Below are 60,948 nucleotides of genomic sequence, written 5' to 3' on the forward strand. Positions count from 1 at the left end.
GTGCTACACCCAACCCCTCTATTAAACCTCAAGTTATCCGTTTTATGCTGCTGTTTTTGTACAAATTAAACAAACTTAATAAAAAGGGTTAATTAGCACAGGTGGGATCAAGTTATTGTTTTGTGAGTCACAATAATTTGAGTTTAGAGTTCTTAATAAATCATAATGCACTCTTAATGCCATTTTTAACAACTTAAAAAGTACATATTTATATTACATTTACAAAATAAAAAAAAAACAAACCCAACTGAACCTAATCCTAAAAAAGCTGTGCCGACATTGCACTTTCAAGTCCAAGTGAAGTCATAAGTCACTGGTGTTAAAATGCAATCCTTTTTTATTTTATATTAAATCAACTTAAAATAGAAGATGAATAGAAACGTTAATATGGGTTCATATCAAAAGAACATTCTGCAACCTGTTTTTTTGTTTAAATCTATGTACCTGGATTCTTATGGCAAATTTTTTCAGCATCTTTGTTGCATAATTCCATTCCAGATGTGTCGTGTAATATTTCGTTTAGTTAGTCATACAAATTACACTTCCTTTAATTACTATGCGATAACAATGAGCTGCAAAGTTGATATCATATTTTACTGGGTTATACCTGCAGATCAGCAGCTCTGCTCCCAGCCATTTGGCTCTAATTACAGTGTGCTGGAAGCCTCTGCAGAGAATGCAAACCAGTGTGGAAATAAGTGCTTAAGAAATGACTGTGTGAGATGAGATGGCCTCAAGGCATCCAGCTCTCTGCAGGGACGCCGCGGTTGGCCACTTAACCTGGATACCTGCTCACACGGATCCGACCAATCAGGGATGAATACAGAACACTTATGGCATATTGGGGTAAAAGCAGTTTGACTTACATCTGTATTACTCTTATTGCTAACATGATAGGTCTCAACACCAACAAATCAATACCTCTTTTACCATCAGAGACAGGGAGAAAAGGAGGGAGAGGTCTTAAAAAGGACTCTTGCTGGGCCCAACTGGCCATGTAAAGCGTCCTGCCTGTCAGATGGTGGCTGGCTGGAGGAACTCGGGAGTGAGAGCTGCTGTCTTCTCGTTAGATAATCCCTCCAGCACACAGCAGCAGCAGGGGGCCAGTGAGAGCCTGTTACAGAGAGCCAGTGCTAATGGATATCTGTATGTATTTATCTGTTCCTAATGAGCGCTGCTTAGCTGCCCACCGAGCTGGAACGTAGTCATGAAGAAAGTAAATACTAGAGGAACAGACTTTAAAGGAGTGATGTGTAAGATATGGACACATGCTAAAAAAAAACCTCACTAATTGCAGTCATGACACCGTTTAGATCGTCAGAGAAGAGACAGAGCTGAGGCCGGGTGTGGGGCCTGCAGTAAGGTATGTTTTTGTGCAGCCATGCCTCCGTTTCACCATATTGCAGCTACTTCCAGACTTTTCTCTGTCCTGGCACCTAAATGGTGGAACAAGCTCCCCACCGACATCAGAACCTCAGACAGCCTGGACATCTTACATATTACATAAGTCATGGTCACCTAATAAAAAATAAAACAAAAAAACTCTTCTTCTTTAGCGTATAGCACTCCTTTAGCGGCTACAGTTGGCTCTTAAAAGTTATGTACTTACTTGATTCCTGTGGTCTGAGGCTAGTACCATCAGGTTGAATGCACTTATTGTAAGTCACTTTGGACAAAAGCCAAATGACATGTAATGTAATGTAATGTAATAGTTTGTAATTTGCAGTCTCATGTCATCTAGTTAGTTTTTTTTATGATTAAACTTTTATTGAGTTTTTACAATACCACACTAACAACCAATTAAGAAAAGGGGGGAAAAAAGGAAAAAAGGGGCAAGATTAAGATACACAATCTTATGATAATAAAACATAAATAAAAATAAATAAATAAAACAATAAAATAAAAATAAGTACATAAGAAGTCCAAGACAGGTACAATTAATCCATGCTCAATATGTTAATTCACTGTCTACAAATAGTCTTCCAGTAAACATTTCCCTTTCATGAACTCAGTCTGCCTCCACCTTCATTTCCATGCCAGTCCGTTTTTTGATTAGAGAGCAATTATTGGTGAGGAAGTCACTGGGAACAGCAGGTTTATGAATGGCCACCTATGCTGAGCCTGACATGCTTCTGCTTATTATTGCAACGACTACGCTCTGGGGACCATTGCAACAATCTCTTCAACACAGAATTGCAGTTTGGCTTTAGGGCCCTTTCACAACCCCAAAGTTTAGTCAGTTTCAATCCAACTCTGGTGCAGTTAAATCCTTGTTAAGGTTTGTTTCTAATGAAGTCCAATGTTTGCTTGACATCAGAGCCATTGTTTGGTAGGAACACCAGAGCAGGATTACAGTCAGTATAATTAAAGGCACTCAGGGTGCTTTCAGCTCCATGTTGGGTTGTTTATTTTGGGCCCTCTGCCTCCATACATGCCCCTCCGCTAATCTTTTATTTTATTTGGTCCACTTACATGAATGCACTGTGAAAGCAAACTAAAACAAAATGAACGTATCTTAAAAAGTATCTAACTGTTATAAGGTGTATAGCTACATCTACATTCTCTGGACTGGAGGTTACAGTGACTCACTGCTGCACCTTGTGCTCGGGCTAAATGCTTAATGTGTTGATTTCAGTAGATATCTCTGTAACACATTACAAAGGCATCTTTGACATACCGTAAACACTGTCACTTCCTCACAATTTGATGATAATATTGCTTCATTTGTATAATGCTTTTAACTAAAACCCTGGCCAAATTGTACCTATATTGTGAGCCTGATTCTGCAGGCTACACTGTAAAAAAAAAATCTGTTAAATTTACGGTAAATTACCGGCAGCTGTGGTTGCCAGAACTTCCCCGTAAAAAATACAGTGAGGGGGTTTTCTACTGTAAATTTAAATATCAGCAAAAACTAATTTAGACTGAATATTCTCGTTATTTTTAAGGTAACTGTGTCATTCATTCACACATCATGGCAAATCTCCATTAACTTTACATGAAAATGTTATATTTTTACAGCAAAACTGTGCGTTTCCTACAGTTCATGACAGTAAAAGTAAAAATTGTGCTATTCCTTGATTTACGGTAATTAAAAGTGTTTACTACGGTGATACACTATTTTTTATTTTACGCCCCATTCCTGATGCAATTTGACAGTGTTTTACTGTAATTTCTACAAACATTTTTTACAGTGTATGACATGGTTAATTTATTTTGTGTTCCACTCTTCATGCAAATGTGTTATTTTTAAATACAGTTCCTCAAAATCACACACATTCGTCACATTTTCCTGCTAAAAAGATGAGTACAGTATGCTTCACGCTGAGATTGACTGTGATGCTTTATGTGTGTGTGTTTTGAGTGTGTTTTGGTTGCCTCGGGGTCCTGCTGCACACCCCCCACCCTGCAGAGGAGCCCTTTGGCAGAGATCTGACTCCACATGAATATGAATGAGGAGGTCACACACAGGGGAGAGCCGGGGAATCTGATGACAGTGCAGGAAAAGACCAGAGCATCTACGGGGATGTATGACTTCTCAGCCCTGCCACTGATATGATAAAGTGGCTGAATTAGAATATGTGTGCGTGTGTGTGTGTGTCCCGTCAGATGGATATGAATAATGTATTGATAGCCAGCCCCCTGTGGTAGTCTATACAATATCGTCTGTGTGTGTTGTGTTTAGCCTGCCCAGCTGGCAGGGTCACAGGGGATGCACACACATTATGTCACAGTCCCAGGAGAGGTGAGGGTGCATGTTCCCTTTTCACCATCAATCAACAGAGCAAACTGTTTAACAACAACAATGAGGCAGTTAAGAGGCCCCTCAGTTCATGCCAGAAGTGGTGATAATTACCTAAACATGAAGTTGTCACTCTTCTCCCTCCTCAGCCGCTCCCTGCATCTGCCCCTTTTGATTGTGTGCCGAGTCGAGCGTGACTCACTCACAAGTGAGACAGACAGTAATTGGTGAGATTGATTTTTAAAAGCTTATTCATTTGACCTGCACCTTGTCCATATGGAGGCTTTTCATTAAGCTTGATAAATGCCTCGATACGTTTCCTGATGGTCTCGTTTCCTTTCCTGAAAAACCTCTCCTTCCTCTTTGTAAAATGAATCGGAATTCCCTAGTTGGCTGAATTTTCCTTTTCTGCGCAGTCACCCCTTTCTGCTAAAAGGGATGGTCAAACACACCTCCTGTCAAATTGTCAGCAGGTCTGGTTAAAGAAGCCAAATGGCTTACACAGCCTCTACTGCCTACATGCATTCACTTCTCTGTCTACACCTTAAACACTTTTCAAAGCCTAAATGCTTTACATACAGCATGCAAGTTAATAGAAATTACATGAGTCCCAAAAAACCAACATGGTCTCACAGAAATCCGTGAAATAGCCACGGATTTCGCTTAACTCAAAATCTGTGGAATAGCCACGGAATCACTCAAATTTCCGTGAAACTGACACGGATTTCGCTACAATGCAAGTTAATGACAGTCATATTTTTCTGGCGAGATCTTCACCACAAAGTGATTATGTACATTCACTGAGTGAATATTTAGAAAATAAAACATATATTTCTCGCTAGAAATGTGATCAAAATCCATTTTTATGCAGAAACTAAGTCAAAATATAAATTTTTTCACTAAAAATGAGAGAACTGTCCGCCATGTTTTTTGTTCTGACCGCCGGAACCTTGAAAGTCACGTGACTTGGAACAAACCAATAGGAAAAAATATCAATGGGATGGCCACGGGATATGACTGTCTTTAACTTGCATTGTAGCGAAATCCGTGTCAGTTTCACGGAAATTTGAGCGATTCCGTGGCTATTCCACGGATTTTGAGTTAAGCGAAATCCGTGGCTATTTCATGGATTTCTGTGAGACCAGGTTCCAAAAAACAAATGAGACAGCTCCTTCTTGTGCACCAGTTGACAAATATCATGGTAGCATTGTGATTGTTTTCACAGCAGTCCTCCCATGTCTGAATAAAGCCAATATGAAACATTCAACAGACACTGTATGTCTGAACAACATCACTGACTTATTATCTTAGAGAAGCATGTTAGTAAATAAGTTGCCTACATACACACTGAGCACACACAGAACATTTGCATTTGTTTGGAGTTGTGTTATTGGCCACCTTGGAAATTTAAGTCCAATATTCAGTCTCCTTCTGAGTAAAATATCTGGCTGATTAGTTGCTAAATGCTTCACCATGTTAACAAGCTTAGGGTTAGGGTTAGGGTTAGGGTTATATGTGGGAGCAGTGAAGTCGGATTGTAGGGTTCTGGTCTTTTTTTTTTTGTGATCAATTATTTTTATTTTCAAAAGAGAAGGGCATGAAACAAGTCAAATACAGTAATACAACAAGTAGTATTCATTTCGCTTTACCCAACCACCCCTCCCAGGTTAGCGACATCCCCCCCTCCCTCAATATCCCAAAAGGATCTTCTATATTACATACAGCATACATCACATAGTACTTAAGTCATATCAATGTCCTATATGCCAAAGTAAGTGCATGAAAATAAACAAAAAATTACATATATTTCAAGTAAAGATGTCTTTCTCAACTCAGTAAATCTTTAACCAATGCCACTGCAGAGGTCCAGGTTTGGATTGTTTTCTGACTAGCTCCATGCATTTTTGCCACAGACAACTCCATATAGAGTATGCTCAAAAATGATTGTAACCACTGGGTGCGTGTGAGTGTGTGGGGGGGTTTCCAGCGCAAGGCCAGCATTTTCTTAGCTGCAGTCAGCCCCGCTAAAGGGTTCTGTTTTTTATTTTCTCTGCAACATTTCACCAAAACTCTTACTAAACTTCATATGGAAGTCACTATCTCCGCAGGAGCCAGCTGGTCTTGTCTTTATGAGCTCCATGACTTTCGCCCTCAGGAGCAGTTAGCCCTTTGATTTCTGCTTTTTCTATTAGCTTAAGTACCAGCTACAATAAACACATTTTATTTCTAGGTTTGATAGGTAAGTGATCCACTGGGAAGGCTGAGGAAGACATGGGAAACTAACAATCCTTCCTTAAAGCAGAGAATTAGCACATTTGGTGTTCACAGCTAAGTTGCTCCGACTGAAACTTCATTAATGAGCAGTGATCTGAATTAGGAAAGTAATACCAAAAGGGAAAACTTTTCTTTATATTTGCATTGCATAGGTGGTCAATTTGTGATATTAAACTAAAGCACAGCTCAGTGGAAAGGAGCTGCGAAGTTAAAAATGTGGAATGTGAGTTCTTTATTAGCGTTGAGTGGGCCTGCAAAAGCAGACTTGCTCCCACAGAGTCGCATAGCCTTGAAACACAGAAACTAATCCATGATATTGATCAGTGTGTTTCATATCGGCCCCTGTAATCCATCACGCTAACAGTGTGGGATAGGCCTAATTTATATCATCTGAAAGGTGTAATCAAAGATGAATGAACCCCAGCGTGATAGAAATGTGCACTGGGTCATAATTTCTACCACTGTGAGTAATGGTGGAGGGGATAAACACAACAGCCGCGGCAGAAAATAGGTAGAACTAAACACAAGGTTTGTTCAGCCCAGCAGAGCGTGCATTTGTGGAACCAACTTGGTCTGAATGTAAACCTTTTCACAAGATCTATGCATGATATTTAAAAATAAATGCATTTAGAGTGAAAAACAACGTAAATGCAAATATGCAAATGCTTGTTTTGCATCTCCCTTAATGTTTTCAGGACATATACAGTACCAAAATAGACAAGTTCACTTCATGTTAAACTCCAGTCACAACAATAGTAGCTTTACTCACCTGGAAATGCATGTAACGTCTGTATATCTAGTCATCCTTAGCTTTGATGAATATGAGTGTTGCTATAAGCTAAAACTTAACAGCAGCTTTATCCATTGTGCCATATGGAGGCTCATGTACATGTGACAACGCAGGCTGACCCAGAGGGTAAAATATGGTGGTGGGTAGCTGTGGAGAGGGAGAGAGAGTAGCTGTAAATATATGTGTAAATATATATAAATGTTTCCTTTTAAAAAGCCACTTAAGAACTCCAACCCTTTAAATAAGGCCAGGAATAATCTGTTTCCTTCGTTGCGGTAGATCCAGCAGGGATTTGCAGAAACATTCGGCAGTGACACAGATCTACATAATCATTTTAAGTTTCTACCCGCTCCTTCCAATGATTCTCCTGCTGTCACTTTAGATACCGCTAAAACTGATTTGGGCTCCCTAATCTCCCAGTATTTCTTAGACTTTAAAAATCTCTAATATTATAAGGAGATTATTTCATTTATAATTGATTGAGTGCATTTGCCGGAGTGCCACTTCAAAGTTGCTGAATTAAAGATGCATTTAAGAAGCCTGGTGCCGGGCGCTGTGAGTCGCAGGGTGGGGTGGGAGGTTGCGTTGGGGGAGATGATGGTGGATGGAGTGGGAGGGGGAGGGGGGGTTGGGAATGGTGGTGGGGGGAAGGCTTGTGTCTTCTCGGTGGAGCGAGCAGGGCTGATCCATGGAGATTTCTTTAAATGGGCTCTCATAAAGTACCTCGCTCACAGAGAAGGCATCAGAGGACACTAGCCAATGGCTGCCGACCAGCAATGGTGGGAATGTGAGTCTGAGTTGGAAAGAGGCGGCTACTCCCTCAGAGATACTGCGTCAAGTCCTGTCCATCCTCGGAGTTCCTCTAAGAACACATCAAGAGGATGATTCCCAGGTGAAGTCCGCTCTACCTGTAAGAGACTTTACCCCAATATCTTCCTTTCCGCTCACGCTGCACTGCCAAAAAGTGTACCTTTTTCAAAAGCCTTTTTTCTTAAGCTCTATCTTGGGATTCCCAGCACACAGGACCCTAAAATCTCCACAGGCCAGGGCTAAAATATGAAGCTCCCTGATTCCTCTTTTCTCAATTGAACCCCATTCAGGAGCTATAGGCTCTAACCTCCTCATTGGCTAACCAGTACCTGCAACTCCCATTGGACCACTTTGAGGGTCTTCATTAACGCAGAGAAAGAGAGAGAGAGAGAGAGAGAGAGAGAGAGAGTGAAAATAAAATCCCCCCCTCCCAGCCCAGAAGAACAGGAAGAAGATATGGCCTATTGGAGAGCTCAGGCCTATTGGAGTGCTTAGTTCTGACTAAATGAATCTTGACAGTGAGGAGGATGCTCTCCTCCTGCCCAGTATTGTACCAGTAGACTATATACCCCCCCACATCTCGCTGCCTTAGATGCTCCGACTCCCCCCCCCCCATCCACCACCACCACCACGGCCCAACCAGATCATAATCCTCTTAACGCTCTGCCTTATTAACCACTCATCTAAATGACATGAAAGCAACCGGCTGGAGAGAGGGGAGAAAAAAAAGTAAATTATTTCCCCTGGAATAAAGTCCTGGCCCTTTAACCATACAGTACTTTGTATTTCACATTTGATTATGTGACAAGTGTATCTAAGTCTGCTCGGGGCTCAAGAGAAATGTATTTCAGAGCCCATCAGGCACAGCAAATTTAAAAGAGGGTCCAATGTGATTGTACATGCACATACACACTGTGTCACACAAGCACACACACATACACACACACACACACACACACACACTGCTAAATTGAATTCCAATTAAGACGATTCCTCAGATGATGAATAAATGGATGATCCATTTGGCTCACTTTTTCAATTGAAGAAACTGTGATCCCTCTTACCCCCAGAGGAATCCACTCATTAGGGTCCATTTCTGAATTAAGGGCTCCGTTTCCATTTGCCCTCACACCCTTCGTCACCACCCTGCCTGTACAACCTGGTGAACCTTTGTAATACTCCAAACCATCACCTGTAAATTAATTCTTGTTTCAACCATTTGACCCAGTTTTTGCTCCAGAGGTAATAGAGGTTTGTCCCTCTGTGCTTTCTTTGGGGCCGAGACTTACACAGGACTAACAGAGGGAAAATGACTTGTGTTCAGGGAGTTGGACACAGACACACACACACACAAAGTTCGACTCCTTCTGTGCGTTTTAATCTGAGCTTCTCTGTTCTTTGTTGACAAAAACAACAAATTGTTGTCGTAGCCAGTCCGGCCACGTGTGCATGTTACTTCTTCCCAATCAACAGCCTTGTTGTGGAACCAATATGGCCGCCCAGCAGCTTCCCCTCAGGTTGTACTGTTCAATCTCTAGAAGTCCAACATTGAAATTGTGCATGTTATATTGCTGTAACTATTTATTGTAAAATGCCACCTGGAAAATGGCACTTTTCAAGCCCCTGTAGGGTTTTAAAGGCAATTATCTTCCTGCATTGTTTCAAATTATTTTAATCATGTAAGTAAACCAAACAGCAGTAGCACGTCTCTTTGAAGCCAGCAGACGCACAGAAATAATGTTCACAGCATTGTGTACACTGTCTGACTCATGATCAAATCATGATGAAATCGGATGAGCTTGAAGCTCCCAAGTGAGTGTATATGAGAGGGACTCAGCAGCAAGCACGCACTGATACATCGAACCCAGAGGGGGAACATGCGTCATTCACTCACCACCTGCACTGCAGAAAGCCAGCAGAAGTTTGTCATGCAAACCCCTTTTCGACCAACGCATACATAGATATTTTGCTGGGCTGTAACACCAGAGTTTGTGCCGCTCTGGAACCAGTTTTCCTGGCCGAGAGCCGGTTCTTTGGCAGTCAAAAAGGAAAGAACTGGTTCTAGATCAGCTCCGAAACCGGCCCTAGAACTGCCTTGGTCGAAAAAGGGGTTACAGTGCTGCAAAAGAGCCAGATATTTCCCTCAAGTGGTGGAGACCAAAAAAATAAGATAAAAGGAGAGTGAATATTGAAAATTCAACAGGTCCCACAACATGTTCGGCATTTATACTCAGTGGTAATGGTTTGGAGTTTAGAATATCGGGACTCTGGGGTGGCTGTGGCTCAGTTGGTAGAGACGGTCGCCCCCCAACCAGAGGGTTGGTGGTTCGATCCCTGAGCGTCGCAGCCTACATGTCGAAGTATCCTACTGATCCCCAAATTGCGTGTGTTCATCGGTGTGTGAATGATTTCCCAATGGTGGCAGGTGGGACTGTTTAGGGTAGCCTCTGCCACCAGTATGAATGTGTGTGTGAATGAGCGCAGTCTGTAGTGTAAAGTGTTTTGAGTGGTCGCAAAGTGACTAGAAAAGCGATATATAAGTGATGGTTGACCAGTGGATCAGCTCAGTGTGAAATTATTTTCACCTAGCCTGTAGTCGGTTCGCTGGCAGCTGGTTGTCTGTTGTTCTATTGACAGAGAAGTTAAATGTGCTATATCAGATGACCTAAACAGGTAAGAGAAGGCAGTTGAAATTGCACTTAATAATAAAGAGAAATGCATCTTCAAAATCTTCATAAATTACTGCTTGTTTCAAAGGATAGAACATCCCCTTTATTGTCCAACAGGTTTTACATTCCTCATATACTTCCAGTCTCTCTTAAGCCAGTGTGGGGACTTTATTATCGTGGCTGTGACAGAATCTCACACCACAGCTATAGATGACTCCTCTGGGTCCAGGTCTGGAGTGCAGGGCTGCTCTCATGTCCGTGCTTAGCCAGAAAGAGCATCACGTCTCCAGCGATCCATAAAGCTTGAGCTGTGGCTGTTATAAAGAGCAGTAAACTTCATCTTTGACTTTAAAATATTGCAAAATACAGACTTTTCCCCCCTCACTCAAACCAGAGTGAGAATCAGAGAGAATAAACACATTTTGAAATAAGTATTGTAGATCAGACAGAAAACTGGTTTAACAGGCTGTTCTCCTCAAGGTTTCACTCTACTCTCTGTTGGTATCACTTGGACACTTTTCAGCATGAAATACAGCAGTGGTCTGTGTTTGGACCTGCTGAGATAAAACGGAGCTGAAATTTGCCTTTCCTTTTACTCCCCTAAGTGAACACCATACTCCTGTTAGGTTGACTAAAGACACCATGTCCAGGGCTTTGTAAGGTCTGTTTGGTTTCCCCACATCTTGTTTTCTTGTGGCTCCTCAGCACTCTAAGTCCTTTTCAGGGAGTTTATGAGGGCCCGCCTTGTGGAGAGAAAGCCCTGGCTGTGTTTGCTTTGGGAATAGTCTCCTGACAGGGTGCTAAAGGAGCATGTCAGAGCACGGGTCCCAAAGTGTTTGGGTAAAGAGAGCCGCTACCTCTTGCCACTGAGGAATCCGCCCTTCTTCGGTAATCTGTCACACCTCCTTCCAAATAAAATGGCTCAGAGATTTTCACACAAGTCTGTCAGGGTTAATATTTACCCCTGCCCTCTGGTCAAGAGAGAGAGAGAGAGAGAGAGAGAGGCAGACAGAGGGAGGGAGAAAGTGGGTGAGTCACAGTGACATCTCTGTGTCTTTACAGCTGGATCTGACAAGGTGATAAAATATTGACAGACAACAAAACATTTTTTCTCAGCTGATGCTATTACCACTTAAGAAAAGCAGGGGCAGAACGAGGGATGTGGGGTTTATATTACTGGGGAAGTTTTGCCACCAAACATTTTCAAAAGAGGTTGTTCTATGAAACATACTCTCATGTCGGAGCTCGTATGGTTTCGTATATATTCTATGTAATTACATGTTTTTAACATGTGCACAGCAAATATTGTTGACCCGTGACCTCTGCAATTATGACAATTACAATTTTAATTGTGAAGAGAAACAGGTCGTCTGACAAATGACTTGAATCTTGAAGCTTTAGTGATAAATATGTCAAATAAGCTGAATTAGTCTCCTATAAAGCCATAAAAACATTATTTTCTTCCCATTTTTTTTGTTTATTTCCTGTCATTGTCATATCTGATGAAGTTAGCATATGTAAGTTTTAACTTTTTATTTTAAACTGGCAATTATGGGACAATGCATCTCCAATGACATTGTAGAGTGACGCAAAAGTAATGTAACGGGTACTGTAACAAATTACTTTAACAGGGAGTATATCAGTAAAGTGATGCATTGCTGTTTTTTTAAAAAGTAAAGAGTAATATGTAATAGCCTACTGAACAACCCACTACTAATTAATTCTCATTTCTTTAAAACTTAAGCGTAAACATGATGAAGTTTTTGACTATTTTTTGGTTGAGATCTGTGACTTTATGGAGTCTTCACTGGCTGCATGTCAATTTGTGACTTTTGGAAGTGCAGGATTGCAGATATCACTTTTGTTCAGACTCAGGCTTGCTGTTTTGACTGATTTCGGTCTTTATGCCAAGGTAAGCTAAACCAACTGTCTCCTAGGTTCATATTTAACAGACAGATATATCAGCAGTATCAATTTTCTCCTCTAACTCTCAGAATGTCAAACTATTCCTTAAAAGGTTCCAACAGATACATCGGTAACCTATTATTCTTTTCAAGTGAATAGAGGAATCTTTTTAAATTCCTTTTTATCAGTTTCTGCGTCTGTCACAGCCCGTCAAACACGTGTGGCGGTGGTTGAGTTGGGGGAGTCGCTGCAGGAGAGTACAGGAGGAAGGAGCAAGTGGGACAGGAGGGGAGGAGGCGGGGGATTTAGCGTGGCCTGTCGGAGGGCTAATTCCTGTGCTGGCGTTGGAGCTCCTCAGCTCCGCCGTGGCTCAGATATTCAGATTTGGGCTGGGCTGCCATGTGGGCTTGAAGATACTCCACAGCCGGCTCCTCCCCCGCTCTATTCAGGGCCTGCAAGGAGCCTTGGGATGGCGTTAAAAAAGGAGATTAAGTTTCCTCCAGAGAGCAAAGCTCCTTAAGGGGGTATCTGTGTGCCTCTCAGCCGCCTGGTCAGTGAGGGATGCATGAGGGGGGCCTCGCCATGAACTCCGCTGAGACAGTGGGGGGCGGGGTGACACATAAGAGGTGGGGGCGAGGAACGCAGGGAAGCTGACCTGACTCCCGCCCCATGACTGGCTCCACCCTGACCCTGGGTGCCAGCTCAAATGTTGATATCAAATCAGATTCGCTGCTTTGGGTGCTATAGCAGAAAGAATCCCCCGATAAATGATGGAAACGGCCGGTATCACCTTAGAGGATTTCGCTTTTGTTTGTCTGCATTATACTATCATATAATGTCATTTTGGAGTATGCCTCAGGGGTTTTGTGAGCATGACCATGCATATGTGCTTTGGAGTGTGTGAAAGAGATACAGTGTGTCTGTATACAAGGACAAGTCTCATTCACAGAGCTTAAAGCTGGGCTCCAAATGTAGCAGATGGCTGTTTAACACATGCAAGTGAAACCTTGTCTCCTAAAAAAAAAAAAAAAAGCATTCCCATACAACAAAACTGCTTTCTCCATCTTTTTACATGTGGTTAACATTGTGAAACGGTTGCAGTTTGTTTAGGTTTAGACACCAAAACTTCTTTGTTAGGTTTAGATAAAGATCATGTTCTCGGTTAAAATGAGTTTGCTTGTTACATAAACAAGTTAACACTGACTTTTTGTGTTATATAGGATGCTAACAGCAGGCTCACAGGTGAAAGTCCTGTGTGTGTTTGACCTATCCATTCAACCAGACTTACTCTATGCACAGACATCTGCAGAAACGTTTCTGTGATACGTCGGGAACAAACGTAATCCAGGAGAAAAATGCATTTTCCCTAGAAATGTAATTGACGGTGCAGTTTAGCTGCATGGGACGTCATTTGTTGGAGATCAGGCTGGCAAGTGGGAAGAAGTGATGCGCAAACACACGTCTCTCACCCCTGTGGGAGTATAAACACAGACCAAACTGAATGCACACAGACAGACATAGAAACTGTCTTTTGTGGTGGATCTGACTTCTGAAAAATGGTCTGAATGGCGTCAATCTGTGGTTTGAACTAAGTCAGAAGCACCCAGGCGTCTATTACACTTCTGATATTAGATCATTAAGTGGCTTTTCAAAAGGCAGATTTATAAGTATTGTACATTCGGACCTGTGAAGTTAAAATCTACCCTTCAAAAGGCTTTGATTCATTCCTTTGAATCAAAAAGGGCTGGAGTGTCAAAGCACACAGGCAAAAAAAAACCCTTACACATTCCTTTATTTGATTAGCAATACTGATGACGGAGTTGAATGAGAGGGTGAAAAAAAAAATCTAATGACTTCTTCAGCTTTGTAGCAGGGCTGAAAAAGCCTTATCTGCTCTATTCAGCAGTGGTCTCTCCTGGGAAGCGAGGATCACTGTGCTGAGGGACTGTCAGGTCCTGCCAATAGCCGTAATGGGCCCTAATTCCACATTAATGCAGTCTAAATGAAGTGTCACAGGAAGATTGATCTGTTAAGGGCGTTGCCTTGATGAAGGTTGTTCTACTGAGTGGGCGCCTCAGTGGACACCTGGTTACCCTCTGCAGCGCCCCGAGGGCCTCGTCTGAAGCCCACAGAGCAACCTGTCACACTCTACATGCACATGTCTGAGAGCGCATTCAAAAAGTCTTAAATATATTTTTAAGAAACTGGGAGTCAAAATGAGAGTGTAATTTTCTCTGATTCCTGTGAATAAATGCGAGCAGGTGGAGGGATGGAGCAGCCTCATCTCTTATGTTTTGAAGATTGTCTAATATTTGCTAGGCTGCTTTTGATGAAGGTACATTTCTCGTCATGTTCTGTTGTCTGACAGGTGCATAGGCCGGATAATGCTGCCAGTGGGAGACTTTGCAGGGAGCTTAAATACAACCAGTCCTCCTACTGTACATATCTAAAACCCCATTTTACTCCTTTCCATTAGTAATTCTTGTCCACAGAAATGGATTTTTACTCACTGTCAAGTTTAAACTGCTACTTTTCCTGTATGCAGAGTATTAGGCTAATCGTGCAGTAATTCTAGTTACTGTATGCTTGTCAAAATTATATATAGCCAGGCAGCCACTTTTGACAAGATCGTTCAAGTCAAGATCCAAGTCGGGTCAAATGATGAGGCGTCTTTTAGTCTTATCAAATGTGCAGAATTTGTCATTTGGGCTTGGGGAAATTTGGAATGTTAATTTCTGATATACTTTTTATTGAATATTTTACAATTATGCATTAATAAACTGTGTATTCATATTCTGAAAATGTGTTACATCAAACTACTTTATTTGCTTTATTTTTAGTTAGTGAAACAGTGTAATTGTAACTTTTTACAATCACTTTATAGTTAACAATAGTTTATTAAACTTTTTCAAACTTATTCTATTTCTTTATTTAACACATTCTTTTATGTATTTAATTAAGTATAGTTATATACAATTATATCGGTTTTGGGGTGTATTCCCCCCCCCCCCCCTTTTTTTTTTCTTCTTTTTTTATGAGGTAGGTAGGTTTGGAAACGTATCCTAATCAAAAAGTGTCTGAATTAAAATTGTGATTTTGGGTTGCACAAATAAAATCAACTTAAAACAAGGGAAGAGTTAATTTGCAACAAACAATCCCTGTTTCTTTAATGAATAAATGTCACAGATTTTCCCTTAAGTGCACAAAAAAAACACATTATTTAGGCACATTAAAAAAAATTGAGATACTGATATTTCCTGGACTACAATTTAAAAAATAAAGAAATCAAGAAATCAAAACGTAGATATGTTTTTTGGAAAATAAATCCTAATATTTACTTTTTGTTTAAAAAGTAAATGAAGATAAATAAATAACTGATGAAATTACATAATTAAATCTGACACAGTGCAAATTATATTCTACCAAAATGTATTTGACTATTTATTTGTGTGTGTGTGTGTGTGTGTGTGTGTCAGATTCAAATTTTCTCTTGACTCTAATGATTTAAAGTGTGACCCTAAATAAGTCCTAAAGGCCCTTCAAGGTTCCATTTGATGTTTAAATCACATTCATGCAATCGTTACATTTAGTTCATGTGGCTTACAGAACTGGACACACTTCCTTCACATCAAACGGTCTTCCACACTTAATTGCAACTCCGTAAATGATATTTTTCATTTAGTTATGGTTGCAGAGGAGCGTTGCACAATGAGTGTGTCAGCTGCAGAGCGTGTGACCGCACATGAGCACACATATGCATACTTTGTGTGTGCACCTCCGACATCAGCAGCAGCAGCAGCAGCAGCAGCAGCAGCAGCAGGGCTGTGGATGAGCTTCCCAGGTGACCCAGAAGACTGCAGCAAGTGTGTCAATGTCAGTTTGATTAACTCTAATACCGGGGCTTTTGGCACATGTGGTCAGGTTAATGAAACTCAGTGAGAAGGCACTTTTTCCTGGTTCCCTCCCCGCCTGGAAGCTGCGGGTGATGGGATGAGGTTCAGCAACTCGCTCCCTCTCTCCCTCAGCGCCCCCCCACCCTCCCTCGCCACCAACGGGACAGTCTGATACCCTCTTTAGGCTCTGAAGCTCTTGAGACTCGTCCACCTCCACATCCCTCCTTCACCATCACATCCCAGTCCATATTCTAGGGATGAGATCCTCAATTTGTTTTTGTTTACTAATTGTTAGTGTGGCTCCGTCTAGTTTTACTTGAAATGCACACTTCAATTATGGAGCGTGAGGATGTAGTTGACGCGTGTCTTAAGCCGAAAAAATCCCACAGTTTCTTTCTTATGGTTTATTGAAAACCTTTCATTTGAGCATTACAAACAATAAACTGCAGCAATCCAAAAAATGATAATTATGAGCACGGTCAAAAACTAGTGTGCTCTCCTCGTCTCCATAATCCTGATTAAAACAAAGTAAGCAATTATGACGTTACACACATCTCAGCCAATAAGAAGAGTGCAATTCCTACAAACCAATAGGCATTCTTACAACCTCAATAAAGAACTATGAACTATGAACTACAAATCTGAATTATTTATCAGCTTCTCCACAATGTACAAAATGGCTCTAACACTAATAAAAAGGTTGCTTCCTGATGATCTTTCAAGATTTAATGACATCTCCAGAACTACAAAAAAAAGAAAAAAATGAACAAAACATGGCTGTATTTCTGAATGGGTTGAATCCTGGAAACTTCCAGCACTACCAGCCCGACCAATGAAAACCTTCCTTTAAACACACTGAATTTAGTTCAGGTTTTACCAAGGTTATCACGACACCAGCTCTTCAAAACCCCAAAGTCTTCCTCCTTGCTCTCTCTTTCTTCGCTGACACAGAAGTAGGGCACACCGGAGAATGAGCAACACAATTGGGAGGCATCCTGTCGCTTTAAGAGGGGGACCCATCTAATCTCTCCCTATCCACTCAGGCCCTGGATTTATAAATTTCCTGCAATCTCGATTCTCAAAGCCGTCTTGATTTTGAGAGTGTGTGTGTGTGTCTGCTTGTGGGAGAGGAAGTGTAGGACTGGCAAGAGGTACTATTGGGGGGGTTGTGGTTTGTTTGTGCTGTCCTTTAGAAAAAGAGCTTACGAGTTCAGCAGAAGAAACGCGGGGAGCTAATGTGAAGATTTAGGACTTTCTCCGAGGCTTGGCCTCGTCTAAGCTCTGTTTGCTTGAGCCGTTTGTGGGGTCCTGCTCACACTAAACCCAGATTAATATTCCCCCCATATCCAACCAGCCCAGACACCGACTCCCGGCCTCGCTGTCCTCCACCACCCCCCTCTCTTCCCTGCCTTTTCTGGCCGTGATCGTCTCCCTTCCCTAATCCAAGTCCGCTGCCTCTCATCTCGCTCTTTATCTCGTCTAAGTAAGCACCTTTCTCATGGCTTCTTTCCATGAGGGGGAAGCAGCGGGAGGAGCGTAAATATGTTTTCCACAAGCCCTCCTCATTGCTCGCTGACCTCTGTGAGGTGTTATTATCAGAGTGACTGCTAAGCCCTGAGATTGCTTTTAGCCAGGTTCACCAGGGGAGAGTAAGGCTGGCTTTAATGGCTCTGTATTGGTTTACATGCCACCCAATGAACACATAAAGGCTGGGTACTTATTGTATTAGGCAAATATTTCAACCATTAACACACTAATATACCAAAATAGACTTTTTGTTTATCTCCGGAAGAGACGGATGTATATGCTAAAGAAATATATCTGACTCGTCATTCATTTTTCTTTTGTTTGGTGGCCGTGCCAGTTAATAAATATTTTCTTCAACATCTAGCTTAATATGCAACTAACAGAAATACGTGTGACATTTTTTCAGAAGAAGTGAACAAGCTGTGAGCCAAGCAACTTTCTGCCACATCTCTTTTGTAAATCAACTCAAAAGGGATTTCTAAAAAAATTGTATTTATTCTTATGAAACTGGCACAGTAGGTTTATTCTTATACAATACAACAGGAGCATGTGACAATATTATGTGATAAGATCAAATCGAAGATTAAATGCATCAACACCTCTCCACACACAGAACATGCATAATACATAGCATTTATTGCAGATTTTTTTTGGTATTTATACTGGATTGTAACTTAATGTTTGTGGTTCTTGTTAGACACTTTAAATGTGTTGAGATTCATACTTACAAGACACTGCACTTAAAGCTATAATATGCAGTTTTCTGGAAAGGGAAAAAAAGCCTCTATCTCTCCTCTGTCTGTCCTAAGCCCCTCCCACCAGACGAACACAGGCATATTCTCTTCATCATACAGTACAATACTTAAATCAACCTGATTCTGACTGGTCAAGATTATATGTCAAGAAAGTGAGAATTACTGTCCTATGTTCTTTGCAAACTTTTGGCCTGTAAAGCACTTTGAGATGACAGATTGTGATGTGAGTCTAGCTTGCTACATGAACTTGAATTTGCCACAGTTGTTAGCATTTGGTTACGGTCATCAAAAGGCTATTATAAGTAACATTTTCTCTCCATCTCTGAAAAACATTGAGATGTGCTTTATTGCATTTATTGGGGTTGCTTCGCAGTTTGAGCAGTTGTTGCCAGTCTTAAAGTATAGCAACTTTTTCTGCAGGATTGTCTACTATTGAATCAGTCTTGCAACAGCCAACAGGAACACACTCTCTTCTCTAAAATGACCAGTGATTGGTCAAAGTTTCCAGTCACAGGTTACACTTTCTGTCTCATAACTGAGCCTCAAGAAGGTGCAGAAATCTAGTTTTCTCTCAGACCACTTGAATTACAATATGCTAAAATGGTATTAGAGACTACTTTTGACTACTAAAGAAAAAACAAAACCTACCACAGCTTTAAAAGCAATCAAACAGTAAATTATTTCATATTGATTAACTGTGAGAACACCAGAATTAAAGCTACAACACAGAAATGCATCACAAGCAGCGGACCAACAGCAAAAGTAAAACCTTTCCTGCTTCCTGCTGCACTTCCCTGCTGCTGGTTTTCCCAGACTCTCTCACAAGATTGTCACCAAAAGCCTCTTCTTCACTCTTTTTTGTTGTTTTTCCTCCCTTTCTTGGACCTTTTCTCCCATTTGGATCAAGGCTGAGAGAAGAATAACAAATGCATTTTGAGCCGAGAGAAAAGGGGGATGAATTTGGCGTGCTAAACAGGCAGGCTAAACCCATTACCTAAGTGTTCTTTATCTTCCCATATGCTTTTGTTGTTTAATCAGCTTTGTATCTCTCCAAATCCTGGATTGAGATAACAAACAAATGGATGAGCTCAACGTGCAGAGTAAGAAAGCCTTTTTGCTGGCACCTTAAATGCAAGAGACTGTCCTGGTGCTGCGCCGTGGTCAGAGCATGAAACACAACTGGGTCAGATTCTTTGATATTTGGACCAGGCCATCATCCAGTTCTCTCTAAAATTGCCTCCTCTGCATCTCTCTGTTGTAAAGGAATGGACCCAGAGAGAGAGGAGGGGGAAAGGGGGAGTAAAGCTGGAGCTCACAGATTTGCAATCTTCAGCCACGATTTCTCTCTGCTTCTTCTACATAAGAAAAGGAGGATTCTAGATTATCTCTGGCACTCAAAGCCAGGGAGAGTTGAAGACTCGCTGAATACAGAAAGGACTTTACTGCCAATGTGGTTGTACAATAGCCACAACCGTTATCAGATTTGCTTTCGGGCTTCGAAAAAAACAAAATGTTTTCTGTCTGTTGCTGCTATATATTGACCACAAAGACCAAAAGGTGACAGCAAACTTAAGAGAACGGTTCCTGAATGCTCAAGGGGAAAATAAACGGCTAAAATGTCTAAATTCGGCACATTTCAGTGTACGACTTCCTGCAATTTATCTAAAGAGACTTATTGTGTTGCTTTGTGGTGAGTTTTTTGTTCAGTTAAAGGAATACTTCACTATCAAAATGATCATTTGTATATCAATTACTCACCACGTGATACTTTGAATTCTTTCGCATACCTCCAAGATGAAGGTGACTCCTTAATGAAATTAAATAAATGAAGGCCAAGGTGAACAAAAACTACATCTTTCCCACAACTCATTTAGTTGCTTTGGATAAAAGCGCTATATAAGTGAAGTCCATTTAGTTGTGTAGTTGGTTTAGATGTATTTTCACCAAAAAAGACTTACCTCTACTGTCACAGGCTTGCATAGGCACGCTTCTTATCCAGAATTACAAAGACTCGAGGATGACACAGATGTTTTTATATAGTTTCGCTGTTGTTAAATGCAGCCTCCGTTTGCCTAATTAATTATGGATTTGCTATGTTTTCAGGCCATTTTCTGCTCATGTAAAAACATTTCTTCACAAATTCAGTAATTGATATACAAATGGTTAATAACACTACAGGTAAGAGGAAAAATAGGTATTTGTGAGTTTGGAGTCTTAATCACTGTTAATTCTGTTTTGACATCTGCCTTTTCAATCCTTTTGCACTATATGAAGTGTGTTTGAGCCATTTTGCACAAGCTGATAAATAATTCAGATTTGTATTTAATAGTTCATAGTTCTTTATTGAGGTTGTAAGAATGCCTATTGGTTCGTCGGAATTGCACTCTTCTTATTGGCTGAGATGTGTGTAACGTCATAATTGCTTACTTTGTTTTAATTTGGATTATGGAGACGAGGAGAGCACACTAGTTTTTGACTGTGCTCATAATTATTATTATTTTTGGATTGCTGCAGTTTATTGTTTGTAATGCTCAAACAAAAGGTTTTCAATAAACCATAAGAAAGAAACTGCGGGATTTTTTCGGCTTTTTCGGCTTAAGACACGCGTCAACTACATCCTCACGCTCCATAATTGAAGTGTGCGTTTCAAGTAAAACTAGACGGAGCCACACTAACAAAGTGCAACAAACAAACAAACAAAACAATCGTACACACAAATGTGTTTGTTTTTTTGAAGTGTTGACTTCATCATGCAGTCATGTTCAGGATCCAACAATTCAACAACTATCAAAACCAGTCCTAAAAATATTGCATGACTTGTCAACATGTTGAAAGCTCAGAAGTTCCTCTGAGTGACACCTAAACTCATCTTTGACAGGAAAACAAAAAAAACAGCAAACACGCACAGAAACATTTGTGCTCAGAGCAGAGAAAGTGATGATAAGAGTGGGTGCAGGCGACCTCAATGTGCATCTCACAGTTGAATTCCCCCAGGGTAGAGGGGCTCATCGCCCCTTCTTGTTCCCCCCATCAGCTACACACACACACACGCTGACGCACACATACGCACAGTCTGGGAATGCTGGGGGAAAATAGCCCTCATTTATTATTGCCACACTCCCTCGTCTCGTCCCCTCGGTTCAGCGGGTGCGCCGCCAAAGCACGTCTTCCACCGCCAATGTCACACAATTACCTCTTAACTGCTCAAACAAATAGAGCGACCCAGAGAGTGACATCAAATCAAAACTGTCACAGGTGATTGAGTCTAGTCATCAAGGCAGCCCGCCCGCTACCTGTCAGGAGAGTGAGGGAATGAAAGGAAGAGGGGAAGAAGAGGGAGAATGTGATAGCAGCTTTATAATAGACCCCTAATAATGTATAAACACCCCCTCTCTCTTTTTTTCTCTCCACTCATATTAAAGTTGGGCACAGAGTGCACGATGCCCTCCTTTTCAGCCGCTCCGCTCCCTCTCGGGACTCAGGATGGAGAGAAATGGCTGTGAATGGAGTAATGATAGAGAAAATGATAGAGGGGAGATTGAAATTTCCATCCTCTCTGAACCATGCCGGCTCTGCTCCTGGAAAGACATTGGCTGCTAATGGGGTTAGATCACACGCATGAGAGTTTGAGGTCTGAGTGATGCTAGCTGTTGATACACAGGAAAACAACACTTTGAAGAGGAAAACTCCCTTAAGGTTTGGGCATAGAGTGATAGTCCCCAGAGCCCAGATTCCAGCAAACAGTTTGGGCTTCACTCTGCACAGGAAATCACATATAGATCCAGACGGCGGCTGATGGTTCTCGTGTAGCTGCGATACAGAGGACGCAGATAGGCGAATGGTGCGTCAAAAAAAACAAAGAAATTAAGAGCGTGAGCAAAAGGTTGAGCAAGAGCAAGCCAAGGGGACATTAGGGACATGATGATGTTGTCAGTGTCTGATGTAAATTGGAGAATGACACAGTCAACAGACACGGCTGGCTGCTCGCCGCGGCAACACGCCGGGGCCGTGACACTGACAAATGGAATATTTCAAAGGACTTAATCAGAGGAAATGGGGTTTGGTCTGCAGGTGACACGAGTCCCGCTCCAGCGCTCACAAAAAGAAAACTGATTGCCTGCTTTGAAACCCCCACCATCTCTCCGTTTCTCTGTGTCTGTCCGTCTCCCTGCTGCCGATCTGACTCTCACCGTCTCCCCGAACTCACTCGCCTCAGTCGCTCCGATACAAGTGGGGGGTTTACCGTGAGCATGATGTTCAATTAGATTCAATCAGAGATAGCCGGTGAAAGCAGGGCCAATAAAGCTGATAGCAGAACTACAATATACAGTAGACTGTGTTCTGCAGACCTATAGTCCTGTAAAGTTTGTGCACGAGTTGCTGCATTTAAGTGAAAGTAAAAGAAGAAGAAAAAAGTGGCTCTGTGAGGCTATATATGGCACCCCAGCTTTGCTTTGAGCCTAATGCCAATGTCAACAGGCTGACAATGGCAATGCAGAAGGCATGGTTACCATGTTTACCATCTTACTTTAGCGTATCAGCATGCTAACATTTGCTGATCGTACTAAACACAATGTACACTAAGTTTTAGAACATCCCAATTTTTCCATTTTTTATTGAAATTCAAGCAGTTCAAGTCAAATCAACAGCTTGAAAGGGTACAAAGGTAAGTGGTGAACTGCCAGAGGTAAATAAAAAAAGGCAAGCTTAACCAAAACTGAAAAATAATGTACATTTCAGAATAATGCAAGTAGGCCTTTTTTCAGGGAACAAGAAATGGGTTAACAACTTAACTTTATGGAGTCTCGGGCTATTTTGTCCATTTTTGAATTCTTTTCCTGTCTTTTTTTGTCATTTTGTGTCTTTTTTTTGGGTCATTTTGTGTCCTTTTTTAGTTCTTTAGTCCAACATAAAATGTGATTTTGAATCTTTTTTTTATTTTCAAAACACTATCATGCTCAATAAAGAATTTTAAATGTTGCAAATGTGCATTCATTCCAGAGTACACTGAGACATTAAACTGCATAATTTTCAATTAAATTCTGGAAAAGTTGGTGTGTTCTAAAACTTTTGACCAGTAGTGTACATCTGAGGCTGATGGGAATGTTCTACAGATATTTCATCATAGAAAAAAGTTTTTGACATGATGACGGTGCTGGTTGAAAAGTGAAAAGTTATAAAATTAATAAAAAGGACATAAATATCATGGATATGAATTTCATGGCAATCCAGTTGTACAGATATTTTACTACTTTCACACAACTACTTCATGGTGGCGCTTACAGGAAAAGTCAGGAGATGGTACAAGTCGTGTTTTAAACAGCAAATTTCTATGAATATTTTGAAGATTTGCATGAGAAAAGCTCGATGGAAACAAAAAAAACCAAACACCTACAGCGAGCGTAAAAACTTTTAAGCGCATTTTGGAAAGTTTTATGGAATGTTTCTCGAAAACTTGTGAAAGCGTTAAATAGAAAACACTTTTTCCGAATAAATTCTGATGTAGTGAACATTTAACTCACGACTGACCGGTTCTTTCCTCTTCTTTCCAAAAAAGAGGAAGAAGGTGTTTTTACGCAGACTGCGTCTTCTCTCTTATTTTCTCTCGTGGGTTGTCAAAGTTTTCAGATTAACAACCTCTATTTTTTTGTTGTTTTCTCTCTCACTTCTTCTGCTGTTTACTGACAGATCAGCCTTAAACAGTACATTACACTGCCATCTTCTGGCGAAAGTAAGTCTATGGAGCTTTGTTTATTCGCTCTAAACCAGTTGATGGAAACTCAACTCTCAACTCAACTTTATTTGTAAAACACTTTAAAACAACCACAGCCACAACAAAGTGCTGTACATAAACAAACAGAACAAGAGACAATAAAATAAATAAAACAGGTATAAACACTAAAATAAATAGATTCATTGCTTTTAAAAAAACAATTTAAAAAACAATAAATAAAAGCAAACCATAAAACACTAAAAACAAGAGCAGAGTCTCATGCGTGGTTAAAGGCCAAGGAATAAAAATAGGTTTTAAGATGAGTTTTAGAAACGTCCCTAATTTGCACTTCTTTAGTGCAACATTTCAAAATTTCCCTTTAAATTTGCTTCGACTTTAATGGAAGCTACTATGGATTAATGGAAACGGCTACTGTAGTAGACATCATGAACGTGACATTAAACGTGACCCATCAACATTGGGAAGTGGCTTTACAGGTCTTGACCTAAAATCCTCATTTCCTTTCGTCCGGCCATAATAAACGACTATAGACACCAGAGCTTGCACCCTAACAACAAACAGCAATATGGTACATAATAAACAAATTAGAGTGTACTACTTTTATGAACACTGAATTAGAATTGACTGAGTAAATATGCATTTTACTGAATAAGTGAATTATTTGACCAGCTGGTACACTCAAAAAAATAACTCATTGGATGAACTCAATTCAATTGTGGGCAGAATTTCCATCCAAGAAATATATATAGCCCAAACTCAAAACAAGTGCATCGATGCAATAATTTGTATTTGAGTTAATGTAGCTCACTTTTTTACATTTGGTCGACCTCAAATTAAAAACATGTATGTATTGTATTTAAATTGAGTTACCTCAACTCATTTATGTCGAGGAGAGCTAAAATAAAGAAATTGTGTTAGTTCAACCTAAGAACATAGAATTGGAAAACTGAAAGTCATTCTTTTTGGGTTGAAGGGAAGGATAGGGGAGTAAATTAATACATTTTAGGTTACTCTTCTTAAACTACTTTTGATTTGATTTTAATTGATATATTTTCATTAGACAAACAATACATTAATGTGTCACATCTAAGAAGGGCTTGAATCATTTTTTCGAGTGTAGAGATAGGGATTAATCCTCTGGGGAAGATTAATATTTGCACTAAATTTAATGCTACTCTATGCAAATAGTTGTCCATACATTTTACTAAATGCCAAAGTTGGAGCAAAGACATCCACCCCTAAAGCAAAGCCTCTAGCATGACTGAAACTGATGTGCAGAAGTGTTAAAGAGTCAACACAAAGCCACATATACTGTTGTATGCTGACATGTACTTTATAGTAAAATGCTAACACAGTTATAAAGCATGCACAATAACATTGTGTTCCCACACACTGGGCTCGTCTCACTGTGCCGCAGGTTACAGCACAGAGGTAGATCAACAGTGATAGATCTTCCTGCTTATGACCCGGGGAGAGGTGGGGGCATCCTGGCCGACGGGGGGGAAGGACAGCACCACGAGGAGAAACAACATTAGCGACAACGGATGAGGAGATGGAGAGAACACCTTCAGGAAGAAAGTTTAAATTACTTTCTGCAGGCTACTTTATTTTCTTACTACAGAGTTAGACCCAATGGTTTTGTGCTTCGTCTTGATTTGGATACTGAACCCACGGTGACACGGGTGTCACAAACATTTAAAATGTTTTAGTAATGTTCATGTATGTTTTCTCAAGTACATACAGTACAGGCCAAAAGTTTGGACACACCTTCTCATTCAATGCGTTTCCTTTATTTTCATGACTATTGACATTCTAAATTCATCAAAACTATTAATGAACACATGTGGAATTATGTACTCAACAAAAAAGTGTGAAATAACTGAAAACATGTCTTATATTCTAGTAAGCAAAGGGTGGTTACTTTGAGGAATCTAAAATACAAGACATGTTTTCAGTTATTTCACACTTTTTTTGTGAAGTACATAATTCCATATGTGTTCATTCATAGTTTTGATGCATTCAGTGAGAATCTACAATGTAAATAGTCATGAAAATAAAGAAAAACGCATTGAATGAGAAGGTGTGTGTCCAAACTTTTGGCCTGTACTGTACGTGTGTTTTTTAGTGTCCTACAGCTACAGTAGCTTGTTGAAAAGCCGTCAAATAAGGCAGTGTCATTTATATTTATTTATTATCGATTTATTATTATTTTGTTACTTAAAAACAAATCTGAAATGGAATTTGATGCCTAACAGCACTATTAAAGTCACAATTGTGATATATGTTGTGGAGATGAAAACAAAAAAGGCAGATGGTTATTTGTTTTTAATTTATCATTGATTTAATATTATTTTGTTAGTTAAAAACAAATCAAAAAAATGTTTTTATTGTTAAACATCACTATTAAAGTCACAATTTTGATATATGTTGTGGAGATGCAAAGAAAAAGGCAAATTTGTGTTTCTGTAAGTAGAATAGGTGTCTAGTTTATTTATTTAAAAATAAGAAATATCATAAGGTCCACTTGGTCTGTGGTATATCCGCCATAACTTTTTTCCTTTTTAAGGATTACGGGGTCTGGGTTCTTATGGGTTAAACTGTGTATGTGGTGCAGGAATATCAACAGGGTCGTGTGTTTTAAATAGCACTCAGCCTTTATGTACTTTGAAGGAGCTCGGTTGGTCGGCCAGTGATAGTCATCAAATAGTATCAGCAGACTGATAAGTTAACCCATTAATGGCCTCTATCTGACTATTGATAGGCAGTAATAAAAAACACATGTATAACTTAAATTTAAAAACTTTGGTGTTTCAATCATTGCAGTTTTCTCAACGGCCGTGTTCACAACTGTGAAACAGGTTAATAGTTGGGTGAGGATGAGAAGTGTCCAATGCTCCACACACTTTTTGGAACATTTTGAGTTCATTATTTTGTCATACAACTCTAAATTGTTTGTAGGTGTGTATGAGAGCATGAAAGGTCTCTCAGCCCTGCGATAGTCTGGCGGCCCCCCCAACCCCCGGTGACCTGATTTCGGTTAACCCATTGAAGCCTGGAAAGCGAACGTTGTTTTGTAGTATTTGTATAAGTTCTCAAATACTTTTTGAATTTCTTTTCTATCTGCTGGCTGAAAAATCTATTATTTAGTAGAAGCGTTGACACTTCTGTTGAATTTCCAGAAAAACTTCAGGTTTTAGGGGCTCATTTTAAAATCGCCCAGAGGTTTTACAGGCGTTTCAGGCGTCAATGGGTTAAGGAGTAGAATAGAATTCCAGTGCAGAATAAATATGAATATACAGTATAAAAATGTTGGTGCTATGAAACAAATAAGGTGCAATGAACAGTGTGCATAAAAAACACATAAAGTTCATAGCGACAGTATGTAATGAACCAGACTATTATTTGTTATTGTACAGTGTGATGGCATGTGGCAGGAAAGATTTTTTTTTATCTGTCTGTGTAGTGGCCATAACTCACTGTGTCAGCGAAGTGCAGAACGATGAAGGCGCTGTTGGACATGCGAGGTTTCTGGAAGTGAGGGTGAGGCCTGCTGGTCAGGTGCTGCTCATATCCAGAAAAACTTCAGGATTTAGGGGCTCATTTTAAAATCGCCCAGAGGTTTTACAGGAAGTTTTAGGCGTCAATGGGTTAAGGATAATGATAGAATAAATTCTGTCATATTTTACCGTGTGCATGCAAATGCAGTCAACATAGCAAGTGTACGTACAGAAGTGCACATATTGAGACGCGGTTCTGGGACAACATGGCAAGCAAGACGCTCCTGCTGCTAATTAGCCTTGTTCAAAATTGCCACCCGGAAAGTCACAGCCAAACCCTCCAAAAAAACTGAAATCCATCTCCTCGCTCCTTTGTTTCCAGGCCCGGGCATGGCAGTGCCACCAGAAGCTAGCTGCGAATGTGAGATTGGTGATTCGGTGCCTCAAGTCCAGTAGCCCCGCGCCGGGTATGAATCACGGCAAGGGGCCGCCGCCCTGTCACAGCGGCTACAGATCAATGATAATTACCACCTTGACATGAGTACGCTTATTACTGAACAGGATCAGGGACAGGGGCCCGAGCTGTGGTGGCCGTAGGGCCCGATCGATACTCCAGGAATAATGGCTCTCTGGGGCCCTAGATTGGACTTTGCCACTAAACAAGCCATTACAGCCGCACGCATGACAGCTTAGGTCTAGATATGCGTCCTAACTCTCCTTCTCCTGGAGGCCTCTCTCTTAGAGCCCGCCTCACTATGGCTCCCACATGCCTCAGTACTCAATCTTGTCATGGACTGTTATGGGCAGGCGAGACACATGCCTCTGGCTTTGAGACGTGTTAACCAGAAGTGAGTGATTGGGGGAAGCATGCTGCTACAACACAATGTGCTCCTGTGCAACACGCCGGTGTAAGGGGCCTTGCAATGTGACCTGATGATTGCCACTGAGTATAGAGATCAAACACAGCCGCAGCGGTGTGTGTGTGTGTGTACACATGAACATACACACACACAAACAAAATACACACAAAAGCGAGCACATCAATGCGTCTAAGCGATGCTGATCCGTCTATGGCAGCCCTCATCTTCTTTTCTCTTTGATTTTTACCATTTCCCTCCTCCAGATCCCTTGTTTTTTTTCCTCTCCTTTTTTAATCCGGTCATACCTGTAATCGGGCTCTGCGACAGGAAACTTCAGAGAATCAATTAGTCCTCGCCTCATCCGGGAGCCAAGACGATTCCTCTCGACTTGAGCCGCAAACTCCTTCTATCAGGAGTCATTCTGCCTGCCTAACACCCAGACTCCTCTCTCCTGAGCCCGGATAGGTTTGACTCTAAGCCTCTAAAACGTTGACAACCCAAAGCGCCTTTCTCTCGGCAAGCCCTAACCGCCTGCCTCACCCCGGCCCCTTCTCCTCTTTCTAACCGTCGTTGCTGCTAAATAAAGAAGGATTTGTTTTTCCTCCCCGGCGGAACTGTGATAATGATGCCGCGTTACGGCGTTTCATCCACAATTTAATAAACAGTCTCTTTTAAAAGAATTCAAACTCCATCTCAACACTAAAGCGCGATGAGAGTGGATATGAGAGGGGAAAGCTGGTGACTCCGGGCCTTTTCTTTGTCCCGGGGGGAAAGTTGGCCACTGAAGAGGCAGCATTGTGGACGGTGTTGTTTTTAAATGCCGCCACATGGCACAAAAGGAAATGCAAACCTGGGACTCTTCTGCTGGCTACAGCAGGCCCTCGAGTGGAGTCTGGAACAAACAGAACATTGAGGGGTCAGATTTAATCCCCCCGCCCCTGCCTTTTGTATTCAGATTAAAGACTAAGGAGGATTTGCAGGAGCCTGGAGTCTCTTGTTAAAAGACTGTGTTCTCCACTTAACCTGCAATTTACCTGTCACTTAAGCCCGCTGCAGCTATCATCCACACCTCTGGTAGTGAAAGGGGCTGTGTATTTTTCTCTGTTTTTTTCACAACTACAAAAAAAAAGGCCTTATGTTCAGCTGAGCATAATGAATTCCCTGACAGATGCTGATTAAAGCAGCAGTTTGTTAAAGATACTTAACACTTTGGAAATAAACAGAAGTGAATTTGCGTCTTGTGCGCGCGCACACACACACACACACACACACACAGTCTACTTCTAATAAACCAGAAATCACTGCTTGACCAGTCGGACTGTTCTGATGAGGTTGAACTCGGTGTGTATTCTCTAGAGTGCCGTGAAAGAGATGCCTGCAGGACACAGAGCCGAAACACATTGTGGAGCTTCTTGACTTGATTTGTATTGCCAACCCTCCTCATCTGCTCTACTGAAAAAATCCTGCCATGAAAACCTGACCTTCTTTCTCCCTCTCTCGCAGAGGCCGAGCATGATTCATCTCCTCCAAACCAAGTCGGGGGAATGAATGAAACTGCCGCCATCATTCTACCCCGCCTCATCCATTTCATCCTCTCCTGTGAGTTGTCTTGCCCTCCGCTGGACGGCCATAACGCCCCTCTAAATCTTCCTCCTGAACAGAACTTGCTGGGTCCACGGTGGCAGTAAAGTGGACCATTCGTTTTCACAGCACAGCCAAAAGGAGTAATGGGAGTGATGTTGAGACATTATCAGTCACTCAGTGGCTGCCAAAGCTCTGTGAGCTGCCCCCTTTTTTCATTTAAAAAAAAAAAATCATGTGCAGATGCCCACCAAACAACCGCACAGCTCTTGATGGAGCTTTACACAAGTCTTTGATACGTCCCTTAATCTCCACTAAACTATCCCACTGGTTTTAACACCCTTACGCATTAGCCTATGTCTTATAACTTAAGAGTTTATCGTTAGGAGCTAAATTTAGACGGCCTTTCTTAAGACTCAAGGCAGCTTGGAAGCTGTGTGCATACAGCGTGCAAAATTATAAACCTTCTGAAAAGCGTTCATTGTTTTTAGGAATGGGTACCTTCTTCGAGAACAGATTAAAACAGTTTGGAGGAACAATCATCTGGATGGAGGAGATAATTTTTCACTTGTGGACTTTCAAATCAAAAGAAAGCAAAAAAGTCTTTCAGTAAGAAAACAGAAGTCACTCATCTGCTTTGTGTTAAAGAAGATCGCTCTCTGCTGTGTTTTATTTTTAGAACGTTTCCCGTCCTCCTTCTTATTTCCTTGTCCCTTTTTTCCCCCCAATCTCAGCCAAACCTGTTCTCTCTGGTGCCCGAGAGAGTTGCCGTCTTTATTCTGGAGGACCCCACCTGTCCGCCTGCACGTCAAACCCATCCCCGGTGGGCTTCTGTGTTAAATTCCAAACTTAAAACCCATTACTGAGCTATCAGCCCACTCATAATGCTGTCTAACGACCTCATTTCCCTAAGTGTTAGCCCTGTCAGTCACCAGAGGCCCTGTCAGCTACGCCGCCCATGTCCGAGGGTCCCGGCTGCTCTGAGGCATCACCGCCACCGCCGCCGCCGCGCACACCTCGCCTCGGCCCGTCCTCATCAAAAACAGGATAGAACGCTCAATCTCTGAAAACATGTCAAGGCAAAGTGACTGGGGACACAGGGGGTAAGAGACTTTGGAATGAAAGTGCCGGGTATTTCATTTACCATATCCACTCTATTAGTCAGAGCGGCACAGTCAATCAGGGCCCCATTTTGATTCGAGGGGAGTCAGGGGAGAGAGAATTGGGACACGGCAAAATGGCTGACGGTCACGGCGTGGCTATTCCAGCTCAGCCCAAATCAGTTTGAGGAGTTGGTGTGTGTATAAAATGGATTATTACCATACGGATCCAAAACGTCACCGCCTGTCCTTGTTAACCGGAGAGGTGGCAACTGAGCATGTGCGGAGAGGAAAGAGGGGACGAGAGGGTCGACGCTGTGTGTTCGTGCATGTGCGTGTCCGCTCACTGTCTCCTCCCCAGGTCTCTCAGCGTACCTTTCTGTGAAATCATTTGGTAAATATGGAAAGGGGCCCCTAGGCCACACAGGCCTGGCCCCTCTTTAGGAGTGGATAATTGACTCCTTTTCCTCCTTGATAATTCATTGCTTGCATATGCCAGCTAATACATCAGCTGAAAACTGCCATGGCCCTCATCTCCCTTGACACACACACACACACACACACACACACACACACACACACACACACAAGCACCCAGAGGAATGAGCGACTGTGGAGAGCATAAAAAATGGGGATGACAAATGGGAGCACTTCTAGATCTATGAATGAATTATGTCTTCTAAATACCTTGAGCAGAGGCAACTGTCAGCCGCCGTCTATACTAATCTGGGACAAAATATGACCAGCTCCGCATTAAAAAGGAGGGAGCAGGGCTGCTAGAGAATGAGGCGAGAAATGAACGAGCAATCAGGCCATTAAAATGTGCTGTCTGATTCAGCTTTGTTGGACATTTGCACATTTATCATGAGATGGAAATATCCTCCCCCTTTTGTCATTTTAATGCGGCCCCTTCCATTGAAATAGATTAGGATTATTCCAACAGGACAGAGATATCATTTGTTTTACAATAGCCAGAGTCAGCACTCACAACAGTCATTAGGAATTAGATCAAGCCGGCTGCTGTTTGGAGGGACGCTTTGCAAACTGAAAAGAAGGATAAAATTAATGGCACTTCACTTCCAGAGGTGGGATGTTAAACGCCTGTTCTACCCGACAACAGAGGTGGGACGGAAAGACAAATGGCTTACACCAGACGCAGGGCCACACTGTATACGAGCCGGGGCCGTGTATAGGAAGTTCAGCGTGCATGAAACACACGAGGGTCATTCACCTGGTGATGATTATGCTCACAGAGGAGGTCAAAGACACTGTAACCTTGCTATTGTTCTATCTTCTGAATATCTGGGAGTGTAGTGTATTACCTGTGGGAAATGTATTTTTCAGGCGGCGGTTAGGAGACGACCTGGCTGCGGTTCAGGGGCCGCAGGAGGATCACTGCATCCCTCGGAAACGCGCAGAGCTGCAGGCGGGAGGAGGCGCCAAGGACGGTGCAGTGCAGCCGGGCACTTTGAATGAGCGCAGTTAGAGGCCGTGCTGCGTTCAAGGTCCAAACAATCTGGATGTGGAAAAGTAAAAAATTAAGACGACTAATCCAGTCAACCAGAAATAAGGACAGAAGAATAACTTACACTGCTTTAAATTCACTTAGAGGAACATGAACATTGAGGAAAATATTGATAAAGTAGCTAACTTCTTTGTCAGTTTGTTTGATTCCATAATACAACTTGTTTTTTGTTGGAATAATGCGATAACAATGCTAATATTAGGACTTGTTCCAGACTTGTTTTAAGGCAAATAAAAGCATTTTGGAATTAGCATATATGTTGTTCAATATGTGCTGATATGTATGATAAAAAGTTTTTAAAGCAGATATAATGCAGAAAACAGTTGGGTTGATTAAGAAATGGTGTAAGCGATTTATTTTAATTTTATTTATTTTTTACTTAAATGGTCATAAATAGACATATACTTATCATACAGTACTGATGTTTATTGAGCCACTTTATTAATTAATTAATTCTTTCAGTTATCATTTCTAGAATTGGTTGACGATGTAATAAACTGTATGTATAATATTTCATAATATAAATTATTTAATAAAGTTATTTGTCCAAGAAAGCAGCCTTCTGAGTATCCTACCTCTGCATTATAAGTGTGCAGAATCCACATATAGAAGCTGTATTATTATTATTATTCCAGCTCAGAAGCTCACTATATTGGCCACCATACCAGTAATCAAGGAAGTTTTCATTACATGTGATGCTTCTGAAATCTGTATCAAAAGCCTATTAGTCTCAAAAATCTCATATTGGTCAGGCTCTAACAAAAACTTTCATGTTTTTTCTAAGTTAATTCACCTCAAAATTCTAAACAAATTTTAAAATGCTGTTACGTCTGCCCCCAGATTGAAAAACTAAAAATCTGAAAATCTATTATTTCAAACTACTATTTCTGACAAGTCAATTCTCAGTGTCGCTCAGCTGCAGGTTTAAAGTTTCAGCATGATCACACCACAAACTACCCAACTTTGTGAGTTCATAAAATCATCTCATATGATACATACACGTCTTAAACTCAGATTTAAGGTTTCCTCTTTCTGCAGATGAGTGTGGAAACAGCTTCTACAGCACAGTGAGGCTCAAAAGTAACAAACAGCACATTTTTAATGGAGGTGGACTTTAAATGTGTACATGAGGGACATCTCTAGATACAAACAGAAGCAGCACAAACTAACCTACATGTGAACTGAACAAAGTTGATACCAACAAAACACAAGAATTTAATAAATAAAACTGAACAATATAAATTGAATTAATTAACTGTAAGGCCGCATTAGTTTTATCTGGGTTTACTTGGCTGACTGCAGCTGAGTGCAGGCCGAAATGTTTCATGACATGTTAAATGTGAAACCTTAAATTGAGAAGGCTAATGTAAGCGTGCTCGACTGGCTTTCGTATTAATTTTGGATTCAATGTGTTTCAATATAATATAAGAGCCAGAGGCTAAATCAAAACAAACGTAAATGTTCTTACCTCGATATCAACACGACCACTTCTACCTGGCGTGGAAACGCTGTGTGAATGGCGATACTGCCACCTAGTGGCAACAACTCGGTACTGCTGACAGTGAAATACAACAATTTCCTGTTGCTTCAGTTTGGTAAAAAAAAATATATATATATACATAATAATAATAATAATAATAATAATAATAATAATAATAATACCTAATTTATGTATCAATAATGTGCATAATTACGAGGACTATAATGCGACTTATTATAATTATCTTGAGTTTTCTTATAAATGCAGACTAAAAATCAGAGGAAACAAGTGGAGGGTCCCTCCTAAAGCCTGGATTAATTAAAAAACTAAACTTTTGATATTTTATTTATTATGTATTATTTATTTTTAATCTACATTATTTTAGTAATTTGGGTTCAAGCAACATCACCAATATTTTTTTATCTCAAAATTTGTATTTAATTACTTTTTAAAATAATATGTCTCCTGTAGTGTACTTTCATAAAAAAAAGTGCATTACAACGCATCAGTTTGGTAAATAATAAAAGATTTAGGATTAGGATAAATAATAAAGAATTAGGATTATTATATTATTAAAAATGTCTTCTTCCACTGAACATTCAGCATAGTGCTCTACTGCCTGAGAAGAACTTACTCAAATTGTTTTTCTTCCTTTTTCAGTTAAAACAAAAATGACTAAAACAAATATATGCATGATTCTTCTTCTTCTTTTTTGCTAAATAAAATAAAATACTAGTAAAAAACATTGACAATGGGGTGGGGGTGGGGGGATTCTAAACCTAATAAAAAATTGCCATATTGCCATATTTTAAATATGTTTTCAAAAAAAGTAATTAAATAATTCCTGACAATGTAACTATAATCTAAATGCACATTTCCTCAAATGTAATCTGGGTGGATGATTGTTAGGTTTTTTTTGTAATCTGATTACATAATCCCAATTTCATGTTATCTACGCAACTCTGCCTGTTGGTCATACTCACGTGTGGGTAAAATCACTAGAAAGTTAGAACCAGGATAGACAACATGCATAGTGTTTGAAATAAAGGCCTCAATGTCATGAATTCATATGAATTGTTGGGTCTCAGGAGGCTAAAATAGCATATTTCCCAGCTAACATCCTGCTGTCTTAATTATTTCAAATCACCAGGTTACAGGGTGAATGATATGTTTTATTGCTTTAAGAAGTCTTTAATCTAATTTATATACTTCATGAGCACTAAAAGTCTTCTGTCCACAAGGTGGAGCTATAATACCTGATGTAACGTCATCTCTGAGCTGAAGGCTTTTTTTAAATTCGTGTTTATGAAGCTCAGAGTAAAATAATTTATTAAGCTGTTGTATTCGAATCCAGTTCACTGTACGCTCACTGAACACGCTCTAATAGCAGCTATTTACATATAAATAATGACCTCAGCCGCAGCCTTTTGTGAATCACTCAGCTCTCAGCCTCTCACTGACACTTATGTGATTATGAGCCTTCAGCCTCACTATCATTATAATATTCACAAACCATTACTGTAATGAGTGGGGTGGAAATAAATAAAGCTTATCACTCAAATTACACCTTTTTTTTTTGCATTTGTCAATTATCAAAGACAGTTTTCTCTGACAGTAATGTTTGAATAAGTGTTTGATCACAATTAATAACAACAAGAGAGAGTGAGGCTGTTTTTCATTATGGATTCTTTATGGAAACCAGTGCCATAAACAGTCTGAAATACTGGGCCAACAAACCAGGCCTTCAGTTTGTTGGCCGTTCTGTTTTCTAGCACACTAAGCACAGTCATTTTTTACAGATAATATTTCATTTTTGCACAAAGGAAGTTTTCTTTTTGCCTGGAAAACCCTTTGAAACTTACTCAAATATTTCATATATCACTCATGGAATATTCAAGTAATTGTTAAAGTTGTTTTCTGTTGCAGAGGTAAACCATGCAGCACACATGTTTACTTATTTATGACAACTGTATGTACATTATGGGAAAAAATATAAACTGCATGTTGGCTACCAAACTTTGTGATGTCAACAAAATCAGCTAATATGATGCATACACGTCTTAAAGATGTTTTCTGTTCATGCAGAAGTAAAACATGCACGGTTGTGCTTACTTACCTGTATGTACATTTTATATTAATATATACTGAAATGTTGCATTTCCACGTTGCAAATCATTATAGCATTTTGTCATTTTTCATTGTATTCTTTGTATTTTATTCTTAATATGTATTTTTTTCTAATACTAAAAATATCCAATTATATAAAATGGAATAAAAAATAATGTGTAAATACTGTAAACTGCAAAAATGTCTGTATATCCATAACTGTACATCCATAACTGTACACCGTCCATTGTTATGACAATAAAATGTTGTTGAAAAAAAAAAAAAATAATAATGTGTAATTTATTTACTTTTTAATCTAATAAGTACAATTTTTTTACAACCTCAAAAATGTGCCACGGTGCAGATCATTGCACATTAAAATTGACCAGTGCATGGAAAAAATGTGTGTAAAAATGGCTGAGGTTCTGCACTAAATTAGTTTCAGTATGTCATCTGTCAGAGCAACACGACCTTATTAATAGTTCACTGAAATGAGTTCAGGTTGCCAAGACATGTCATCCCTTTTATAGAAACACTGGCGGTCATACATGTGTGTCTCAGTGGATCACTATAGGCCTGGAGCCCTTCACAAGGCTGTAACAGCAGGCGGGGCTGTCCTCTTATCTCTTCCAGTGGTCGGGTTGTGTGTGTGTGGGGATCACACTGTGTGTCTTGCTCTGTTTGTGGACACCAGATGTAAAATGATGAGTAAACAGGACTCTCGCCTTTGCCAGCAGCTGTTGGGTCAGATGCCAAGTGATGGGCAACATGTCAGGAAGGAGCTGTTTGCACTGCCGCAGCTGGCTTTTCTCAGATAACGAATAATTCAATCTTTGCAAGCTAATTTCTTGCTGGACATGTTTGTGCTATTGTGTTTTTACGGCTTCATTTCTGTGCAGTCTGTACAAAAAGGTTTGTTGTTACTTTTTAAATCCTCAGCAAGGTTGCAAAACATTGTTTTTTCATGCACCAGTCAATTTTTTTAGGTTTTGGGCTGTTTTTCTCCTATAACATGTCTTCTTTCAGAATAAAGGAAAGAAAACATCCAAAACAAACATTTAAGTGTATATTTTACTATTTTCTTGCAGACTCACTAAAAGTTAGCATTCTATTGCAGCATGTAGTACTATAAACGTAGTCTAAACCTCATTATTACAGGCATTGTTACAAAGCTCCCACTCTCCTGCACAATATTATGTATTTTACATGTTATTTGTTGTTGTTGCTGTGAATGAGATTCAATATATTGTCTTCAATAGTCCAAATTCCATTAAGAATGTATAAAATCTTTAAAGGCCATTTTCTCAACAAAAAAAAAATTCTCATGCTTTTTCTCATATCAACTTCAGCTACACTTACAAACACAAAATTTACCACATTTATTCCTAACTATATTCTGAAGGTTTGAGGGGTTTGTCTACATAGCATTCATACCCTGATTTATAGAACATTTGTTCCTAAATTGATGTTTTATAGCTTATGACAGTATTTTCTGATTCATTAAATGATAAAAGGAGATATCACCATTTCCAACTGTAAAAAACTTTGAATCTAATTTATCAACAAAATAAAATAACAACTTTGGAACTTGCTTTATCCAATGTTCAGGTTCTTGAAATATATGCAAATTAGTGCATATTCATTGCATATCTAAACATAGCATTTAAGAAAACGTATTATCATTATAATAATAATAATAATAATAATAATAATAATAATAATAATAATAATAATAATAATGACTAGGGAAGTTTCGTGGTTTAAAAAAATTACCATGTTCACCTGTAATGTCTCCCCTTAACCCACATAACTGACAATTAAATAACATTTCAGCTTTATTTATAAAACACATATCAAACATGACGTCAGCAGTAACATACATTAATTTGTTCTTGAATATTCATCTCGACAAGACACAGATTGCTCACTCATTGCACTTGATGCAGGAATGTAAAAACTGAAATTATAACAGTTCTGTCAAAGCGTGTGAAAAAAAAGCAGTGGCTGAGATTTACCAGGCTTACACAGGAACAGCTTTCATGACTCAGAGAAGCTTGGCTGGACATCTTCTTTCCCAACGCAGGTTGACAAGCGCTAACCGCAGCCGAGCCACATGAATGCAGGATTATCTGCCTTAACTGGATGATATATACAATGAGAAGTACACAAACAGGAACTTGGATTAAGGTATCATCTCTTGTTCCTGTTCCTGTTCTGGAAGAGTCCTGGCACTGAGCAACAAACAACATAACACACTGAAAAAGCAACAATCGGAGGTTTAGCACAACACGTTTCTGTCGGGGAGTCTGCTGGTCTTTTGTCCAACCTGGTCTCACAGAAATCTGTGAAATAGCCACGGATTTCGCTTAACTCAAAATCCGTGGAATAGCCACGGAATCGCTCAAATTTCCGTGAAACTGACACAGATTTCGCTACAATGCAAGTTAATGACAGTCATATTTTTCTGGCGAGATCTTCACCACAAAGTGATTACGTACATTCACTGAGTGAATATTTAGAAAATAAAACATATATTTCTCGCTAGAAATGTGATCAAAATCCATGTTTATGCAAAAACAAAGTCAAAATATTAATTTTTCACTAAAAATGAGAGAACTGTCCGCCATGTTTTTTGTTCTGACCGCCGGGACCTTGAAAGTCACGTGACTTGGAACAAACCAATAGCCACGGGATATGACTGTCATTAACTTGCATTGTAGCGAAATCTGTGTCAGTTTCACGGAAATTTGAGCGAATCCGTGGCTATTCCACGGATTTCTGTGAGACTAGGTTGCTTTTGTCAGAAGTCTTCTTGTCAGTCACACCAGACGTTTCCATCCTGCAAACAGCCAATAAATAAGTCCATGCTACGTGGAGGAAGAGTTCAGAGCGGGCAGCATCTGTGTAGGAGTGCTCGCCTTGCTGTCAGAGGTCAAGGCGGCGTTATCATCTCCAGTGACACCCGTGTCCGACATCTCTGGCACGTGCAGCCCATCGGCTCCGTCCCGACAGCCGGTTTGGCCCCCGTGGCTGGAGACGGACTTGTGAGAGAAGGTCGGGGAGTTGGTGGGGCTGAGCTGAACGGCGGTGGTGTCCTGCAGCGTGTGCTCGCTCGCTTCCATCTCAAACGCCGCCGTCCCCATCCGCATCAGTCCCCACTTCTCGCCTCCTTTAGCTTTGTGGGCCATGTGGGCCGGGGGCCTCCTGCTAGCCACGCAGCACGCGGTGAAGAAAGCCAGGGCTACCAATAAAAGAAGAGGGCCGATGACGATGGGGGGGTTGCCAGTAGGGATGAAGGTGCCAAAGGCGAAAGCTCCCACCAGGGTGATGTTGATGCCGGCCAGCATGATGCACAGGCCGCAGGCGCAGCACAGGGCCGGGGAGGGCAAGCTCTGGTGCCCCGGGCCACGCTGCTGCTGGGGGACCTTCTTGGGAGCAGATGGTCTGGAGGTTTTTTCAGGAAGCACCATGTCTCATGGAGAGCTCTGTGAGAGCCAGAGAAGCCGAAGATCAGATGACCGACTGATCACTAAACTCATCACTTCACAAAGAGAGAGATGATGATGATGATGATGAAGAGGCTGAAGAGGGAGAGCAAATGGGAGACGTTTTAAGGCAGTGACCCTTCAACTTGCAGCTCAATTTCTCATTCCCAATGAAAATAAATGAATTCATAATGTTAATTTTTTTGTACTTTGAATGTAAGATTCCAGACTGGCTGTCCTTTAATCAACCAGTTGACTAGTTGATTTAATTTTTGTAATTTAAGATCTGTAAAATTAGTTTCTCCACAAAGAATCATACAAAAAACACTTGTCATGCGCTCATAGATTGCTTGGACATATGTCGTTCATCATGAATAAAGCATAAAAAATTACTAATCAACTGAAGAAATCTTCATCAACTAAGAAAAAGACGAACGATTAGTCGACTATGCCACTAAGAGTGGGCAACCATCATTTAAAAAAGCATCACAATAGACTAATAGGATCCTGTTTATCCACCTTTAAATGTCTTGTTCTGTCAGTCCAACACCCAAAGATCTTTAGTTTAATAGGTTGAAAAAAACAATTTCTGCATGAAAAATCACGCTAACAAGGAATCCATCATTAAATAGCTGATTCTTTTTCTGTGGATTGCCCAACCAATTAATAATTAATAATTACGCTATTTTTTTTTATAATGAGTACATTTACTTTTGATATCAGACAAAATCATTTATTTTGATAGTTTATGTTTATGAATCATTACAACATTTGAGTGATTACATGCTGGAAGAGGTTCCAGTTGTGTTTATTGTTGTGTAACTTCTTTTTATCTGACAAATATCATTAATGCTTGTTTTTTAATAACAAGCAAGTTCAGTCTCCCTGGTTTGTGTTTCTGTGATCATTTTAAACATTTCATTCAAATGTCATTACTAAAACGCTGTTTAAAACAAAATGCTCCATGAACGTGACTAATTAGTTACACCCACTGATAAATGACTCAACAGGTTGCATGTAGACTAATAAAATACCACAGAGAGTGCAACTATTCCTACTGTAAAGACTCATTATAGAACAGAACGACATTTCCATCAGTGATCAGAAAATCTGCACTCATAAGTAAACCTGAAAAAATAATCGTAAAGCGACACTGTTGTGTACTTTTCTCTGTCACTTACCTCGCATCAGACCCATAAAGCTCCTGTTTCACGTTTTTCCGTCTTCCGTCCGTCCATGCTGCAGTTGGAGGAGTCGTGGAGTTGGAGGAGATCTCTCCGTCTGGCAGGTGGAGCGCACAGTGAGGAGGAGCTGCTCCTGCTGCTGATGCTGCTCCCACACTACAGGCTCATATGAAGATGGAGCGCTGGGGGCGCTGCAGGGCCTGAAACAAACCAATCACATATAGCAATGACACACTGATGAAGCTCTGAGAAAAATTAGTAGAAACCTGACTTGTTGGCTCAAAGCAAACCAGAGCTGTACCCATTCTTAACCCTATAAAGCCTGAACCATTAAATAATTGCCAGAATTTATTTTTTTTTTAAACTTGAGTGTTTATTGAACCTGCTGACAGATAATTTTAAAAAAAAATCCAAAAACAATAGAGATATATGATTCTAATTTGTATCATATTTGATACATCAGTTCTTTTTGTGCAATTTGTTGCTCACAGTTTGTTTTTTCTTGAACTAACAAAAACATATAAAACCCAACATTTTTAACCTTCTCAGGCTTTACTTTCTTTTAACATTTTCCTCAAACATGCAAAAATATTTTTCAACATCATACATCTGCTGATATGAAGTTTTCATGCAGCAATGACTGATCCACCAGTGGAACCTGCATATAATTTTTGCTATATCTTGTATTTTTGTGCAATTTGTTGCTCAGTTGTTGTTTTTTTCAACACGTCAGGTTTTTTAGGAAAAAAACATTATGTATAGGTCTCAAAAACTTGTGTTTCAAATATGATGCACTTGGCTTTATAGGGTTAAAGTCATAGTCTTAAGTAGTTTTTTTTTTCTCTTTTTTTTTTCTCTCTGTTATTTCTTTCTTTTCTCCTTATTGTTGTATAGATTTATGATGATTTTAAACTCTAAGCTATATTTATACAGGGTTTATTTTATTTTATATATTATTATTTTTTTCTCAGGGTAAATGTATATTGCAATTGTTTGTAATTTTATTCTATTTTGTAGATGGTGTAATTGTATATTGGATTTTTTTTAGTATTGTGATTTTGTATGTAGTTGTAAGAGCCCAACTAGGGACGGGAGTTGAAAATTAGCTGAAGCTATATCTCTGTATGCAGCACATCAGATGCATGCCCTGTATCTATGCTAACTGCATTGTCCCTATCAAATAAAATACATTCAAATTCAACTCGAGGCTTCCAACCATACACTGCAAAAAAAGCCAACTTGTATTTTTTGGCCTAAAACAGTGATTTAAGTTGGTAAAACTTGGAAATATAAATTATTGACATTTAGGGCAATAATGTAAGTTAGCACAACAAAGGAAGCCAGTTGTCTGCCCAAAAACAAGTTTGTGAGTTGTTGTTACTTATATCTTTAAGTTGGGGTTCACAACAAGGGACAATAGTTCTGATAACTCTTATTTCTTTGTTGTGAAATGCGGGAAAGTGGTGAAATTTGGTCATTAGCGAAAGCTAGTGGCTAACCGATGCTAGCGGCTAACTGACGCTAGTGGCTAACTGATGTTAGCGGCTAACTGATGCTATCGGCTAACTGATGTTAGCGGCGCCGCTTGTTATAGCTACAAGAGTAGCCATATTTATACAGTCTATGGTAGCCATTAGCGCAGGGGTGTCAAACTCAAATACACAATGGGCCAAAATTTAAAACTTGAATAAAATCGCGGGCCAACGTTGAACAAATAAACCTTTTAATATATACCAAACATGTTTTGCTTTAACATTAAATATGGAACCAGCAACGCTTATAAACATACAATATATAACAAAATAGTGCAGACATGCAAAATCAAATTTCAAATAAAAAACACATCAATGTCATTAATTTATTAAATCAAAAATAAATAAAAATCGTATGCCTCTTTTCTTTTTGCATACTTCTGATTTAAATATCAAAATAAAGTTTTTCAACAGGTTAATACATTTAAAAATAAAATAACAAAAATAAATCTAGTATTAGCGGTACATGCGCCGTATAATACCGGCGGGTCAGCTTTTATAGTACAATAATAATATAATAATTTGATATTGGCTCGCGGGCCACAGTTTGGCACCCCTCCATTAGCGTATCAATGCTAACTCAAAATTGTGGTCGCAACATTAGCTGACATTTCATAGCGGCGTTACAATCGTGCCAATTCAGCACATTGCAGAAGTTAGCAGAAGTAAGGATTAAAAGTTATTACAATGTAAAATTATAAATTAGTAAAATTTACAGTTGAGTTGACAAAAATCTGAATTCAGAGTTGAGCAAACTCAAAACCAACACTTAAAATATTTAGTTTAATTGTCCAACTTAAAATTTTATCAAAGTTTGTTGCCTTGAAATTTTGAGTTCACACAACTTTTCGTTTTTTTGCACTGTAGCTTCCAACGGGCAGTCCACAAACCAGTGGGTGACGTCACGGTGACTACGTCCATTATTTATTTACAGTCCATGGTAGAAACTCAAATACTGATGGGAAAATTTCACATCCACAGGGTGAAGTTTTCCAAATCCCTCCCCAACTTTAATGTTTTCACAAGAGAATTAAAATGTTATATCGAAACTTTAGAGTTGATGTCAAATAAAAAATGTGAACGCACTCTCATACACTTTAAAAACGTATTTTCAGAAGCCCCAGAATAATATAAAGGGAAGCACCTTATACCCTATGTGCCTTGTTATGTTTATATATATATATATATATATATATATATATATATATATATATATATATATATATATATATATATATGTATATATTTAATTCTATAGATACTGTAACTGACATTTTTCATCTTGTTTAAATCCTGAATGCCTGTATTTCTGTCATTGTTAATAAAGATCTGGGGAAAAAAAAGAAACTCAAATACGCCGGATGTTATATAAAATACAGAATGAAATTGTGATGAAGCAGTGGTGGACTGTTACTACTACTTCATACTTAACTGTATTATGTTTTTAAAGGAAAATATTTTACTTTTTACTCCACATTCACTTGACAGCTTTAGTTACTTTTTATATAAAAGAAAAACATGGTATTATTATAATTATTAGGGATGCAACTAACGATTATGTTATTATAGATAATTCTACCAATTATTTTCTCAATTTACTGTCAATCATTTGGATTTTTTTACATGGCAGAAAAAAATGTCCCCGCGCCTAGGTGATGTCTTCTAATGTTGTTTTGTCAGTCACTACTTTAAATCTTGTCGTGTGCACATTGGAAATGTCCTTCTGCATGAAAAAAAAGTATAAAATGACTAAGTCAACAAAAGAAATCTTCATCAACTCAGAACAACATTAACAATCAGTCAACTTTGCCACTAGGAGTGGGCAGCCATCATTTAAAAAAGCATCACAATAGACTAATAGGATCCTGTTAAATGTCTTGTTCTGTCAGTCCAACACCCAAAGATCTTTAGTTTAATAAGTTGAAAAAAGCAATTTCTGCATGAAAAATCACCCTAACAAGGAATCCATCATTTAATACTTGATTATTTTTCTGTGGATTGCCCAACCAATTATTCAAGTAATCACTGCAGCTGTAGTTAATAATATATATTTGATGCAATAAGACTAATCCACCCAGTAGTATACAAAGTATCTCTAATTGGCTCCACCTTGATGAATTGCAGCATAAATTTGGCATTATATGTATTCATTAGACTGGGAAAGGAGCCATTCTGCATAAGAGTACCTTTACTTTTGATATTTTAAGTACCTTTAAGAATAATACTTTTGTACTTTTACTTCAGGATTTTGAATTCAGGACCTGTAACTGAATGTTTTCAGACTGAAGAATTGCTACATTACTTCCAAGGCTGTGAAAATAAACACATTTTCATTGTTAGGATATTCGGGCCTTTCAGGATGTTAAATGGATAAACACACTTCTTCTGTTATAAAATGTCTCAGCAAGGACACTGCCTCTGTCGATTCAATCTGTGATTAACCTGTGTGTGCAGGTTAATCACAGTTGCTTCCAGTCCTTCAGCATTCAATATAAAGGTAGAAAAAAAACCTTCACTAAATTGAAGCTTTGCGCTTCATTTACTCCCCACGATTTGCTCAATACACCTGAATGAGACGTTGCATTAAAGAGACTCAATGTAATGCACATTAGACAGAAGATGTTTAGGATCTTTTTATTGAGGACACAGCATACGAGGGGGAATTTGCTCCAACACTTGAGAGCTTTATGCATCAGACCCCATAAGAGCTTTGAAAAATTTCAATTTGTTTCCATAATCACACACCAATTATATTGTTACATTAATGAGAGAAAACAAACACGTCCTTTTATGATTCATAAAGGGAGTGAGGGGGCTTTAACATAGCAAGTCGTTGTTTCTAATGTGTGTGTTCGCTCTGAGCAAATCTCCGTCACATCCTGCCAGCCTGTGAAGGCCCTTTGTTGCTATAGGGATGGGGTGTCCATGGAAACAGTGTGAAGTCAGGGGACGTGTCATTAGCGGGGCACACATAAAGGTAATAGAGTGAGGGGAAATAGAGGTGAAAGACTGCAATCAGTGACCCCATTCAAACACAGACAGGGTCCATAATGAGAGAAACAAAGAGCAAGTAAAAATATTTCTTTTAAAAAAAAAAAAAGTATCAGCAACCTGATGGACTCAAGGAAATTTAAGACGGAAGTCTTAGCATGGTCACTCCATTATTCATCCCATTGGCACATATAGAGCCAGTCACAGCACCAAAAACTATAAAACTGAACAATATACAAATACTTGTATAAAAATAAATCCCTTCAACCCCAGAATGGAATCCTCTTTGTTACTACAAAGTGTAACATCAACTTTTTATAAACCGTCTTTAAGTCTCATTAGCTACATAACATATGCAATGCTCACATTTCATGTGTTTCAGACTAAAAACACTGAGATCAAATCACTAAGACAAGAAGAAACATTTTTGGGATGGCGTTACATTGGTACAGTACAAAACGTGCAAAGACAAAGTGTAAAAATTAAAAAAAAAAGGGCTTGAGGTAATGTTGGACTCTAATGATGATAGAGTTAAAAACCACTTCAAAGATAATTATTACTGTAGGCTTTCAATTTCACATTGTTGGAGCAAGCTTGTTATTTATGGTACAATATTCTCCCTCTGAGATAAACTAAGTAAGTGACTTATGTTAAAGTGCTACAAGTAGCCTGAGTTGAAGTGAAAGCTAGATATGATAAGAAATACAAGACTATTTGATCAAAGGGGTTTCTCCAACATCCGGTCACATACCTGCACTTTCTGTAAGCTCTACGTAACTACGACAACAATGGCTTTAAAAGGCGTTTTCCAGAGACGGACGGTCTCTTCTGAAGTGTAGTCCATTTTTTATCCTTTAAACCGCATACATCACCACGCATCAAATCACATACACGGACACGCTTGAAAAAGCAAAAAATAAATTAAAAAAAATAAAACGAGAACTCGCTCCTTTCTTCCAGTGTCTGAAAAGCAACATGCAGCATTTAAATAAAAAAATTAACCAATACAGATTCAGACATGAAAAATTAAATATTAAAATATTGCATTTGGACAGCAACAGCTGCAAAACTGTGCTGAAACCCATGTAATGCTGTGTTGATGATTATATTATGTAATATAAACTGCTGGCGTTAAGAGCGGTTTCTGCTGCTTTGAGGTCATCGCACATGTTATAATCATCGATAAGAAAATAAAAGAGTCCGTTAAAAGACCAGAGCCTGACCGACTTATTGGCCTATCACAAACATATCAGTATAACTGGCGTAGTTTTGGATATGCACCGATTTGAAAACTTTTAGACATAAAATGCAGCAAACGATGCTTAGGGTGATTAAGTACTGATGTCATATAGTTATTTATTTTATTTCTTAATTTAAAAGGGTCAGCAATTGACTGCTATTTATTTTATCTTTATTTATTTGTTTTTATTACTAGAATTGGTTGACATACATTACATTGTATTTATAATGTATAATAAAGTTAAATATCATTTTCAGATCGGTGCGCAATTGACATTTATCATCCCCTTTAAAATCCTTATCGGATTCAAAACTCCCATATCGGTCAGGCTCTAGTTAAGACTAACTATAAAAAGTAAACTATTTTATACTACACGCTATTCTAAAAGGAAACAGTCCTTGTTTAAACGTCAGGCAGCTTAAAACACTTCCTGGACAAATCTCAGGAGTTAAAACTTAATTAGGAGGTTGTAGCTGATGATTAACTGTCCCCTCGGTGCTCAGCTCTGCAGAGGTGATAGGATTACTGGCCATAGGAAAGAGCTTAAACACCAGGAACAGTTAGTCACTACTGATACCGTTTGGCTGATCTGAGGCTCCCTGTGAGTACAAACACACACACAAGGAGCAGGCAGAGGCTAGAATCAGTCAGAAAACACGACGAGGGGACTGGTGCCTGGCCTTCAGTCTGTGAGGTCATCTGATGCGGGTGTGAAGTCCCCGGTGCGCAGAGCGTTGGACTGCGCCCGTCTGCGGGCGAGTCTGGAGTTGGAAGGAGGGGAGAGCCTCATGGAGCAGACGATGGCTCCCACATCCTCCTGCTGCTCGTCGTGCTGCGATAGCTGTCGGTTGAAGGCGATGGCTTCTGCTGCAAACTGGCTCAGGTCTTTGGTGCTGCTGTTCCTGGAGGAAGAGAGAGGCAGAAGAGGATTTGAAGGACCACTTAATGTTTTTATCCTTCCACTGTACACATTCACATGTCTCATGGTGATCTTCCTGCCTCTTCTCAGTAGCCGTGTTTCCATTAAAGTCGAATTGAAAAGAAAATGCGAAGTCCCCGTCAACTGGTTTAGCGCAAATAAACAAAGCTGCATGAACATATTTTCGTCAGAAGATGGCGGGTTTTTTTTAATTTAATTATTTAATTTTATTTATTTATTTAATTTTATTTTTTTTCTGTCTGTTTTGGTGTCTGTCTTGGCTGTTGCTTGTAAGTGTTTGTGTTATATGTTGAAAAATTAAAAATTAAATAAATACTTTAATAAAAAAAATAAAAAAAAGAAGATGGCGGTGTAATGTGTTGTTGTAGGCTGATCCACTAGTAAACAATAGAAGAAGAAGTAGAGATTAAGTGCGAGAGAAAAAAACACAACAACAAAGGGGGTTGCTAATTGGACTATTTTAGCCACCCATGAGTGGAAGTAGAGAGAAGTTTTCAGGAATTGGATTCAACTGGGCAACTTATAATTGTTCTTTCATATCAAAGCAGAAACAGCTGATCAGTCATGTGAGAACTTATTTAGAAAAGCATTTCCATCTCCCGTTTAGTGCACTAACTATTTAAAAAATTGCATAACAGTTTACACGCTCGCTGGAAGTGGTTTTTGTCTTTTTTCTAAGTTTTATAGTATATTTGGTGTTTATATCAAGCTCTTCTCATGCACATCTTTAAAATGTGCATAGATATTTGTTGATGGAAACACGACTAGTCATTCACAGCAAACACATCAGCTCTACAGTCCTACCAAAAAAATTATAGAGCGGTGTTGAGTCCTCTCTCTATGGGAAACCTTTGCTGATTTTCAACCACCTCAGTGTTGCTGCAGTGCAACATGAAACGTGAAACATGCAGCACCCACAGATCCCTACTCATTTATTAGCAACAGACTGCCAGATGACACAGTTGCAGTTGAAAATCAGCCAAATTTTAATTTAATCAGAATTAATCCTGGTAGAGCATCTTCAATTTGTACATTTGTTTTAAGCACCTTATGAACTTCATAAGTCCATCTGACTTTAATTTCTAAGCGGTCGTACCTCTGTAGAACATGAGGAGTTGGAAGACCTCTCTCTGGAGCGTTCTGTAAAAAAAGAAAATTATTAATAAAAAAATAACATTAGTTGAGTGACACACTGGTTTTGCATCAGACACGATGAGAGTACCAGGTGCAAAACAGCTCATCTAGTGCACGGATGAAAAGATACCCACCCCTTGCACCCAAGGGTGCTTGAGGACCTGAGCAGCACTGAGGCGCAGGGTTGCGTCCCGAACCAGCAGCTTGGATATGAGATCCTTGGCCCCCTCAGTGATGTGATCCCAGTCCTTGTCAGGAAATTCATACTTGCCCTGCTGGATGCTCTCAAACAGGTGACTCTGGGGAGAGAATATGACACGACATCCTGTAAAACTGTTCAGATGCCGGTGGGTTTTGATATGAATTTGTCGCAAAGCAGAAGGAAAACTCAGCTCTGAAGCATGTTTGGTGTTGACTAAATGCTGCAGAGAGATTAAACAAGAAAACCTGGATTTAGATAATAATCAGCGAGAGAGGAAACCAATTAAAGTCCAGCACTACAGATGCAGTCACAACTAGTTAAACCTGTACAGTCGTACATTCTTGTTCCTATAATACACTTAGATTAAATATGACTTAACTAAGAGACACATGTACTATAATTACTGTTGAGCAACACAGCCTGGCTGTAGCAGGCAAACACTATTTATAGCAGGTACAATAACTGCAATACAATATCTATCCTATTTTTAGGGCTTTGGGCTAGCCAGTCCGGTGGATATCCACATAATGGATATCTAAAGCAAGTCATTATTTACATTTCAAATAGCAACTTCATGGATGCTTGTTACAGGTGTTTTTTTTGGGGTGGTCAGTGGAGATTCATTCAGCTAATCTCTGTTAACAGATGGTGCATGTGAATACAGACCATCCCTCATAAAAAGCTAAACATTGCCAGATTATAGGCAAGGCAACCAATAGTATATGGATTACAAAAGGAAACAGAACGCTTCTGATACCAAAATCTTGCTCCATTGCAGACAAACTCTACATTTATATCTCCATGAGGCAACCCTTCTGGCCTCGCAGTCATCTATTTTTTCCTGATAATGGACATCTTGGCATGCATTAACCCGCTTCTTGCCTGTGCTGCTTGCTAAAAGAAAAAAAGTGTCACTTATGTTATCCTGAGTTTTGTAATCAAAATGGAAAAGTTTTCACAAGCCACAACTCTAAAAGATATGTTGAATTTGTACTCAGATCAATATCAATATTTTCTCAAGCATCCAGATTGTCAGCCGCAGCCTGAAGTAGCAATTTGAAAAGCAAAAGATGGTTTATGTGATAAAGAATCAACAAGGTCAGAGGAGCAACGTCCTTCTTGATGCTTGCATGTTCCAGAGTCCTAACCTGCTGTGTTCAGAGGACGAGGCACTGAAGGATGACAGTGTTGTAAATAATTGCAATAAATTGCTAACGGAGGCTTTCACTGCATGGCTGTTGCTATGGTTATTTCTAGCCAGCGCATACATTTATAACAGTGAACAGACAGTTTAAAAGGAACAGTATGCGATTCAGGAGACCTGGGTATAAGACTCAGACATTCCAACCATTTCTATAATTTTCTGAAACCACCAATCTGTCATTCACACACACTGTAAACAATGTAGGAAATGAACGCTTAGAAGAGGGTCAGGTGAGATGGACACTGAGTGAAGCTGATTGATTGAACCTACCTGGCAGGTCCTGCAGGTTTCTCCACGGTCCCAGCCGCAGTCGGTGCCACAGTGTCCTGTGAAGGGCGGGCTGCCGCTCAGCAGGATGTAGAGGATGACCCCGAGACTCCAGAGGTCACAGCGTTTATCATAGAAGGAGGCCTCGTCGGTGAACACCTCCACGACTTCTGGAGCCATGTACTCTGCTGAGCCACACTAAAAGTAAGACACAAAGGAAGAGTCACGCAACTGTTAAATTAGTAAGGGATGTCTGTGTGTGTTATGAAATTCAAAACAACTGTTGAAATAACTGTTTCAACAACAAAACACTGTTACCGGTGTAGTGAGCTCTGGAGTCGTTATGGGCGTACAGGCACTGCTTAGCTTCACTCCACTTCCCAAGTCAAAATCACAGATTTTTACTGGGGACACCTGAGTGGGAGGAAAATGATTATACAGTTATACTCTAGGAAAAACTAATGTCCTTCTGAAAGCTTCCGGTCCTTTGAAAAAGGCACTTACCCGATCAGTGTATTCACAAAGGATGTTCTCCAGCTTAAGGTCTCTATGTGCAATGCCTGTACAAAAGCACATTGTCATCATAAGGAAATGAAAAAAAAAAATCTAATTGGATCTTCATAAGATAGCTGTTCGAATGTTGACCTACCTTTAGTGTGTAGGAAGTCGAGAGCTTGGGCAATGTCCCTGACCACCTTACTAGCCTCCAGCTCATCAAAGTGCTTCCGGTTCTGGATGTGAGTAAGAATGGAGCCTGAAGAGAAATAAATAAATCAACAAGTTTGTAGAAATCAGCGTGTTTATAATGTGAAAATGCTGAGTGTATGCAGATGCAATTACTGTTGAGATTTATTTTTTACTTACCACCACGCAGCTTTTCAAATACCAAATAAAAGCAGGAGCTGTCTTCAAAGAACTGGATCAACTCCAAAATATTTCTAGATCGAGACATTTCCCAATGATTAGAATCTCTTCCAGTATGTGTTTGTCTTCATTTTGTTAAAAAAATTGTCTCATACAAAATAAACTCACTTGTTTCCTTGACACTGATAGAGTGTTTCCACTTCTCGAAAGACTCTGCTGCGGCTGTGTCCTGCACTTTTTTCTATGATCTTTAAAAAATAAAAATAAAACACACACAACAGAATGTATTAAACACAGCAAAATGTGTTGGTCAAGTACAACCCAAGCAATATTTTGCTGAAGGTTAATTTGGTCAAGCAGTAGTAGTACACATTTTACAACCGCAACACAATAAAGTCCAGGACAAACTATGTCAACATTTTCTTATGGCACAAAGAGCAGGATTTTAGGGACTCATACAAAAATAATCATCACTCAATCTTCTCTCAATCATCACTGTGTGGTAGGGTCTGTGTCTGTAGCTAGAGGTAGCTATGAAAATGGCAGACAATGCACCGAAAACCCCATATACTGTATAGTTAGGCGAAAAACCAATGGCACAAAGCTTGTTATAAAACAAGAATGTGGGTTTGGCAAACGCTTCTGGTGTTGTTGAGCTGGACAGGATGGGCCAACTGTAAATGTTTTGTTTACAAACCACAGTGGACATATCCTACTCAATTTGCCCTTTACCATATTAAAAAAAAATCTTACTTTGTTACCTACAAAATATCCTTACTCACCTTCACAGCAAACTCCTGTCCATTCTGCAGACTTATGCATCCTTGAACTTTAGCATAAGCCCCTTGACCTAGCACCTCATCTGTCAGCTTGTAGAGATCTGAAATAAATGTTACATATGACTGAAAAAGTTGTTGGTGTCATCTTTTGATTTTTGATGTCTTACAATAACATTAATTTCATTACCATCAAAAGTGCCTGTGGAGCTGTCCGTCGCTCTGGTTCTTTTCTTCTTTTTTCTTTTCGCAGCATCGGGGATATTCACTGGCTGGCTTTTCTCAATTTCTATAGTGAAGCAAAATGTCCAATATGCAGGCAAACAAATTATTCAAAACTGTACTGATTTTGCTGGTGTGGTACTATATGCACTGTAAGTTTCATCCTATCCAAAACTGTTGTGAATCATAGAGCCATTGTACCTGCTGGGCCTTGGGAAAAGTGCTGTCTCTCCTCTGAAGCGACCCCGTTCTCCTGAGTTCCCCCACAACTCTGCCCCACTTGGCCCAGAGCCAGGGAGTTACCCTGTAACAGAGAAGGAGGCCGAGTGGAAAGCGAGGGGGGGGAGAGAGAGGAAAGTGCGAGAGTAGCCAGAGTTAAATCAGGTGGTGGTAATGTAGAGAAGGCACAAGAAGGAATAATTCTCTCACTTTGTTCTCAGTGCTTAATTGTAAAAAGTCTAAAATTTGCCACCAACTTTACTCTTACTGAACAAATCCAACAGACTAACATGTAGCTTTGCAAAAACATGACCCACTGTAGTTAAACAGATGCATTACAATCTATCTTATCTTCCAGTGTGGCAGCCTGCCAAACCAGTGGCCCGAGAATACGGGAAACAACATGACAGGCCTTACCTCACCCTGGATATTACCAGAAACATTTACATAATCAGTAACAGAGCATGACTCATGGGAAATGATGAAACATCTACTTTTCTTTACAGATAACCTCGACAGTCTGTTTACCACTTCCTGGCCGCTTATCCATAGGGCTTTATACTTCCTGATCGCTTATCTATGGAGCTTTATCTATCACACAGCATGTTTTTGAGAAATGCAAAGCTTCGTAATCATCCGTGTTAGAAGTTCAGATCTCACCTGGAGAGAGTGCTGGAAGGTTTGCAGCTCCGTCATCACGCTGTGCCTCACCATATCTGCCAACTGAGAGCACATCGTAAATACTGAGTTAGTCTGGAATCAACTAAAGTAGACACACAAGACAACAAGACATGTAAAGTAGTGGTAAGTCAAACAACTTGAGAAAGAGCAAACATGAATCATCCCGCTTTACGTAAACCGAAAACAGGTTCCTCTTTTGTTCCACTCTCATTTGTGGTAGTTGTTTCGGTCTAGTCGCAGTTGAGTGAAAGAATAACGTAATGTAATGCCATACATTGGACTTCTTATTCTATAAAAATCGTTAGACCACCTTTAAAACTACAGCAGATGTTGAATTTACTGTTGATGTCCTGATGAAACTCCACACACACCACAACCACCACAATGTTTAATACCGAGTTGGCATTAAACATTAGCACTGTTGATACCCGTGCCAAGCAATGTATAGAAGATTAACCAGAACATTGGCAGAGCTAGAGTAAGCGTTCACTGCTGACTGTATAATCCGATGTTATTGTCGTTAGCCTCAGCTAGCTAGCTAGCTTGCTAACAAGTACCCCGAGTTAGCTTGTCATACTGATTAACTCCTTTTGTTAGTTCGCATTTAAATAACGGTCAGGTCTAGTTATTACAAAAACATAAATGTAATAAAGCTTTCAAACCTGGACTCTATGTCCAAACCAGCCAATTCCCCTCTGTCAAAGCCTCGCACAGCTGATGTAAGCATCCATTGCTAGCTGAGATCCATCAGTCAGACAGCAGTGACGCACAGGGCGGGAAAATACATAAACAGACGTTTGCCACGCCCCTTTCTGCATTCTCTCTCTTCCCATTGGACAAAAATGCGGCTGCTGCTGCTACGTCACTTCGCTTGATTCTCCGCCACGCCCAACTCCACGTAGTGGGGATTTTTCGTGCATGATGATGATCTTTATTTACAGCTGTTTGGCAGGTCAGCAGCATTTTTAAGAGGAAGTACGCATCACGCCACATACCTATGATGTGTCATCATTATTATTTTATAGTTGATCCTTCATTTATCTGGTGAAATATGATCGTCTGTGTTGGTTTTGGCCTGAAACTCATAGCCTAGTTGATCATTTAATGCTAAAATATGATTTTAAAGGATATATAAGATATTCGTGATAAAATGTTGACTTTAATTATAACCTAATGTTTTTGTACATATTTTAAGGTGCAGTGTGTGTGTGTGTGTATGTGTGTGTGAGTGTGTGTGTGTGTGTGTGTGTGTGTGTGTGTGTGAGTGTGTGTGTGTGTGTGGGGGGGGGGGGGGGGGGGAGCATTTGCAAAAGCATTGATCATTTTAGGATGCATTTTTTTATGTTCAAAAGATAAAAAAGAAACATCAAATACAAACTTTCATTCAACAAAATAAGACTCAACACTATATAAAAAAGGCAAACATAAACATACATGCACGAGAGGAAAGAAAAAGTATAAGTACAGAAGATGTATTATAAAACCAACACAAAGTCCTATATTGATGGCATATAGCAGAGCACTGTAACTGTAGGTAAATCCTCTATAAAGGCACAGTGCCACCATCTGAAGATGTGTGGTAATGTAGTGGACCTTCCCAGTTAACTTTATGTGAAATTGTTCTTTGTTTTGAATGTTTTAAAGCCGACGATTTCTCACGGGGCTCAGATATCGTTGAAATGTAAACTCCTTTTGTCCATGTGGTTTTGTTTAATGGCATATCTTCTCTGTCATCTCTTTCTGTAGGAAAAGAAAACAAAGGACATGTTTAACACTTCATATTCATATTGTTCAAGGAGATGAATGATTGTTATGAAATGCAATCTACCCAGTGTGAGGAACATTATTTCTTATCGTGAGAAAGAAAGCTGTTATTCCAATAACAACAAAAATAATTGCCTCGGGTACTAAAGGTGGGACAATAAAACAGGGTCTGTTTACAAGATTCTTCTTTTCCGCGGTGTGTTGACATAAATGTCTTGTCCCTGTTTCGCTTTGCGAGGGGAATTACACTTCATAATGATGATAACTGAAGCCTTTTATTGATGCTCAGAGCACCATTCTCCATCTGCTCTTGGCCTATATGATGGTCCCTTTGTTGGAAAAATAAACTACACAAACTGTGTCTTATTACATCACTGCAAAGAGTCAGCAACTTCTCTTATGAGAGTTGTTGCTTCAAACCAAATTTTCTATAAAGCACTTAACAAGTGTCTTTTATAATGGAAAATTGGGGGGCAAAGTGAATGCAGATTCCATTTTTTAGTGTCAAATGGAAAAGTATTGTTGTCTGTAGGAGAACATTTAGTCTGTGCAGCTTTAGAAGACAGAGATTGCTCAAATTTTCTTTCAGTAGCTGGGAAAACACACTGACTTGAAGATATAACTCAATCTCATCAAGCATGCTGCACAACAAGGTTATAGATGGCTGATATTTTCAACCAGACTGACAGTTATGAGAGTGATACTGACAACCCTCCAAGCACAAAACATCCATTTGATCCTTTTTCTACTGTCGTCACCCTCACACATCTGAGGGCACGCTATTGTCTCACCAGGGGCTCGAGTTCAGAGTGATCAATGAGGTTGAACTCCGAGATGAAGTAGTAGTAGTGCTTGTAGCAGGTATTGATGTGGGCCTCTGCACCCATGCTACAGATGCTGTCAAAGTGATGGATGTAAACATGCACGAACACCCTGAAAAGACGACTCAGGATCTTCTTGCACACCTGCTGGAAGTTCTTGGGGAAAGGTACACCTAGTGTGAAGAAAGGAGAAAAGTGTTACAGACTTTAATAGACTGCCACCTGAGGAATTGTTTTAATAAAACTGATACAAAAATGTAACAATTTCCCTAAATTAAAAACCCATCATTTAGCAGATGTAATATTCTGTAAGTATTATGATTTCTCCTCAACAGCATAACTCATTGAGTGCTAATGAGTGTCTTAATGACAACTGATTTGCATGGACAATATATTAAAGTGACAATAAGTTATTCTGAGCTCTTTTCAGTGACTGGGATGATTTGATTTAAAAGAGAGAGGAGAGCAGAAAATATGACCTGTAACTTAATACACTTATTCAGTTGCATGAAGCCTCAGTCAGTCTAAAAGTGTCTCTATGCTTAATGTCAAGGGGAACTCCCTAAGATGAAATACTCTTTTATATATTTGGAGGTAAAGGTCTAATAGAGTTCTAAGTCATTACAGTTAGAGTAGCTCTGCCTTTTTTGACAAAGAAAGAGTGAAAAAGAGAGAAAGAATACCAATAACACAAAAAAATTGTGTGGTACCTGTCAGAAAGTATTAACTTAATAGCTACAAGCAACACAAGGGGGTTACTTGTGGCCTTTAGAAAAAGGATGTGAGGGAACAGCCAGACCAAAACATCCATTTTCTGTTTCTGTTTATTTCTACTCAGGGCCATGGAAACTTGTGCATAAATACTTATTTTCCTCCAAAATAGGGTTTGCGTACTTAATTTTTAACTATTTGATTGAGCATTTGGACCAAAAATACAGTAAAGGCCAAAAGTTTGGACACACCTTCTCATTCAATGCGTTTTTCTTTATTTTCATGACTATTTACATTGTAGATTCTCACTGAAGGCATCAACACTATGAATGAACACATATGGAATTATGTACTTAACAAAAAAAGTGTGAAATAACTGAAAACATGTCTTGTATTTTAGATTCCTCAAAGTAGCCACCCTTTACTAGAATATAAGTAATGTTTTCAGTTATTTCACACTTTTTTTGTTAAGTACATAATTCCACATGTGTTCATTAATAGTTTCAATGAATTTACAATGTCAATAGTCATGAAAATAAAGGAAACGCATTGAATGAGAAGGTGTGTCCAAACTTTTGGCCTATACTGTATATTTAGTTAAAAACCTGAAAATTACTAAAATAACTAAACTAAAATATAGCAGGTTTTCCTGGACCAACATCAGAGGGCGTGTCATATTCTACAGGCTGGAAAAGGGATGTAGAAGGCAACAATGGAGAAGTAAGAAACTGGAAAGGAATTGTGTATTATGCAATGATTACAGTGGTTCAGCTCAAAACTGGTGGAAACGCTGGCTGGTTGGCTCAATAGTACCAAGAATCCTGAACAGAGCTGGTTCAAGAACCAGAGCTTATTTGGTGGAAAAGAGGCAACACAGCTTACAGATGTTGACCTGCATGTCTAGAGACTGTAGGCGAAAACCTGAGCCTCTTAAAGGAAAATCATACAAATTCCCCACAGAGAGGCTCCTGATTCTCTCCTCTAATAAATGTCAATTGTCAAGTCTTGGACTGAGATAAAATACCACCACGATCACCCGTTCAATCTCCTCTAAATGTCAACCTCATTGTTCAATTAACCTCTGTGTGAACTTTATCATCCCATTTGAGATGTTAATGAAGGGGAACAGCATTGCACTCCCAGCCAACACTTCAGCATTGATGCAGTCAGTGCCGGCAGCAATCAATCACATATTAGATTACACTTTACAGACTCCTCACACACCTACTCTGGTGGGGAAGATGTACTCATCATTGATGAGCGACTCGATCCAGTCCATCAGCAGGTTCATGTACTTGAGAGCGGGCAGCTTGGTGGGTTTCTTGTAGTCGTCCCCATCCTGCCACCTGTACTCGTACCGCAGCCCCCCGGACATGATGGGGCACGTGCGCTCGGAGCAGTACTCGCTCACCGTGCCGTAGATCAAGTTGATCCTGTTAAAGAAATCCACCACATGAACAGCAACCCAGTCGTTCATGCTCTCTCCCTCCGGCAGCTGAACAACCTTCCTCAGGTCCAAGCCGGACTTGAGCGAGGCCTGAGCCTTCTTGTAGAGTTCAAAGCGCTGGGTGCCCGGTTCAAACCGTTTCCTCGGCCTGAATGTTTTGTCTTTGCTGAACACTTGTCCAAGACACAGCGCCATTAGCTCAGCCGCTTCCCCTGAGATAAGGGGAGAATAAGCGCTCCGGAATAATAATTAGTTTGGAGTTTGATAAAATGTGACCTTCCTGAGAGATGGAACCAGGCTGGCTTCAGCTCGGAAATCAGGTCACAAGAGGTCAGCGTCTGTCATGTAAAGATTGCGGGGAGCTCTTGTTTTCAGATGGCAGGACGTCTCTGTGAAGAAAAACAACAAAAGAAGTCAGAGGCCTAGTCCTTTCCTGTCAATCAGCTGCTATAGGCAAGAATAACCAAAAAATTGCATATGACCAAAACTTCAAAGGTATAACTACAAACCATAATTGTCAGAGTGTTTACGGAGGGGCCATACAAACCGTGAAGTAGGCATGACATTAAAGCCAAACATTCTCAAGAACTAGATCATTAAAATGACTCATGTAGGCCAAAATACGTACTGCACCGAAAACTGTAACCCCCCGCCTCTAAGGACAAACTAATGAGTTCATCCCAAATGTGGGATTATCGCCTCTGGTGCTGCATGACCAAGATGACCTTAACACAAGATGTTCAGAGGAAACTGTTGATATAAAATAGCAAGCGTTTCAGTTGATTGTGGCAAAATGAAGGCCACTAGAATCAAGCATGATTGAGAAAATGAATGGCATGCTGCGACTCACTAAAGGATAATCACTTCTGGAGGGCATTGGGAGAGAAAATGTCCACACTACAATGCTTGCTTTGCTCAGACATGGCACTCGGAACACTGGGGTATAAAAGTTAGAGATATGACAAGGCAAATTTGAGTTTGGTGTAAAAACACAAAATGTATAAACATGACAACATATCAGCATCGATCTGTATCTGCAGAAAATGATGCTTAGGGTGATTAACATGGGATGTTAGCTATTTATATTATATCTATTTATTCTCCTTTCCCTCAGTGTTCATTTGGGTGGCAGCGCAATACACTGAACATATAATGTATAATCATGTAAAATATCCTTTATATTTTACTTACTATACTTTTCTGAATACTCAAAGATGCTTAACAATCAAGTTATTTGTTTAAGAGAGCAGGCTTCTTAGTTCAGTCATATGGATGCAAAATCAGTGCACAATCCACATTAAAAGGTCAATTTTTCATTTTTTTCAGCCACTGTATTAGTGAATTTCTGCAGTCTAAAACCAGTGTTGGTGTCGGTCTCATATCGGTTGGATGAGTAGTGATTGTTTTGTCCAGAAAGCTATTAAGCATCTGAAAGATAATACACACCGATCAGGAGCATGCCCTCATCGAGGGGCTATGTGATTAAAAGCCTTTATTGTTATGATAATAGAGCACAATGTTCACATTTGAATATTAACTAAGTAGGTTATAATAGGAAAATAATGTGGGCAGTTTAAAGTCTGGGTGCGTCACATAATTAAAAGCGATAACATTTCAGTGTGTAACTGAGTTATGAGGTGACTGAAGCATAATGCTTCCACAGATTTGACACTGCAGTCACATTCAAGTGACTGTGGTTGCAACATGATACTATATCCGCATTTGTGTCCCATTTTAAACTACCGGTCTCAACGTTTCCTGTGGTTGTTTCTCTGTGACTCAAATTAGCAGAAGTTTCTGTCTTCTCTGCTCACAGTGTAGACCAAGCAGCTGATATGGTGGTTTGTTGTGAACTTTTTGTTTACCTAGTAGCTCATTCTAGAAAACTCACAACCCAGAGACACCCATCTGTTAAGCTTATAGTTCTACTGGGTACTATTCACTCTCATTAATTTCAGGGAATGGTAATGATTGCCAATCCAAACTGCATTTGATATATGAGAAGGCAAATTTCCACTGGCTTAAACAGTCTGCGTGATCTCAGTTCACAACTCACCGCTGGGGGAGCATGAATACGTGGTCATGAGATAGCTCTTAATGTGTCCATAACAAAAGGGCTTCTGAGAGAGACTCATAGTGACTGTGTGTCATTCAGTACTCCATTGAGGGAGACACACCAATTCAGCCAAATGTTAAACCTCAACTCCATTTGTACTGAACACAGGAAAGTGAAAGAGAAAAAGTGAAAGCATGTGGGACAGAATGACTTTTTTTGATCACTGTGTCTCCCTGCATGCCTCAACAGCCTCACACTAAAGCATGTCTGATCACGCACTGTTGGCATACTTTCACAGTTTTCAGGAATTTGCCTCTGACACAGCAGGCTAATAAACAACCCTCTCAAGACCCGACACATAAATGAGAAAGAATAAGAGAGCTGCTGCACCCAGAAACAAAGGAAGAGGGAGATCAAAAACAAGAGATTACAGAATGGAAAAAGCTGTCTGCACTGTACCTGGCAGAAATCCTACAGCGGAGGAATGTGGTGGAGAGTTGTGGGAAGTTCAGGGAGGATTCAGGCTTCGGAGCCCTTGACTTTAAACTCCCTGTGCAGGACAGCTCCAGCTGCTCTGCCCCCTCTCGCTCCTCTGGATCCTCTCCCTCTCCGTCGGCCACTAACAGACCGAGAGGCTCCAACTTTACTCAGCAGCACAGACAACACAGTGAAGGGAGAAAAGTTGTTTGGCTTCTCTTCCTGTGGATGATGTCACATCCTGACTTTGCCTTCTGGGCTCGGCCATCTATGTGTGTGTGACTGTGTGTGTGTGTGTGTCACTGTCAGTGCGTGGGTGGGTGGGTGGGTGTGTGTGTGGAGGACCTATAAACTGAAAGAGTAGAAAAGCCTTTCGAAAACCCCCCCTCAGCCCTCCCTATTTTCCATTTTCTTTTCCTTTCTTCTCATCCTGCAGGCAGTGCAGCCAGCCCACTTGTCCCACCAAAGTCCAGCCCTCTGGTA

The 60,948-nt window shown here is 39.9% G+C and overlaps 3 protein-coding genes across 3 annotated transcripts; all 3 read right to left on the minus strand.

Annotated features, from left to right (window-relative positions):
- Positions 1 to 38,994: 38,994 nt before the first annotated feature.
- Positions 38,995 to 41,037, minus strand: LOC131978225 (transmembrane protein 275-like). The gene is made up of 2 exons (XM_059341790.1): positions 40,915 to 41,037; positions 38,995 to 39,829 (listed from the first exon to the last, which is right to left on the minus strand). Exon 2 carries the CDS (start codon positions 39,716 to 39,718, stop codon positions 39,116 to 39,118), a length of 603 nt encoding a protein of 200 aa, XP_059197773.1. The 5' UTR covers positions 39,719 to 39,829; positions 40,915 to 41,037; the 3' UTR covers positions 38,995 to 39,115.
- A 4,030-nt stretch (positions 41,038 to 45,067) lies between these two features.
- Positions 45,068 to 53,916, minus strand: mknk1 (MAPK interacting serine/threonine kinase 1). The gene is given in 15 exon segments (XM_059341758.1): positions 45,068 to 47,582; positions 48,717 to 48,760; positions 48,889 to 49,053; positions 50,431 to 50,625; positions 50,746 to 50,841; positions 50,932 to 50,987; positions 51,077 to 51,181; positions 51,292 to 51,365; positions 51,460 to 51,539; positions 52,074 to 52,171; positions 52,258 to 52,356; positions 52,491 to 52,593; positions 53,169 to 53,231; positions 53,852 to 53,871; positions 53,874 to 53,916. Coding segments are annotated over 15 exon segments (1,461 nt in total). The 3' UTR covers positions 45,068 to 47,362.
- Positions 53,917 to 54,532: 616 nt separating this feature from the next.
- On the minus strand, positions 54,533 to 60,664 carry mob3c (MOB kinase activator 3C). Its single transcript, XM_059341480.1, has 4 exons — positions 60,448 to 60,664; positions 57,710 to 58,321; positions 55,745 to 55,947; positions 54,533 to 54,929 (listed from the first exon to the last, which is right to left on the minus strand). Exons 2-4 carry the CDS (start codon positions 58,125 to 58,127, stop codon positions 54,900 to 54,902), a joined length of 651 nt encoding a protein of 216 aa, XP_059197463.1. The 5' UTR covers positions 58,128 to 58,321; positions 60,448 to 60,664; the 3' UTR covers positions 54,533 to 54,899.
- Positions 60,665 to 60,948: the final 284 nt, after the last annotated feature.

This window comes from Centropristis striata, chromosome 9 (assembly GCF_030273125.1).
Source record: "Centropristis striata isolate RG_2023a ecotype Rhode Island chromosome 9, C.striata_1.0, whole genome shotgun sequence".
Lineage (NCBI taxonomy): Eukaryota > Metazoa > Chordata > Actinopteri > Perciformes > Serranidae > Centropristis > Centropristis striata.

Bases quoted from the DNA above. Each gene is read 5' to 3' on its own strand.
- LOC131978225 (XM_059341790.1), bottom strand. From the start codon at position 39,718: ATGGTGCTTCCTGAAAAAACCTCCAGACCATCTGCTCCCAAGAAGGTC.
- mob3c (XM_059341480.1), bottom strand. From the start codon at position 58,127: ATGGCGCTGTGTCTTGGACAAGTGTTCAGCAAAGACAAAACATTCAGG. The intron at 55,948-57,709 runs GTGTGTGAGGAG...TCTTCACACTAG, and splicing joins CATCTTCCCCACCAGAGTAG to GTGTACCTTTCCCCAAGAAC. The intron at 54,930-55,744 runs GTGAGACAATAG...CTTTTCCTACAG, and splicing joins ACTCTGAACTCGAGCCCCTG to AAAGAGATGACAGAGAAGAT.